Below are 72,089 nucleotides of genomic sequence, written 5' to 3'. Positions count from 1 at the left end.
CATTATACATGTCAACCACTTATATTAGGTTGAATATATTACTAAATATAGTTATCTTATTGTCATACTTCAACATATACTAGTTCTGACTCATATCATCTTCCACAAAAATTTGAGTTCTTCCACAAAAATTTGAATACATGTGATTTTATTTGAACGTATTTTTGAAACTACTGATAAATTAATAGTATGGATTACATTCTGTGGGAAGAAAATATCAGGTACACAATAATGGTCCAAGTACTTCTAAATACCAAATGAATACATACATTACAATGAATTGAACAAAAGATAAACATCATTCAACTATAGTCAATATCATATTCAAGAGAACAAACAAATATTTAGACCAACATACTTAATGATCGGGATCAACACTCATAATTTAAATTTGGTCGTTTATGAACTTATCTTAAGAAGAAGAAAAAACAGAACTAGGCATGTGTTTAAAAGATAAATAAATAATCCCTACAGGTATTCAATGTAAAAATCCTCATTACATTAGTGACATACCTCGCATATTGGTTGTTTCTCGGTGTATATGTAAACGGAAGCGGAACAGCTACGGTAGGACAGGACATGACATGATAGAGTTAGGGCTGGTTGGATCGGCCGAGTTGGGCATGATTGGATCAGGACAAGCAGGAATGCAACTGGACCAGACAGGCTTGGACTGCAGCCGGAACTGAACTGGACAGGCAAGAACGGGACTGGACGGTACAGGTTTTGCTTTTCGTTTTATTTTTCTTCCAGATGATTACAACAGACGGAGAACATGAACGGACGGGTGTTCTTTCTTCTTGATTGGCGAATCCCAACAGCTGACCAATAACTCCCATTCCCAATCTTAATATAATCAATCAAAATATCTCCTCCCCCAGAATCAATCCACCATAATCAAATGCAAAAAAATTGATCAAATGGAAAAAATTGAAGTATCAGATTCAATTAGCAGTGAACAGTGCCAAAAAAAAATTTTAAATCAAAATAAGTCGTTATTACACATGATTAATCAAAATAATCCCTAATTCCTAGTTAAATAAATTTTCTCCACAGATTTAATATACCTAATGTATATGCCAAAATAAAAAACAAGTGAAAATAAAAATAAAATAAAATAAATAATCCAACTTAGTTTATTTGATTCCAACGTTGATGGAAATCATGCATGTGGAAAAAGAGAAATAGAAATCAAGCGATCCTATATAGCTCTGCAGTACAGTTTCATGCATGATAACGTGTTTCAGGAGAATTATAGATGAAACATGGGAAAATACGAGGAAGAAGAAGAACAATATTATTAGGAGGGTAGTCTAGAATCATTACATAGTTTCCTTTATATACAACCCTAGGAATCTAGTTGGACCGCACATCCATGGGCCGTAGACCCTATAACAGAAGAAATATTTTTCACATCAATATACCGGCAGCCACAGTCAGAGCTATGCCTGAGGTAGGGCGAGAGGTGCGGTGGCACCAGGCCCAGTACTGTCAAAGCCTTTTGTAGGAATTACTGTTTAGTCCACTTTTTCATGACCCAGTTAATCGCTAGTCCACCAGTGGAAAAGATTTACTCCCTAGTCCAAAAACATGTTTTTGGACTAGATTATTTACTCTCTAGTCCAAAAACTTCGTGGAGATTATAAAATGTATTTTCCAAATTCCTAAAAAACCATTCTGGGTCTAATTAATATCCACACATGTAAATGTTACTAGTAGTATGTTACTATATACTAGTATGATATCAATACGGTGATACTACATATTAATATGTACTGTACTAGTAGTAACAAAAATTTCTTATTGTTACTAGTAAATTAGGTAACTACTTTACTAAACTAGTAGTAACTAGTTAAACTAGTAGTAACTAGTACTAGTAGTAACATATATAGTATCAATACATAACATACCACATATCAATACGTAGTATCAATATATAACATACTACATATCAATATGTAGTATGAATATATAACACACTACATATCAATATGTAGTATCAATATATAACACACTACATATCAAACATACTATGTATCAATATATAACGTACTACATATCAAACACACTACCTATCAATATGTAGTATCAATATATAACACACTACATATCAATATGTAGTACCAATATATAACACACTACATATCAAACATACTATGTATCAATATATAACGTACTACATATGTAGTAACATATGTATTGATATACGTAATGTTATATTTTAGGGTTAGTAGAGTAATTTTACTCTTTTCCAAACTCTTTTGGACTAGAGAGTAAATATATTTTGTCGCTGGACTAGCCAGTAACCCGGGTCGGGTTTACTGGACTAAACAGGAAATTACTCAATCCTTTTCCATTACAAATTAGGACCCTTTTTCTGAAGTAACAATAGTTTTCCTAAGCCCATTCTAGGTTTTTTTCATAGGAAAAAGTAGGGGTGAGCATGGGCCGGTTTTCACCTCGTCTGCATCCAATCCAATTGACTGCGAATTTAAAATTTATCATCTGCATCCAGTCCACATCCAACAGATTTGCATCCAATGGACGCTCGGATGAACGGATTGGGTGCAGATAATCCAATGGACTTGTGTTAGTTAAAATTTATAATGAAAAACTAAATCCAATATAGATGACTTCTTATAGAACTTACATATTTTATATACATGTATATAAATATAGAAGTGTCACGGACAACAATCCAAGCAAACCTTTTTTTTTTGCTGAGTCACAATTTTTATTAAAAAGAAAAACAAAAATTTTAATACAAAAAAGAACTGGTGCCCAAAACCAGAACAAAAAGATAGAAACTAAGAATACAACAACCTAGCAAGGAAAGCTAACCAATTCTGTAATATTTTCTGTCAGGAATCTCTATTTGAATTAAATATGTAGGCCTTCCATCATATTGAATCACCTCCCCCAAATGAAGAGATGCACCTTTCTTAGCCATAGTATTTGCAGAAAAATTAATTTCTTTGTGGCAATGAATGTACTTGACTTCAGTGATATGTTGACAGGCTTTCTCCCATCTTGCATGAATAAACCAAGGAACATTTCATCTTGTAAAATCTTCTACCACTGATTTAGAATCTGAGCAGACGATGATTCTATTACATGACATTCTTACTGCCCATTCCAGAGACCAATTTACAGCCATCACATCTGCAATGTATTTAATAGCTATACCAACACCGCCTGAATTAGCTCATAGCACTTGACATAAATGATTTCTGACAATAATCCCAAACCCTTCATTTCCTGATTACCAAAAGCTACACCATTACAACAGAACATAATATATCCTTCAGCTGGAGCATTCCATCTACATTCTATAATAGAATTGAATTTGGTGCCTCTGTTCCTTATATTGAAAAATGACAGAATGTTTGAATCAAAATTTTGATTCCACTTTATACCCTTCATCCTGTAGCTTCCTTTATAAACCAAATTCAAGATTCTACTTTTGAAATGATTTTCATTAGGCAGAATGTTATCAAAAAATGCCATGTTTTTTTGAAACCAAAGTTCTCTAATTGTGCTGCAAGCTGCAGTTAGCCATATTTCTTGGATTATAGAACTTTTATGCTTGGAAAGATTGAAAACATCATCAAAAGAATTAGGTTGTTTGAAGTTAAACACATTACCTAGCCATTGCCAGATATTGGTGCTAAATTTGCAGAACCACAGAAGACGTTCCATGCTATCTTGAGATTCTTTGCATATGCAGCATCTTGAAACCATTGAGTATCCTCGCATGACTTTTTTAATATCATCCACATAAACATTATGTTTTATTTTCCATACATTTCTTTCTATTCCAGGATGGAGAAAATGTTTCCAGATTTTTGCAGGCTATTGAAGTAATGTTTCTTTGTGTCTGATTTTGTTGACTGTAACTGAAGTAGTGAAATTACCTTTGATATCTCCACTCCACACAACCATATCAGATCATCTACTAAAAGCTGGCAAGGGAGAATTTAAGTGACGTATTATATCATTTGGGACATTCCAAGTTTGGTTGCAGATTAAATCTTGAACTGTCATCTTTAAGTGATCTTTAACATAATCAGTGTAACCAATAATTTCAATTAAGGGTTGTTCACCAATCCATATGTCAAACCAAACATAGAATTGTTCACCATTACCAATGCTCCACCTTATATCATTTTTCAATTGTTTCCAAGCCCATTTAAGTCCATTCCAAACTGAAGAATATCTCCATTTGCTGCTCCACTGATTATTTTTATCTTTATATTTTGCTGCAAAGAATTTGGGCGCTTTATCATTTGAAGTATGTATTATCCACATCATTTTCATTAATAATGCTTTATTCACAACTTCAAGCCTTCTTATACCAAGTCCTCATTCATTCAAGGGATTGCACACTTTCTGCCAAGACAATATGTCATATTTTCTTACTTCATAGTGACCTGACCACAAGAAATTTTTCATAATTTTCTCACAAACTTTTATAATGGTTTTAGGCCATCTATAAACTTTCCATTGAGTACATAGGAAAGCTGGAGAGAACTGATTTAATTAAGACCAATCTGTCATGGAATGATAGTAACTTCCTCTTCCATGTTGCTAATGTAGTTTGCATCATTTCAACAACTGACCACAAAGTTGCAGTTGTAACTCTACCAGGCATAATAACAACACCTAAGTACTTGTCAGGAAATTTTGTATGATCCATGAGTAAAATATTTGCAATATGCAACTTTCTTTCTTGTGAACAACCATCAGCAAAGAATTTACTTTTGACTCTATTGATAATTTGTCTTGAACTATCTTGATATTGATGTAGAATCTTAAGAAAACTATCTACACTTATTTTAGATCCATTAGTGAAAATGAAGACATCATCAGCAAACATTAAGTGAGTTGGGTGGATGCCTTTTCTGGATACCATTGGTTACATTTTTCCTGCTTGCACCAACTTGGTTATACCCCTACTCAGCACCTCCTCCATTAAATGAAAAAAATAGGAGACAAAGGATATCTTTGCTTTAGACCTCTGCCCATGGAGAAAAAACCTCTTGGACCACCATTCACCAACACAGAGACCCTTGCAGATTGAAACAGAATTTGCAGCCACTGACACCATGTAGAAGAGAATCCAAATTGCTGAAGAACTTGAAATAAAAATGACTAATTTACTGAGTTATAGGCTTGGGAAATATCTAATGTTAGCCCCACATTCCCACCCTTTCTTTTTATTTTCATTTCATTCACAAGCTCTGAAGCCATAAGATTTTGTCCATGAATGCTCCTTCCTTTAACATAGGCCACCTGCTGAGGAGAGATAAGTTTTGATATCACACTTCTCATTCTTGAAGTAATTATCTTAGTAAAGACTTTAAAGCTCACATTACTCAAGCCAATTGGTCTGAATTGACTGGATTTTTTTGCTCCTTGCACCTTAGGTATAAGAACTAAAAAATTAGAATTAAGACCCTTAGGAATAAATCCTTTTCTCCATTAAAATTGCTTCTACAAAATCTTGCTTAATAATATCCCAACATTTTCTGTAAAACGTTCCTGAAAAACCATCAGGTCAAGGAGCACTGTCTTCATCTATATCAAGAATTGCTTTATGAATTTCTTCTGCAGTAGGTAAGGCTTCAATCATCATCTGATCATCTTATCTATATCAAGAATTTCTTTATGAATTTCCACGGATTAAAACCTTCATCCAAAAGTTCATCTGGTAATTCAATCGATGGAACTTTTTTTGAATCTTCATTACTTTTAAAGTTTGACATATCTGAATTTATTGTACTATTAAGAGAATTTGATTTAAGACTAGAAGTTATCAATCCACATCTCCTAATCACCAATAATCATTGAATTGAAGAAAATTTAACTAAAAATCACCCGAATTAATTAAAATAAGCGTTGAATTCTCGAAGACGAAGAAGAAAAAATTCCTGAGTTGGTCCCCCGATTCCCAGAACTTCTCTCACTACAAAAAAACATGGCTTTGGTGACGATAGTTTTTGCGGCGAAGAATATTTCATTGCTAAAGCTTAGTTATGGTGACCAAAATAATTGTTGTCACTGTTGTCAGGTTTTCCGCGACGAGACTCGGATTTCGTCACTCATAAACTTTTGGTGACTTCGGTTAGAGACGAAATAAAGTCTAGTCGCTAATAAGTTTTTTGTGATTATATGTGTTTGTCACAATTTAAATCCTAGTTTAATTGGGGCCCCAAAAAACAGTTAGGGAGACTGCACTATAAGACAAAAAAGGTTACCAAAACCTAATTCAAAGGCACCCCTTAACCCAATTTTTTTTAAATGGATAAAATCCCCTTGTATGATTAGTATTAATAGTTAACTAATTAGATTAATTATTTAGGTTAGATTAAAATCAGGTTTAAGAATTAGAATTGAAATATTATTTTTTTGAGTTTTTGTGAGTTGAGAAGAACAAAAGTAAGGGAAAACTAGGGTTTGTAGAAATGAGTGATTTAAGTGGGGGAAGTGTTGCTCAAAATAACTAGGTAAACTTCATATTCTTCTAATGGTTTATATGTTGCTTAAAGTGGTCGAATCATAGTTAATTGTTAATCGCCCAGTAAAAGAGTCGTTAATATCGGGGTTCTAAAGCCAAACGACTCTTAAAAGTCATTATGTATTGGCCATAGTATTGACGACTCAAACCTGCAACTTTTCCAGGTTATGAAAAATCGTCAACTTTTATTTTATAACATAACGACCCCAAGGAAGAGTGGTTGTAGCATAGACGACTAACCTGTATAATATACCCCTTAGAGTCGTCATTTGGTTATGCATAAACCCAAACGACTCTAACCTGACATTACAATTTTCCGAGAAGTCCTCCTCCTCCTCCTCAATCTCATTTCCACCATCATTCCCATACCTATCCTCCTTGCTTCAATAGTTCATACACAAAGAGCAACAAATAAGAAAGATTTGCAGTGTTCTCATTAAAAGGGTCGCCAACACAATAACAATACCCCTAACGACCCACAAATTAAAATTATGTCGACCTAAAGTAAAAGGATGACGATCATTTCGTATTTTTTGGATAGAGAGGTGGTTTTTTGGTCATAGAGAGTCGTTATTGTATAAAAACATGTCTTCATCGAAGGATCGTCAATGGTCCCATAAAACATTAACGACTCTAACCCATTAAATCATAAAACCCAGAATTAGGGTCGTTATCTCCTATATTTTACTGGTTGACGATTTGTCATTAAAAAAACATGCAGATGTAAAGTTGTTGGTATAAACCTATCGATATGACGACCCTATAACGGTAACTGCAATTTTTCGGTTGGAAACCTAATTTCGAATTACGATAATGATACGACGAATAGGAATTAAATTAGGGGGTTTTAATTTTGAATCGATGTTTACGACGATGGAATCAATTGAAGAATTTTTTTTTTCTTCGGGTGTCGTTAATGGCGAGAGAGATGGGAGTCGGGTGAGGAAGGGGAGGGGAAGGTTTTGGTTTTCTGATTTGGGGGCTTTTAGATTAAGGATTATTAGGTTTGAAGTTTTTATTATTTGGGAAAGGGTAAAATAGTACTTTCATTTATTTTTGTAACCCCCCTATGAATTTTGGTGTGCGTATAAATTGGTAAGGGACCCTAATTGTTTTTTGGGGGCCCAATTAAACTATGATTTAAATCTATTGTGATGATGCTAAAAAATTAACATAAAATCTTTTTGGTGATAATCTATAAATTTTGTTACAAAAGAAGATTTTATATTGACCAAACTAATTTATCACTAACTAATTTTATGGTGACGAAACTATATGTTTGTCACTATATTTATTTTAGTGACTTCAGCTGGAGACGAAATAAAGTCTAGTCATTAATAAGTTTTTAGTGACTTCAGTTAGAGACGAAATAAAGTCTAGTCATTAATAAGTTTTTAGTGACTTCATCCATGCAATTTATAAACTACAACACCACAACTACATCAGTTCTGCAAAATGCAGGCTTTCACCAAGGCCTCGGCCATAACAATACTTCACATTCAAAACTACCAGCAATACTGCATATACATTTCAGCTCCCTTGACTAGACTGCAACTTCAGTTCCTTGTAACTGCAACACGGTCTACTCAACCAACACAATCAGTTACAATTGTAACTCAATTCAACATTCAACAACTCCATCTTCATCTCAATCCATACAATTTCATTAACAAACACACGACTTCGATATAGATAATAAATAACTTTACTAAATTACTGATGAAGAATAATTACCTCAAGCTAATTCCACTCCACCAATTACAACTCCTCTTCTCGCTTAACTGGATTCTGCAATTCTTCTTAAAGTTACAACAACCCACCAATCCATTTCATCCAATACCAAATCAATCCCATCATTACCAACAGTTACAGAACTAAGAACTAATTCTTCCACACTATCCCTGTAACACAACTCAAAGACCCTGTATTAAACAAACCACCACCACCTGCAATATCGACTCCACCATCCCATGATAATCATTCCTGTAAAAACTCTCAACATAAATCCATCTTCATTTCATACTAACAACACTTCTAACTTCCAATCTTTGCGATATCAGCTCAACATCCAACCAACACACCTTTTCATCAGCTGAGATACAAACTCAGAGATTCTAATTAAACCACCATACCCAACTCCAACTCCAAACACATTCTCTTGCACCTGTAATCATTCCCATGTCCATACATGCATTCATTTCAATACCAGCAACAATACAAATACTCAACACCACAGAGCCACCATCCAATTCAACTTATTTCAATACTAAGACAATCTGCATCTCATCATACCACTAACTTCTACAGTTCACCAACACCATTTAATTCAACTTCATCCAACCACTACCTAGAGTATTCAACACCTAAATATTCATCTCCCCTGCAATATCTTAATCATCCGTTTATAACTTCAACCAATTCAAAGCTATGTATCAACATTACTTCTCCTTCTCCTGTAACATCAACATCATCACCACATCTAACTCATCTCAGCAATTTCATTAAGAGAGCAAAATAAACCATACACGGTAGACCCAATTAAGTAACTTCAATCTTAAACTCAAGTACACACAACTTGAGAAATAATGAATTATGAAATCTTAAACTCGACTTACCCTTTTCTTTTGAGTCTTGAATCAACACCCTCTAATTAATACAATCAAATCCTCACTCTGTTAACAACTTCAGTCATGAGCTTCAATCGAACTCAGCTTCAGAACCTTGACTCCTTCAATTTCAACTTCTACATCTTCTCTAAACAATTCCACAAAACCCTAATACTAATTTTGGGAAGAACGTCTTCGACTGAAATCGAAATTAACTCATGTAAACATTACTACCTCTTACCTGATCAAAACCCATCTCTGATCAATCTTCTAAATTATCAATTTCATCTTCTGGTTCTTCTTCAAACTCCTTATAAAACCCTAACTTTAGATTCATCTTCAGAGATACTTCACCTCAACAATTAGACAAGAACCCTATTATTCTTCATCTACAAACAATTTAATGAACATACTAATTCCACACGATTCCAAATATCAATCCACAAACCCTAACTTGGTTCTTCTGATTCTTCTTAGATACCAATTCTTCTTCTCTTCACAACAATAGACATCAATATCAACACCAACAGTCACGTTATGATCTTTCCACCTTTTTCCGAACGCAGAAACACCGATTTGTTCTCTCGAATCTCAACCAGGTGATGAACAAAGAAGAAAAACGAAAACAAGAAAAAGAAGAAAGAGAAAGATGAGAGACAATGAATATCTCTAACGCGTGAATCTGAGATAAGGTCGAACAAAAGATGACACACCCAATTCCTTTGACACGTGTAGCCATAAGACAAAATCTGAAATTATTATTTTACCCTTCTGAAAACAAAATGATAAACGTTCTTCACCCAGGGTCCGAATAACGCGCTAGTCTGCGTAACGTTTCGAAATTTATCTAGAAATATTAGTTTCATATCTAACTCGTTGTTAGAGTAATTTATATTAATTAACATTCATGTCAAACTAATCGAGTCTTTAACGGCTAAATCGTTTCTTGACTAGTCTAATAGCGTTGACGAGTATGGGAGTCTGCGGTTGGATTGAAACCACACCCCCAAGAATGACTGTTTTTTCTTTTCTTTCTTTTACAACCCTCGAGAATGAAGTTGACTCTCCTTTTGAGACTTGTTAGATTTTGCATTTTCTTCGTTACGTCTGGTTTTGTCTTAAAATAGATTCGAGGAGAGTAAAAATCGTTGTTGACTCGTTAACTAGGATCAACACTGTTAATTTTTCTGACTCGGACTTAAACACCCCAATATTTCTCACACGCTCAAAATCCCTTTCTTTCTTTTCCGTTTATCTTCTATACAAAGTTTTAAACCCTAAAGTTAACAATCAAATTAAATTAGTCAGACTCATTAATCCTTAGTAGTCGTTTTGAGCAATTGGAAAATGCTCGAGAATAAAGGAATCTTTTGATGTGCAAACTAAATGTAGGGAATCAAAACCCATCAATGGTCAGACATTGAAACTTGGTTTGTACGTATGGGCTACCAGAAAACCACTGTTTCACGAATCACGTTAATATATGTCTGTTCGCGGAGAAGAAATATCTATGGAAGTTATAAGGTTTAGTGGGTTATTGGGATTTTTCCATATTAATTTGTTTTTAAGGTTTCATGGTCATGGACTCATGGTGTTTTTCAAGTTTCAGAAGAACAAAAAGTAGGAGAAGTCAGTTCGATTGGGTGCGGCTTGGTTAGATTAAATCCTTCCACTTTTCAAAAATTAACAAGGGTAGCTCCGTCCGAGTCAGATAGATAACGAATTTCGGTCCTAGTTAACGAGTTAATAACGACTTATGTTCTCTTCAGATCTCATTTTGCTCTCCCTTTAACAAAAAAAAGATTTTTTATCTTGTATACCAAAATTTGTTTTGGAAATATAAATTTACATGGCTATAATGACATAATCTGTTGACATAGTTATCATTTTTTCTACAAAACCCAACTGGAAATGAATTTAAAGCTAATATTTTGGTGACATGTTTCTCAAACAAAACTCTACATTCCTACTAAAAATGAGAGTATTCTGAAATACGAAACTTCATCATCCACAAATTTTAATTTGAACTGTTAATCTTCGACGGTTGATATTCAAAATGGTAAATGGTGGTCCTATACATCTCGGAATGCTCTCATTTTTGGTAGGAGTGTACAAACTTATAAGAAGAACACGTCATCGAAATATTAGCTTCAAATTCATTGCGAGTTTGGTTTGGTAGAGAAAATGACACTAAAATATCAAGATTATATCATTATAACCATGTCAACGGATCATATCTCTTTATGAAATCAATTATAGTTAATACAGTATTATTCCATAAATACCCCTGAACTCAAACTTTTCTTTAGTATTATTTTTTTGGTAGACCCTGCATGAGATCAATACGCGTATAGAATTGAGATCTCTAGTTGAGATTTTTATGCCTTTCTTTAATCCCATTTCTTCCTCTCTTCTCATGTCACAGTTAGAAATCTAAAACTGAAAAATCAAATTAGTTTTTGTAGAATTAGAATTCCACATTAACCTGAACAACCAAAATAAATTTAGCCATGATTATTTAACTAATTTCAAATCCAGAACCACTCGGATCAATTATGTTCAAAACCGGTAGATATATATCTAGATTACTAATATAAAGAAAAAAGGAATTTTTAATGAAGCCTTCTTTTTGGTTGGTCACAAAAAGCCAAAATAGTTTGGTGTCATCCTGATATTACTAATGTGACCTTAAATATTAACTACTATTATGCATTTGTATTCAAGGGTGAAAATGTACATTGGATCAGTGTTTGTATATTCATAAGAATGCTATTGTTTTAAAAATAGATTAAATTTTTTAAAACATAGATATCTTTAAAAATACACATCGGATTTTTACAAAATTTGTATGCTCTTTGAATTATCTATGTAACGAGTATAAACAAGGATATTAAATTTTTATTCTAAGAATTATTTTTTCACTATTATCATATTTGATGTTGTTAAAAAAATCTAATTCAAGCATGTGCATCGCACATGTGGACTTACTAGTATATCATAGATAAAATTCTAAGAAAAGTTAATGAGTTACTAACTGCATCTTTTCTTCATCTTCTATTAGGTCCAACGAATTGCTTTTGCTTCTTTCACCTTTATTATGTTCACTGTAGATCATCTCTATTGATCAGGAAACTAATTAAAGACACTGATCTTGGAAAAGGGAAAAAATGAAATCGTGAGTATCTATGGAGTTTTGAAGCTTCTATGAAATATTCAAATTATTCTGTATAGTATGATAAGAGTTTACATTGTAATAAAAACAGAGAAGAAGATAAAAATGGAAGGTAGAAGAGTGCGGTACGGAGGAGAGAAGGTCGTGATACTATATACTTTAATTTTTCCCATTAATAAAATCTAAGGTTATTAGTGGAAAATAATTTTGACTATTGAAACATTTCCTCAAATTTAGGTTACCTATTAATTAACCAACTAATTTAAATTTCCAACGTAATTAAAAGATAGGTATACCTATTAACTTGTATACGGGTATACAAGTTAACAGAATTTTAACAAAAATCTTATCTTTTTATAATTTACCATTTCATTTTATGTTTTTTTTTTTTTTTTCCGTTTTAGTAAGATTTCAATTAAGAAAAAAAAGAAGGGTAAGCAAATGATGCTAAGTTGACCGCGGTGAAAACCGTGAGTATCACCCCACCTCACAACTCCTGAGATCCACTGGAGCTCGCAGGAGATGGGTATGGATCCTACTGTTTTTGTTGTGAGATGCGGTGGATTTCACGGGACCCAGTCGCGCTAGTTATAGAATTGTCGAGGTTAAGCAGATAATGTTAGTCCTCTCGCCACATGTAGAATTGTCGAGGTTAAGGAGATAATATTAGCTCTCACCAGATTCAGCTTTATACGCCTGTCCCATGTCAATTTTGTGTTGAAATGAAGAATACACACAATAAATTTTAGTCCCCGTTATACATTTCAAACTAATTGCAAACATTTTAAATAGGGTATTTATAAAAATAGTCACGGCTTCATAATCCGAGTCACAAAGCCACCACACTGTTACAATCACTTTTCAAAATGATCACTGCACCGTTAGTTTTAGAGTTATTGACATCATTCCCACAAATCAGAGTTAAGTCACTGGGGGAATTACCTATTTATCGCTACTGTTGTTCATGTAACTTTACTGATGGATGTTGAAGGTGGTGGTGATGGTAGTGGTTGCTGATGATGCTGATGTTGTTGTTGCGACTCTATTGATGAATTGTTGCCGCTGTTGTTGTTGTTGCTGCTGCTGCTGTAGTTGTTGTTGATGTTGCTGTTGTTTTCTGACATATGCATTCAGGATTGTTACATTGCACCAGAATTTCAGCTCGCATTCAGGATCATTATATCACATTCCCTATAAGGGTTCACTGCTTCCTTTCTTGGGTATAGCCGCCGCCACCACCACCACTGCATCACCACAACTCAACAATGGGGAAGGGTATTTAGGACCAAAACTGACTGTTTTTTTCAAAACAGTTAGCTCGGATGGAAAAATACTTCTTTGTCAACACTAATTAAAGGTGTGATAATTTTGTGAAACAAATGGATTTTGACCATTAAAAACACCCTTTTAAATGGAAAGAATTTAGCTCTCGCCTGCATCACCCATTCCAACACTAATTAAAGGTGTGATAATTTTGTGAAACAAATGGATTTTGACCATTAAAAACACCCTTTTAAATGGAAAGAATTTAGCTCTCGCCTGCACAAAGCAATTCCACCAGTCTTCCTACAACAAAACAGTAAAGGTCAAACACATCTTCTTCACCCATACTGAAAGTCAAACAAGAGTTTTGAATCTTTATTTCTTTTATTATTGTTTTCATGATGTTCTGATGTATAAAGACTCGGCGCTCTCTTTCAAAACTCTCAACAAAAGAGCAGAGAAAATTATTCGCAGAGTACACCAACGAGCCTTTCCCATTTAGAAGATCTTCGATATCTCGGCGTTTGTTAATACCACCACTGTGAACCAAGACAGAGTAGACTGCAAATTAGTAGAGTTGTTATCGTGAGACTTTTATTCCAATCAAACTCGAATTTGTATCTTCAAGTTGACAAGTTTATTGTTTCAGCTAGCAAAGGTTAGTCTAACTCGATCCAAGTCATGCTTTTTAATTCTGGAGACAATGCATGTTTGTGTTTGAATTCTTTGGTCTCAGTCTTACTCTTATATTCAGGTTTTGCTTTTGAACCCATTGTAGACGTAAATTATATTTTACAAATTTGTGAAGTTCAGCTGTTTACCGATTTTCCTCTTTACTTGAAGAAAAAAAATTAATCCTTAGTTATAATGCAAACAAGTAAAGAGGTATTCCTGATAATACTAACGTTATTGCTAATAAACCTCCATGAGGTTTTAGTGGTTTAGATAATAAACCTCCATGAGGTTTTAGTGGTTTTGTAGATACCGGTGAATTCATTTGAAGATTTTATGTTTTTTATATTCATTCATTGCTACTATCTCAAGATTTGGAGTGATTATCTTTATGTTTACATCAGCTTTACTGGTGTACCAACGATCATGTTATTGTAAAGGATATTCCTTCGTTTCCAATGATTTCTCATTCAGTTGTTTTCTGGAAATATTTTGAGAACCAACTTTTTGATTTCATATTGACACCAGATCTTCCAACAAACATGTACCCGGCAACGAAGAGCGTTCATAACTACAATTCAGGAACAGGTATTAACACGTACTTCAACACTTACTTCAGTTGATATTAATTAATCAATTGTTGTTCAACAAATGCTTGTTTAAAAGTCCATCAATTTTCTGTGAGATAATTTGCAGTAGACTCTCTAATTCACTTCAGAATTCTCTTTTATACAAACAGAACAAGAAGCTTCACTTTTCGTGTTTATGGCGGCAATTTTTCAAACAGCCTGGAACCGAGGTCTGTGGACCCAAACTGAACAACATTGTGAGCAGCAAACTGCTATATCTGCGGAAACTAAAATTTATATGCCCAGTTCTGGGATCTCTTCATCAGAAATAACAACTCAGGTGAGCAACACTGCTATTTTATTCTGATTTTTCTTCACATGCATTTTGGATCATCATAAGGAAGCAACGCAAATAACATGCATGTTTAGGAATTGGGATCTCACTGCTTACAAAGGTTTTTTAATTTATTTTTTTCCAGTTTGCATTTGGGTCGTTAATTTTGGTAACCATTTTGAGTTTGGGTTTTAATTAACATGAGTGAGTTGACTAGTCAACTGTTACATATATATAGTTTCCGATTGAGAAACTCATTTGAACGAAACAATTAGTGTGTAAATTGGGGAACTATATTGAGTTTAGACCAGGATTTACTGATAATTATGTATGTATGTCTCTGTTAGTGATGGTAAGCCATTATGTATATCTTTATTTTGAATAAGGGCATCGGCTCCCCAGGATAAGTACCTTTCAGAGCTTGATAGATCATTCGATTGTGTAATAGACCAAAATCTATTACAAAACCGTGGTTGTTAACCTAGCAACAAGCTGGGCTCCAAGTCCTTTTTGAACAACAATACCTAATCTATTACTGATTGCTTTATTATTCATTTTACTTGAATTGTTATCAGACAGAATTAAAGGAAAATGCTGATCAAGTTGGCGTGGATATATTTCAAGAATATGTTGCCTCATCAAACATTGCTCCTGATCTCAGCAATCAGTTGTTGATTGAAGGACAAGTAACAAACAGTAGTAGTTCATTACTAGCAGGGGTAAATCATATTCCAGTCATTCTTTCTCTCTTCGTATCAGTGTTAAAGAGTTGTTATGTTGCTGAAGTTGGAATGTTCCGTTATATTCTTAGAAAGTCAAATAAAGAAGGAACTGCTTAATTTCATTACAATCAGAAGTGAAAAGAGCATAGAGTTTAGGGCAATAAGTTTTCCTTAATTAATAGACTTCAACTTTCCACTCCATTTTTGGGATCAATGTCATCTCACACTTGTTACTATTTTAATGTAAGGCGGTGGCACAAGAAACAGCTGTCGGAGATGATAATAACAACAGCGCAGGGGTTACGTCGCAGGTTGCTGAACAGACAACAATAGCACTTGCGAATTTTGCGAGTCAAGTTTCAATCCCAGACCTAAAAACTGCAATGAAGGTCGCCATATTAGTGATACCGATCTCTGCTGGAGGAATTATTAGTGTAGTTGCTGGAGTTATGGAAATGAAAATTCATACACATGGAGTCCTTTTTAAGGCTTATGTAACCTTATGTTGCATATCATTTTTTACCGGGGTAGTTTTGCTCTTTCTTTCCTTGATACCAAAAAGATTACCAGGATTAGTCATTAAAGTTACGATGTGGGTTAGCCTAGGTTCGATTACTTATGCCATTGGATGTGGTTGTATTATGCTCCTGAAGAGCTTGGTTGTCACGATTTTTATACTAGTCACTCCTCCAGCAGTGGCTTTTGTACTTCTAGTTTTGTATTATGCCCCTTGTGAGATTAGTCCAAGGTCATGTTGACGAACACAATAAGATAATCAGGAGTTACCAACCTTCTGCAATTAATATCCAGTGTCAGGAGATATATAACGTGGTACGTGGTCCAAGGATGGTAGGAGTCTATCCTTTTCATCAAGAATGTTCTTGAGCAAGTTGTATATTATGTGATCGACGTTCCTCTTCTATCGGATTTCCGATTTCATATACTGCAGGAGTTGAGATTGCTGCAAATTCGTCTATTTGGTTGGATTAGACATCCCCATGAAGATTTTTCAGGTCCAACTGGTGTGTTCAGTGACAGCATTATATCATAAGTGCGTGGTTATTTTTTTTTCCTTGGTTTTGTTGGTAATTGTTTCACCAGGTCTTGTTTCTCATTATTGTTCAGTATTTAAGAAAACACGCGCATCTATAAATATCAAAGTTGTATATGATCTTCTCGATACATTTGCTACCTTTGACATTTTCAAAAGGTTGAACTCGTTTAAAAAGAAGAAAGCATAGAACATGTCTTCACCACATTCTGAAGTTTCATTTCATCTGGCTATGAAATAAGTATGTAGATACAATTTGAAAGACGAACTTACGCATCTCCATCAGCAAGCAAATACCTAGAGTCCAGTTTACAATTATCAGTAGTAACTGGAGACTAGAATCTGGTCGAACAAGCTTGTTGAATTTACTTAGCAAACAGGTTATTAACAGTAGAAATGCTGAAATTAGACTGCACATCCTACAGATCAGACTCCATAAGAGAAAATGCCCCAGGGCCTGAATGAAAACAAAAAGGAAAATGCCGAATTAATAGTCATATAGTCTTTTCCTAGAAAGTGGCATAGACTGTCATATTGTAATGAGCATTAATGTCCTCCAGCATCATGGATGATGACATTTATACACTCAGCTTCAAGAAAGGTTGAGCTATATATGGAACAGGCACATAAAAATATCAGACAGAAACATACACAGAACTGCAGAAGAAATACAAGAAAAAAAAATGGAGGGTGAAACTGAAGTTGGGGAAATGAATTTGGGTTCTCAGGGTTTCCAAGTATCAAAACAAGGTCTGACATGATGGATTTAATCCACCATGTCATAGATAAGGGTGTCACTTTCTTAAAAATAATGGTCCTTTCACTAATGAAATTCTCATTGGGAAAGCACTTGTTGGTAAGAGGCAAAAGTTCAGTTGGCTACCAAATTTGCTCTTTTGCTTGCAGCTTTGAAGATACATGGGAACGTGTCTATCCGTGGGGATCCTGAATATGTTAGAGCTGCTTGTGAAGCTAGTCTTTATTATCCCAATGATAGAGGCAACCAGCAGACATAAATCGTCTCCTTGTATAATTTCTTCATCCCCACTTTGGAAAGACAATAACTTTCTTTTTCTTAAAAAAGAAGTAAGCTTTTCGTCAAAACAAACTAGAACATACAAGGAAACTGAAGCTTACCTGAAAGGGAACTCGGTGGTTCATACTGCCAGTACTCAGTTACATAATTTTACAATTTTTCTTAGCCATTAAATCGTCAGCCTTATTTACAGACCTGTGGACATATTTACATGCCAATTTAGCAGAAGTTAATTTCAAGCCCTTAAAAGTACACTCTTGAACTAGTGTAACGAAATTGAGACTAAGATAATGTACTACATATCAGAGGTTAAGGAGAGACAAAAAATGTACAAACATATGAGGTAGTATTATACTTACTTTGGCAATCTTTCACCAGAAGTTTGCAACTCTGGAGGGACTGTTTGCCGGCTCTTCCTGCGTCCTCCTGATGTGACACTCTCACAGCAAGTATCAATGCCAACTTCTTCTTGCTCACTAGTTGTGGTCTGCGCGTGATTCCTCTTTCGCCCAGGAGATGTAGTCTCTCTTTGATTTTCCTCGAACTGAGAATAATCTTCCAACAGCTCTAGGGTAACCCCAGGAAAATGTTTTTTGACCGTCTTTAGAAGGTTAACAACCTTCTCAATTTCCTTCATACCACACGGCTGTTCCTCAAGGTTGTTTTTAGCAATTTTCTCCCACTTATTTTGTATTTGAGTCTTTTCCAGCTTCATGTCATGTCTTCCTCAAAAGCCCTTTCTCTGTTTCCCGCTGGTTTTGAATATTTTCCTCCAACTCCCTTTTCCTCAGCTCAAAATCATGTAGCATATCTCAACAGTCAGTGTGAGCAGTTCCGGACATTACTGATCGCTCATGCTCCAATCTTTCCGTGTTGCCCCTGACCTGTTTGAGCTCTTCCGTACTCTCAGTTTTCTTTTTATCCTGATTCAGACCCTCACGCTCCTCCATGAAATATCCTTCTTCATGCTTGCACTTAGCTATCTCATGCTTCAGTTCTGATTTGAGGAGCAAATGCTCTATCCTCCTCTCTTCTTCAGTTACTTTGAGCTTTTCTTCCTCTTAGCCAGCTCTTCTCATGATCAGACCTTAGATTCTGTACATTTTCTTAATCGGCGACCAATTGCTTCTTTATCTTCTCCAAGTCCTTTTCCCAAGATTTGACAGACTTCTTTTGTCCACTTAAAAATCAAGGTCTTTCTCTTTCTCCTCGCATTTCTTCATTTTCCTTTTTACTGCCTTGTCCTGTTTTCCTATCTCTTTTTCCATGCGGTGGATTTCAGCTTGTCTTCTCCATTGCAACAGCCTTGCTTTTGAATTCCTCAGCCAGAGATTTCCTTTGCTGCTCCAATTCTTCTTTTTGTTTAGCAATAGCTTCTTCATTCATTTCTCGCCTGCAAAGAACTAATCAACATTGAGACGAAAATGCTTGGTATTAATAAATCAGGGACATGAAGTCAATGACATATTCTGCATTTGACTACTTCCGTTCACTCCCAAGTGTAATTTCACGAGCTCCCACCTGTTCCAATTTCCTTTGAATTTCAGAACTCTTTCGAGTAGCCTCGCGCAATTTGGCATCAGCAGCTCGCAATTTCTCTTTACATTTTTCCACTATGAAATTTGTGATGAGAGGATTGGATTTTATTTTTTTGCAAGCACTCCTTGGCTTGTACCAAAACATCCTTGAACAGAATGTAGAGTTGGATTTTTGTTTTCGATCAAAAGAATTGAGAAGGAACACGATAAGAGTTTAGGAACATGATATACAACACAACACCTATTCTACTGTATATCATTTCAGTTTCATCATTACTGACGAGACAATCATGTATGTAACTACAAAATTGTAACCTAAGTTTTCTTCAATTTTTAGTAAAAATAAGAACCCTAACTAGTTTGAAGAGTTAAGTAAAAAAGGGAAGTTAATCCTTGCTAGAAATTTGAAGACAAACAGTAGAAGAAGAAACCCTAATTTAAGTAATTGAAAGAAGAAAGCAATTAAAAATACCTCAATTTCAAGTTTCGTAACCCTTTGAATGAGGCCTTCCTGCTGATCATTTTTCTCAGACTGAGCTTCTTTATCTAACAACCTCGCTCTTCTTTATCACCACCACCCTTCTGTGACAAATTGGTGTTCTGATTCGAAGAACATAAACGAAGCATTGAGAGGTGTTAAGACTGTCAACTCATCTGCTGAAGACTCTCAACTGAAATAGATAGCATGACGTGGATAAAGCTACGGACCGAGTATTTTGCGATATTCTTTAGACTATTCTTACGTTTCTTCTGTTAGAGTTATTATAGCATCTATTGTTTTTGAATAGGTTGAATAAGTAGTAACAACCAATATATTCTCTTATATAAATATCAACTCAACTCCACGGTTGAAAGTGTGGAAGTATTCATAAAAAATCATTCTCTAACTTGGTATCATCCTCGAACCAAGCTATTCCAAAAACATCAAAACCACAAAAACAAAACAACACAAAAAAACCATGGCCACAACAAATCAGCTCAGAAATGTCCAAATTCATCATCTGGTAACACTGAAACTCACTGAAACCAACTTCCTTCTTTGGCAGACTCAATTCAAGCCAATTCTAAAAGCCATGGCTTAACAGGTTTCATAGATGGCACAAAAGTGAAACCTGCAAGAACACTACCAAACTCAGGAGCTGTGAATCCTGATTTCATTGCATATGAAGAACAAGACTCGTTGCTGGTTGGATGGTTAAACTCAACTCTAACCCCTGAGGTTTTGGGGAAATTCAGAGGTTTAGATACAACAAAAGAGGTTTGGGATACTCTGGAGGAAGAGTTGCACCCAAAACAAAGGCGCATCAGATGCACCTAAAGAAACAACTTCATTCAATGAGCAAAGGTATAAATCCCTGAAGGTGTTTTTTAATGAGGCGATATCGTTATTTGATCAGCTTGCAGCGTCTGGCTATGTTGTTACTGCTGATAAATGAAACAGTCCATAAGTAATGGATTCAATCAATCATATGATCCAATCGTAACTGCATTGAGCACTGTAGAAGATATGGACATGCAAACATTTTATGCCCACCTTCTTACGTTTGATCCGAGGATGGAGCAGCATCTGTCAACCATTCAACAACCCATAACAAATGTGGTTGCTGCTAACTATGGATCCTCCAGCAAATCTGCACCGAAGCATTACAATAACTCAAATCGTGGACCATCATCCAAACAACAATCATCCGAATCGTCGTTCTCAGCCTGCTCATATAAAATATCCACAGTTTGAAGAACCGTGTCAGATATGCAAGAAGGATAATCATCAAGCTGATCACTGCTGGTTTCGTTACAAACCCAACAATAATCAACAAAGAAAACCTGCTGCTTATATTGCTCTGCCAACTGCTGCACATGGAAATCAATGGGTCCCTGACACTGGTGTTACTCATCATCTTACTGATGATGTGAGAAACTTAACGATACCCCATGAGTATGATGGTACTGAAATGTTCCATGTTGGTAATGGTAATGCACTTGACATATCCCATATTGGTAATGCTTCATTTACATATATCTCAAGATTTTTTCGTTTAAACGACATCTACCATGTACCTCATATCAAAAAAAAAATTGTTGTCTGTGTGTCAATTTTGTAAAGATAATTATTTGTTTTTTGAGTTTCATAAATCTCATTTTCTTGTGAAGGACAAGCAAACGGGGATCATTCTGCGGCGATGACTGAATAGGAATGGGCTGTACATTTTTGAAGGGGTTGACATGCTAGACCATCCAGTTAAACCGCAAGAAAACATATCATCTTCCTTCCTAGTATGTCACCAAAGATTAAGGCATCTAATGTTACGTACCGTGTCTCAAATTTGTTCTCAAAACTCCCTTTCAGTTTCCAATAAAAAGTTTGATCATTGTCACTCTTGCCGTCTTAGTAAGAGCAAGAAGTTGTCTTTTTCTTTAAGTAGTACTGCTTATGACAAACCTTTGAGTTTGGTTGTGTCAGATATTTGGGTATCACCTATAATATCTAGGTATGGTTTTCGATACTATCTTCTCATAATGGATATGTTTTCTCATTACACTTGGGTGTTTCCGCTTATACAACGTTCTGATGCTTTCCAGACTTTTATCCACTTTTATAAGCAAGTTGAAAATCTAACAGATCACAAAATCAAAGTTTTTCAATCTGACAATGCATTACAGTTCAAAAAATTAACGTCTTATCTCAATGCATATGGTATTCAACACAAGTTCTCGTGTCCTCATACCTCACCACAGAATGGGTTAGCTGAACGTCGCATAAGGCATGTCACGGAGTCTGGTCTGGCCTTATTATTTCATGCTCACATGCCCAAAAGTTTTTGGGCTGATGCCTTTACTACGACTTGCTATCTAATCAACAGATTACCTAAATCTGCAAATGAATTTAAAACTCGTTAGAACTTATTTTTGGCTTGAAACCAGACTACAAATTCCTGCATGTGTTTGGGTGCTTAGCATATCCGTGTCTTCTCCAGTATAATACCACAAAACTAGAACCCATATCGCTACCCTGTGTATTCTTAGGGTATAGTAATGCTCACAAGGGTTATTTGTGTCTTCATCGAGGAACAAATAGGTTATATATATGTCGCCATGTTCGTTTTGAAGAAAGTACATTCCCTTTTAGTCTCTCAAGCAGTAGGATCCGTTGCTTTCACAAGGTACTATTCCATCCAGCACTAGTATTTTATTATCACCACCATTCATTTGTTGTGCTGTTTCAGAAGCTGTAGAAGATATCCCAGATCAAGTTCAGGTGCACACACAGCCAGCTACGCAATCTACACCAGCAGAATCTGCATCACAGAATTCAGTGGCACATCAAGATTATTTAGAAGATGTTAGTCCGGATAACTCAACAACTTTATCTGTGTCAGCTGTTGTACAACATAATGATGTTGTTGATCAAGCAATCCAGCAAGATACAATGAGGCATTCAATGATAACAAGATCAAGTGATGGAATTGTCAAACCCATTAATAAACTGTGTTTAACAGCTTCTAAAATCCCTCTTCCTGATGCAGAATACATGGATCCAACTTCTTACAGTTTAGCTTCAAAAAATCCAAAGTGGAAGGAAGACATGGATGTACAAATCAATGCTTTGATCCGTAATGGAACCTATTCTCTGGTGAAATATGAGATAGGTATGAACGTAGTTGGTTCTAAATGGGTGTATCGAATTAAGCAGAATCCTGATGGCACCATTGAAAAGTTTAAAGATCGCTTGGTAGCAAAGGGATATAACCAGCAACAAGGTATGGACTATGGAGAGACCTTCAGTCCAGTTATTAAACCGTGCACCATTCGTATGGTTTTGTCAGTTGTTGTTATGAATCACTAGATTATAAACGCAGCTTGATGTGGAGAATGATTTTCTTCATGGTTAGTTAGAAGAAGATGTCTACATGCGTCATACGGTTGGTTATGTGGATCCGTACTATCCAAACCATGTGTGTAAGCTGCATAAGTCACTTTATGAACTAAAACAGGCGGCTGAAGAAGATGATTTTCGTCAGACGGCTGGTTATGTTTGTATCAAGTATAATCATATCATCAACATACAAGCATACAATCACACAGGCGTCCTTAACAAGTTACTTGTAAGATTCATTGACTTAAATCCACTACTCATTGTCACATGATCAAATTTTTCAGGTCACTATTTACATGCTTATTTGAAAACCATATAAAGATTTGTTCAACTTACAAACTTTGTCTTCATATCCTTTCACTACAAAGTCCTCAGGTTGGTCTATGTAAATTTCTTTATCTAATTCACGGTTTTAGAAAAGATGTCTTAACATCCATCTGATGTATCTCTAAGTTGTTTATGGCAGCAATAACAATTAACATCTCAACAGAAGTAATTCTCGTCACAAGTGAATAAGAATCAACGAAATCTGCACCTTCTTTTAATATATAGCCTTTAGCTACCAACCTAGCCTAATATTTTTCCACAGTTCCATCTACCTTACGTTTCCTCTTCAAGACTTATTTACATTCTATGGTCTTACTCCCTGCATGTAAACTAGCAAGCTCCCAAGTCTGGTTTTGACGGACTGAGTCCATTTCACTAAATGAAGCTTCTCACCAGAATGGGGTTTCAGTAGATGTTATGGCTTCTTTACGAGCATGGAGATCAAACTAAGCTAGGAATATCATGAATTCAATTCCATAACAGGTCTCGTTTCTAATCCATTTACTTCTACTAGGATCAATTCTACTCCATATTCCTTTGAAGGTAAATTCTGACAAGTTGAATAGTTAAAAAGGCATCTATGGAATCAACAACACATCCCTAAGAAGAGACAGATTTCAAAATAAACATTTTCAAATAAATCAACATCCCTAGACTCCATAAAATTATTCACACAAATGTCAGAAAAATCAAAACTCATAACCAAAAAACTATATGCAGTAGGGTACTCAGTATACCTTACCTAAACATCCCCACACTTTGACGTATGCATAAGAAGGTTGTTTATCTTTCCATACTCATATGGAGTTTTATCTGATCCTTTAAAGGTTACTCTATTCGAGATATAATAAATTTAGAGGACGACCTTCCCCCATAAGTTGGTGGATATCCTTTAATTAACATGGTATATATCATCTCCTTGATGCTTCTGTTCTTACGTTCAACTATACCATTAGACTATGGTGAATAAGAAGGTGTAATCTCCTATATGAATTTCATACTCGCCATCATGTTCATACCTAACCCTTTTAGTGGTATTATATACTTCTATTTCTATTTCAAGTTTATACTCTTAAGGATTCTAAGGCATTATCCTTATCCTTAAGAAAGTATACAAGATAGTACTTCGTACAATCATCTATGAAAGTTATAAACCACTTTCGTTTGGGTTGATTCAATGTCAACTAGGTCTAAATGAATTAATTATAAGGGCTTAGAATAACTCTGAACAATTTTGCTAAAAGGTTTTATAGCATATTTTGATTCTGCAAAGATTTAAATTTTGTTTTCAATATCCAAACTAAATTTGGGTACGCAGCCTACGCTAGCCAGTTTATGCATTGAGTTATTAGTTTAGGGTTCCTAGTCTACCATGCAAAACATACAATCACACAAAATAAAACACAAGAATCAACTTTTTTCACTTCATCATTTTTTTTCTGTTAAGCATATATAGACCCTAAGTCTTATAACCGTTGCTTAAAAAATCACGGCCCTTAGTTACGACAAGTTTTCAAAATTCAATTAATATCTTAATTCTGTTACCATCTACAACAGAACAAGATACAAGATTCTTGCATATGCTCGGAACATGAAAACTTCATTCAATGTGAGAACATTACAAATATGAGCTTCTGCTCAACCTTTCCCTTTTATGCAACCTCTGTCTCATATGAGTTACTCATATAGATTTTCTCAACATCCCTTATCCTCTGATAAGATGTGAATAGATCTCTGTTTCAACAAAAATGCTTAGTGGCTCCAGAGTTCACCTACTGGTCTCTCACATTGGTTATTAAAATAACTTCCGACATCATGCCACTGAGCTCGTTCTAGTTTGTTTCAAATAAATTAGCATTTACTTTCTACTTATTAAGGTTTTTATGTTGTCTAGAATTTACTGCCGTGTGGCCAGGAATTTTACAAACATAACAATCACCTTAATTAAAGTAATGTCAGATTCACTTTTACAAAACATACCTTTCTTATGAAGACTACGGTTAGAGTTGTGTTTGATGTTCTTGCATTTGTCATCTTTGGAAGAATTGTGTTCATCAACATGCGCCTAGTATCCATGTCCTTTTTGAATTTCATGTCATAATCTTCTTTTATACTCTGACCACGGACACGGTAATTTCCTAATCACCTAATACACCACATTTCACAAACCTTAGTTCCGAATCGGAAAATAAAATATGAGTTTTGAAGATAACATCTAGATCTACAAACTTCGTTTCAATCTCCTTTTCAAAAAACTCATGGTTACCCCTTTAAAACTAATTTAGTCAACAACAAATTTTTGTTCGTCAGAATTTTTCAAGAACGTTTCTCTGTTTTGTAAAATATCAAAAAAATACTTTTACAACTCCAAAAGTTCTGATATTTTGTGTGGGTAACTATAAAGATGTCTACTACGTTAGGTCAAAAGGGTTCATTGAAATTCCTTCTAGGTTAAGAAAAAAAATTCAAAACTCTATAGCTGACCAAAAATTTGTTTTTTGTTTTTCACTCCACAATTAACATCCATGATTATTACAAACTATAATGTCTTAAGATTGTTGGGTGCAATAATCAAAAACAAAGAAAAATCAAATAAACAAAAATTATTGATACTTATCTCTGTTATAATGGAAGTGATTGCTTTGACGAAACGAACAAGCTTCCCATATCTCCGCAACAACAACAAGGCAAAACTTTGGAAAACAAAGTGAGTCACGCGTTCAACACGCTGTCCTTAAAACATTAGCTCCCGGACACTCAAGAGTGATGTTATAGCCCTCATAGGACGGATATCTTCAGGATAAAACACAGGGACGGATATCTCCAGGATAAAACACCCTAATACACCTACTACTACCATATGTAGTAGATGCGCAAGGAAAATCGCGAATGCTAAAGAAAACAATATAAAATATTTTCCCTTAGGGGTCTCTCTAAAATATAGAGAAACCCATTTCCCATAGATTTTATAAAAGTAATGAATTTGTTTATGTAATTGACAAATACAACTTAAGAAGGGAAGTTCCCCGATGTGGGACTAAAAATCTTATATAGTCTCTTAAAACAACTAAAGAATGAAAATTAAACGGTGTGGGACTAGTAAGTTTCTCATTCACAAAAAAATCAATAAATTATAATTTTTGTTAAATCTTTTAAATCATATTTTATTGAGCGATTTCCAACATTAGAAGAATTTAAGGATAATGCAGCTGAAGCGTCGATTAAGTTCTCCGAGGACCCGTTGTTGCGTGATAGAATGTCTGAAGCATTAGACATCCCTTCATTTTCAGAGTGTACAAAGCAGACTCCGTGCAACTGATCAGCATACGGTTACACATTTGAGACAGATGAGCATTGAGCAGTTTACATGGGACCCCGAACTTTCCTAAAGTTTCGGCGATATGTTTTTTTCTTCATGTATTTGTGAATACTCTTTCGATTTTTTATCGTAGTGGAATAAAGCTATACATTTTTTATTTATTAAGTATGGTGTAAACAATTTTTCTTTACATATAACTACTGATTGGATTGGATTGAATTAGCCGTGTAAAAATAAAATAAAAATAAACTCAGATCTCGGGGTTTTGAACGAATTAGGTGAATCTTTTCTGCAAAGAAGAGTTGGATGAATTCCGGAAGCTTGCTACCAGCTTGGCTGCCCTTGCTTCCTGGTGTGCTTGAAGTCGGATGTGCTTATAGCGAGTCGTTGTTGGAATATTTTCAACGCCGCTAACCAAAGGGGGGTCCTGGGGGGCATCGCCCCCCAGGATGGATGTAAATCCTTAATGAGTCTATGATTAGTAAAAGGTGTATCGCAGAAACACCTTCGAGACTTACCTATATGAGTATGGAAATAAGGCCGTTTCCTAAGAGAAGAAGACCGTTCTCTAAAGAAGACTCATGAACAAGGATATAAGCACATGGCCATTAACGTGCTTGGCTACAGAACACATGATTTTATGAAATCAATATGTGTGGAGACTCCGGTTTTATCATAAGGGGTACTTGGTTCAAGACTGGTTTCACCATAGAACCTCGATAAGGCTTTGAGTTTCTTACACTAAGTGAAGGTTCAAATCCAAAAAATACCTATCATTTATGTGTTGGTTTCAACGATGATGCTTAGTCTCAATTGTGCTTGAACTACGTTGGCTTGATCCCACTCGGGTACGTAGGCAGTCACTTCGGTGATGCAGTCACTCTGATTTAAAAGTTTTAACTTTGTTTTATGGTTTTTGAAAATAGGGGGAGAATGTTGGAATATTTTCAACGCCGCTAACCAAAGGGGGGTCCTGGGGGGCATCGCCCCCCAGGCTGTGGCCGATAAAAGCCTGTTCGAAAATTTCGAATCCAAAAGACACCATTGATGTCTGTTGATGAAGGAACCTGACGTTTCGTGAATAGAAACCTGTTGGCGAATAAAAACCTATTCCCAACAGGTGCAAAACCCTTTATAAATAGCTTCTCCCAGTTTCGTTTAACATATAAGAAAAATCAAACTGTTTTCTCTGTTTCAAAAAGCATCATCAGAAATCAGAAATCTCTTTGTGTGTTCTTGATTGAATCAAGGGGTACAAACCTTGAATTCAATTTTTCGTTGCAGGGCTTTCATTGTATCCTGAAGGAAATATTTCGCATACCTGTTGTAATCGCCAATTGTTATTGGGAGGGTAGAAATATTTGTCTAAAAGAAATTTATACAAGCCTTGAAAGTTTTGGAGTGCAACACTTTCTTCTCTGATTCATTCATCCTTTGTGAAACCCATTTTTTTTCCAACAGTCGTGGAGGCAACTTCGCTATGCTTATCGTTGGGGCGTTAGCAAAGTGAATGAAGACGGCGATTATCCAAGTCGTTTGGATGGACAACCTTGGTAGAAGATGTTGTCATTACTCATTAAACAAGAACTGCTGGCCCAAGAAACCTTCTAACCAGGATCTACGGGAGAAAACCCTCTCACTTCCTGCATGTATAAATCTTGATAGAGAATAGCGACTCCTGAATCCTGATGCAAAGATTTTAACAGAAAATTATTTCAAGGGGCAGTGTGTTTGCTCCACAAAATGATGGACCAACGGTGAAAGCTGATCAGAGAAATTGGCCCGGACAATATGAAGAGCAGAGAATAGAAAGGTTTGCTTGAGATTTAGACTACACTACATAGCACCTAAAGAACGAGGACCCCTTGAAGCAAATTTTTGGGCAACAAGCAGGTGGGGCGCGTTCCTCATTTGGTATTTGGTGAGGATACAGTGTCTTTTACATTTGGTACATATATATATAGGCAGTAGTGCTACGTTGACCGTGGCTAATCCCGGAAGAAAAAGCCGTTGAAACCTAGGGCTGCACAAGACCCGTCCATGATACCCAAACCCACCCGTACCCGTTAAGTCCATGGATTTTTAATCCATACCCGCCCGTTGTGGGTGCGGGGTTGGTTATGAGAAAAAAAAACCGCTGTCTGTGGGTGCGAGGTTGGTTTAAGCTAATACCCGCACATACCCGCCCAAAAAACCCGCAGATTATATACCATTAGATAAAACTAATCCTAGTCGTCCATTATGAAACCCTAATACTAGTAGATAGGATAACTGATAACCCTCATTCACTTTCTACACTCTTCTTTCTGTTCGGCCTCTCCTCTTCTTCCTCCTCAGTTCTTCTTCTTCACCTACGAACGACAATTACCAGAAATCTTCACCAGAAATCGACAACAACAACTTCGAATCTTCATCAGAAATCGAAAACAATCGAAAAATCAACAGATTCAACACTTAATCTTCATCTGTGAACTTCCTAGATATGAATATTTTGGGGGTTTTGGTTTTTTTTTCTCACTTAATCAAGGAGAATAGAAGTTACTCTAAATACTTGAATATAAAGCGGGTTTAAACCCATACCCGCCCAACCCGTACCTGTTTGTGGGTGTGGGGTTGGTTATGAAAAAAAAAAACCGTAGTATGTGGGTGCGAGGTTGATTTTAGCTTATACCCGCTCATACCCGCCCATGTGCAGCCCAATGAAACCCCACCAGGGAGTTATTAGGGGCCGGTTTTGTTTCTCTTCCGTGATTTTTCACGGTCAACAAAACATTATTGATATATATATATATATATTATTTCCACTTTCCACGGTCACCGGGGAGTTAATTATAGGGGATCCCTTTTTTGTGTATTATCTTCTCAAGAAACGACTTGCACTAGAACTTGCTGCAACCACTGTTTCTACCGTCAATCAATTTATGTTGCAACAATTACCTGGCATTCTGTTTCAGTTAATATTTATTTCTCTATTCCTTGCCATTTCATGTTTGGTTAGAGTATGTGCATGTGAGGTGGACAGGGACACCTATCCATGAACTCAAAAGTTATAAAGCTTTTAATACTCAATTAATGGGTGAAATGAAAGTTTTCCAGTCATCAATTTATTTTTCTGGTCTTGTATGCACCGTATGGTGGCAAGCAGTTGAAAAGATGTCCATTGTAAATTTTTGCTCGTGCCTGTAAGGTGTATTCACTGCTGGTCTATCGCGTTGTTTACTTTACTAACTCTGTGACTGTAACTTGTTATGAGTCATAGGCCACAATTCAGAAAAATAAAGAAGTTTGCTGAAGCAGTTAAGAACTTGCAAATGGTCAGACATTTTACATAATCATTCAACTGAATTTCCGAATCATCATCTTCTTGTTGTTGTTTTGTTTTTTTTAATGAAATTTGTCCACTGAATTTCCATCAGCAGTGTGTACTACTGCTGAGTGCTGCCAACCACCACTTATAAAATGACAATAGTGTCTGTGAAAAGCTCTGTAATTGCTCTCACTCCTTGAAAGCAAAAGAGAAAAAAGAAAAGCTGTTTTTACAGATTTGTCATTTTTAATATCTCTTCATGCTGGATTGTTTTGAAGTTTTGTCATATTTACCAACTCCATTTTCGTTAAAAAATTTTATAATAGGAGTAGGCTAGCTACTAGTAATACACTATCAGTATACTGATACAACCACACAGTACTCTAGTTATCCTCGACAATACCGATCGTGATGATGCTGATAATGAGAATCCTACTTTTCACTGTTCTTGTTCTTCTTCAAAGGTATTTCTTTCACTTTGATTATTATAGATTGGTATTACAAAATCATCTCACTTCAATAATTGGTGCTTTGCTCAATGCTGAATTATAATTTCCTTCACATTCATGGAGACTCTAGATAAACTAGAAAAACAAAGGAAAAACTAGCCATTTCTGTAGTCCCTTCTTTTGGTGTTGCATTTGATATGTGATGAAAATAACATGACACCAAATTCAGGGAAGTAGCTGAAGCTTTGGCACAGAAGCAAGAACAACAAGCTAATCTCCCTCCAAGGGGTTGGAACTCTTATGATTCCTTTTCATGGATCATCTCAGAGGAAGAGTTCTTGCAAAATGCGGAAATTGTGTCACAACGGCTACTTACTCACGGATATCAGGTAACTTCCAACTGTATTTCAGGTTACATTTCCCCCAGTTTAATTGCAATGTATATGGATAATTGTACCTTTTGTTATTGTCGGTTTTTGGGTAGTATGTTGTGGTGGATTACCTTTGGTATAGGAGGAAGGTACCTGGTGCCTACACTAATTCACTGGGGCTTGATGTAATCGATGAATGGGGAAAGATGATTCATGATCTAGAAAGATGGCCTTCTTCCAGAGGTGGTAAAGGATTCAGTGAAGTCGCCAAGAAAGTTCATGCATGCTATGGGTTTGAAGTTTGGAATCCATGTAATGAGAGGAATAAGTACACAGGCTGTAAATGCAAACACTCCAATCTTGGACACAACCAAGGTATGATTTCTGCACCACGAGAACTACGCGATGATTGACCTGGATTTTCATTATCAGTTACAGTTTCTGCCTTGTGATTTTGTTAGGGAGGTGCCTATGAGGAGTCTGGTAGAAATTGGCGGGCGACAGATATTGGTCTGAAAGAGGACATGTGCGTGGATGTCACAGGGTTTTATGAGTGTGGACACTAAACTTGGAGCTGGTAGAGCTTTCTTGAGGTCCCTCTATCAGCAATATGCTGAATGGGGTGTTGATTTTGGTAACCTTAATTATATTTGCCAATCAAACTTTCCTTAATGTTTTATATTAAGGAAAGTGACCTTGTAAGACCTAGAGAACAAATGGGAGGACGTTAGCATTCTTAGTGTAACACCCACCATGGCCAAGGATGTAAGCAACCTTGTGAACATGTACCGAATAACAGGAGACGACTGGGATAAATAGGAGGACGTGGCTGCCCATTTTAACGTAACAAGGTCTACAGAAGAATTTGTAGTTCACTTGGAGAACAAATTACCAATCCAATATATCCATTCTGGTATGAGTTCACCTTTCTTTTGATTTAAGTCTTGCTTAGTGGCTTACATGTTCTTTTTTTATCAGAGACTTTTCTGCTGCTAAAATGGTAGGAGCTCAGGGCTTGAAAGGGAAGTCATGGCCTGACTTGGACATGCTTCCACTGGGATGGCTTACCGATCCAGGTGAGCACAGACAATCATTGGTTTATATTTGTTTGTTAGACAACCCTCTCACACTAACAACAAAATTGAGGGTCATACATGGAGACCACCACACTAGTAGGCCTAGTCTTATATTTTTGTTAAATGATAGGTTCAAATGAAGGTCCACACAGAATCTCTGCTCTCATCCTTGATGAGCAAAGAACACAGGTACATTAGCCTAATCCGATGAATCAACTACTTAATTAGAGGTTTGAGTTATACATTTTGGTGTGACAGATGACTTTGTGGTCTATGAAATGGGATTGCCTATTGATGAATCAAAAAGAATACAACAATGCAAAAGAGGGAAGAAAACAGTCAATCCAACAAATATTGCAAAATACAACTTCCCTTAATCCAAAGAACAACTTCAGAACTAAGTTTCTCCGGTAGGCATGTGAAATAACGCCAAAAAGGTGTGAATTACCAGGTTGCAAAGCAGAAAATTACTAGAACCAGATAGACATTGTAAACAGGTAATTTAATTCATGTAAAAATAAGGAACCCTAATTTAATTTCCCTAAAACAAATTAAGAAAACATGCAATCATTGTGGTAATTACGACCTACACAAATTATATAAATTGAAAAAATGAAATCAATCTACAACACCTTGATCAAATAACTAACCAATTGAATTAAGGGCAGAAGAAATTTTTAAAAACAAAATCACTAAGGGAGATCCTTACCTCTCGCACCCAAAGTTGACAAACCCCATAGCTTAAATTTAGCTGCAAGCCTGAAACTCTTGTGTTTGGAGGTAAAAAAGATACTGGATGGAAATGGTTACTTTAGATTTCTACTGATACATACGTTTTGATTTCCGTTAGGACGATGAATGATTTGTGACAGTGAGTTTCGATCTTTGATGTAAGAGAGAGGTTCCTCTTCGATTTCTAACTTTGATTTCTAATTATTGAGAAACAAACTGGATTTTCAAACTAGGGTTCTCAGAGGTATCTGTGTAGTGAGGAAAAGTACGAAGAGGAAAACGAAAATGATTTTAGTTTCTAGGTTGAGTTGATTAATAAAAACCAACGGCAGAGATGATCAATAAGAGAAAGATCAACGACTATTATAAGCTGTTATATAAATAGGTGGGTAGGATTAGATAATTTCGAGCTTTACCCGTTATCCTATCCATCAAACAATGGATAAAAAATAGGGTTGCACAACGGATAGGGTGGGTAGGATATGGCCTATACCCGCCACCCTACCCGTTTACTGGCGGTTAAGAAGATCTTTATCCGCCACCCTACCCGTCAAATAATGGATAGGGTAGGATACGGTTAAAAAACTGGCGGGTAGGGTAGGGTTGGCGGGTATGGGTAGGGTATGTGCACTCCTAGGTAGGGTGGGTAGGATATGTGCCTATACCCGCCACCCTACCCGTTTACTGGCGGTTAAGAAAATCTTTACCCGCCACCCTACCCGCCAAATAGTGGATAGGGTAGAATACGGTTAAAAAACTGGCGGGTAGGGTAGGGTTGTCGGGTATGGGTAGGGTATGTGCACCCCTAATAAAAAACCTTTACCCGTCACCCTAGCCATCAAACGACGGGTAGGATAGAATACGGTTAAATCAGGACCGGTAGAGTAGAAATGTCGGGTATGGATAGGGTATGTGCACCCCCTAGATAAAACCACATATGATCTCATCCCTGAACCCACCTTGCTCGAAATAAATTCATTCGTTTAGCACAATCAACGTGCAGGTATGCAATCCACTTCTGAATATTAATCCTTACGAGCAAACTTATTTGTTGCCTATTTACAAATTCCCCATTGGTACTCTCAGTATCCTTACATTTAACGAGCCAGACATGGTCCTTAACAAGGAAATCTAGAAATGTAAAGGAAGAGAGAACACTAGATAACCATGTTATGGGTCTCACTAGCTGCAAGGATGATAAGACAAATGGTTGGGTCATCGAATCTCCTGATCAGGGGTCTGACCGTGTTTGCTGGAAGAATAACACAGGAAGCAAGTATAAACCACCATTTTGCTTGTACAAGAGAAACCAGTCTTGACAACGTATGGATTCTTTCTCTGATATCGCATAATGCTTACACACACACACTCTCTGGTTGGTTCCTGCTGTTAAAGTTACTGGGTATTGCTAGTGCAGCAATGAAGATATGGTATACGGACAACAGGATAAAGGGAGAGCTCATTTATTATCAACAGATAAAGAGGACTTATGCTTGGAGGCATCTCCAAGTAGGAAGCTTACTTCTCAGAAGATGCATAGTAGTTCATTTTCCCCTTGCAAATGGAATGCAAACCAGGTAAATTGCCTCTTCATTTGGTCAACATGTTAAAGCTATGTTACCTGTGTATTTCCAAATATTTGCTCAAGCTTAGTAAGTAATATTGATACATTATCAGACACAGTTGACGCGAATAAATCTTCTGAGGTAGTTGCAATCTCCCCTACTACATGAACTTATCTTCTTTTCCCCCCTTGGGAATTACATAACAATTTAAAATCCCTATTGGTAACAGATGTGGGAGTTAAGCAATAACGGCTCCCTAGTAAACAGTTATTCTGGTCTATGTGCAACACTGAAGAAAGTAAAAGGTGACACCTTATAAGTTTTCCATGTACTTAAAACATAATGCTATTGTATTAACATCAGATAGAAGCCAACTGTTTTTGACAAGCAAATGTTCATTGAAGCAGCTGCAAACGTTTACTCCAGAGGAATTTGCTCTTGGGTTGCTAAAGGAAGAAGAGGTTAGACAATCACAGCGTTGTTTCTGTTAGATTATAGGAATAATGCATGTTAATAGAATTTGTCATTGATCCATAGCGTCAGATAGGGCATACTACATTCCCACATCCACTCTTTTATTTTATTCTTTCTGGTCCTGTTAGGGTGATTTCAGTGCAACTTGTTTCTTTTTCCTTGTGGAGTCCCTTATACAAAAAAAAATCCTTTTGCAGGAGAAATCTCTCTCTCTTTTTTCAACCTAAACCCGGAAAAGAAAACCGTTTCTGCAAACATATCAAAACTGACTGCACTTTTTTTTCCTCAGAGGAAGTTTAGTAAAGCTTCATGCAAGTACAGAGAAATATGGAGTAAAAAACACTTCGGAATAGCAAAAGAAGAAACAATCTCAATGAGCATAAATGAACATGGTTGCGCACTATGTGTCCTCAACTATAACTGGTTGCAATGACCGGAAAAAAAAAAGATTTTACTTACAGATAGTTACTGCTATAAATGCTTTCTTTTCAATAAAGTGAAGTTTCATCCATTCTATTTCTTTTTCATACTGTACAAATCTATATATATATTATGGGCGAGTGACTTGATTACCATCCATAGGGAGTTGGGTAGTAGCAAACACTAGAACAGAACATAGCATTCAAGAGTTGGTTATCCATAGACGTCACTCAATACTTATAGTCCAATTATCTTTGTATCCCCAACAGATACATTCAGGTTAATCAAGTAAGACAAGAAGGAAGAAGAACAATTCTAGAAAGAGCTTTCAATACATCATTCATGGTGGGTCTATGGTGAGATCCTCTTCTACACAACCCTTTGCCAATAGAGCTAAACACAACGCATCACCTATTGGGTAGTTTCCTTCCAAAGTAGGATCCATGAATTCCTTTAGCTTCTCGACACAACCTGAAGTGTCTTCAAGAACATCGTCAGACAAAAAATCAATAGAGTCCTTCAACAGACAACCATCCACGAGAGCTTCTTTAGCTGAAATTAGTTCAAGCAAAATAATTCCAAACGCAAAGACATAGCTTAAGTGGAACCAACCCAAAATGAAGGTACTCAGGTGCTAAGTAACCCATTTTACCCATTATTAGAGATTCATGATAGGTGTCATTTTGTTTCATGTCTTCACTCCTAGTAATAGGTTTCGCCAATTTGAATCCGGAGATCTTTGCTCTCCAGTCCGTCGTTAGTAACACGTTCTTACTAGTGACATTTCTATGAAGATGTGGTGGGTTTATGTAGTGGTGAATGTAGTGAAGGCCTACTGCAACATCTGATAAGATGTGCATTCTCTTTTCCCATGTAAGCTCCTTAGCTATCTTTGTGCTTGACAGACAATCCCTTAAGCATCCATTATCCGCATACTCGAACACAAGATATGGTGTAGTCTCATGAGAGAAACCTTCTAGTCTGACAATGTTTAAATGATTGATTTTTGTTAATATATCAATAACTCTGTGTGTTTCTTCTTCTGAATCCATCTGTTCAATTGCTACATGTGTATCTCCAATACTTCCTCGATATACAGATCGACCAATCACTGCATCTTCGCAGAAACCCCCAGTAGCAATTCTTAAGTCATCCAAACTGAAATTGTACAAGGAAGCTTTAGCTTGGATATGCCATCAAGGAAATCATGTGAGAAACTCGACAATTCTGAGCTTCTAGAAGACAACGGATAAAAGCTAAGAGGATTCCACCTGTTACCGACACTAATATAAATCATAAGAGCTGCAATAAGTAATAACGCCGTGGTTAAGACACCCACTGAAAGTAGTGTATACAAGTTCCTATTGTTTAGTCTACTTGTATGAAGAAGTTTCTGCAAAGGAATTGCAGACGCAGGAAAAGGATCTGTATCTGGCGAAGGACTAATTCCCAGATTCAAAACCGGGATTCCATTGATGGGAATGATCAGTACAGTCTTAGGAAAGTTTGTTGTCAATGGGTCTAGGTTATTAGCAGCTAAGATTTTCTCTTCAGGTACACCAAATTTCTTAGCTATGAATGATGTGTTATCATATTGTATTATCGGATACGTAACAAGATACTTGACACCATGTTTTTTGTCAATTTCATCAGGGCATGCACATCTTACAGGTACCGTGACTTCGACACCATTAGATATAACATTAAAACCTGGGTTCTGCTTTATAAGAACAGGCAGCTTCAGCAATCCTTCGAAAACATTGCAGGCAACCGTAGCAAAATTGTCAGAGCTAGAAGAAGTGTAAGTGAAAGTAGCCAGAAAGAACCCTCCAGAACAAGAACAATTTACTGGGACAATGATATCTCGAGGAGGCGATAGACGACTAGAGAAGAAACTGGTGGGACCATGACAGATGAGTGAGAAGGGGTTGGTTTTTTAGGAGAGGGGAGCTAGGCTTAGAGAGAAGGAGGTATCCATTACTTGTATTTTCCTTCTTACTCTTCAGTTCATCGAACTTTGTAACACTCAAACACATATAATAAGAACTCAAACTCATTTACCCCGTGGATGTCGGCTACGGCTGAACTACGTAATTATTTCCTCTGTGTCATTTACACTTACAATTCCTGCACCTTTATTATGAACATGATGGTATGTCTAAGTAGAAATCGATTACATAGGTTGTATAATCCTCAATGTCGATTTCGATGATGCGTACTGCGAACCCGGTTAGATCCATTACCATGGGCTTTTAACCGTTACAGTTTGGCACTAGAAACACGGAGGGTTATCGGTAAAAGATTATCTTCCCTTTAAAACCTTTTCTCAATTTTTTTTTACTTTCTTTGCATTTTTCAATGATTTCATGATAGAAATGCCAGATCTGTTGGGATTCGAAGGGATGGGTGTTACTCCATAGCAGTCATGAACACCTTCGAATAAGTGACCCATTGTGTTAAGCAAATAACATCAAAAATTGGATAATACCTGATCACATTACGAGGTTTCTCTTCATGGCATTCTCATGCTTGAGGCAAAGACCAAAAAGCCTTTTGTTTTCATGATAGAAATATCAGACCTGACCCGATTGAAAGGGTGCTGGTATTACCTTATAGTAACTTACCGGTATCATGATCAAAACAGCTCGGAGAGCCACGAAGGAAGCTCCTCGGGTGATAATCTTATAGATCATATTACACGTCTGGGAAAGACAGACATCACTTGGTTTATCGTAAAACCCAAACCCTAGATCCAGTTGACCAACTGCCAAAAGTTTTTGAATTTTGAGTAGTGGGCCAAATATGGCATCACATTATGCTTTTCATATTTCTCATCTTACGAAAAACTCAGGGATCGAAGCGCAATACGAGGGCTTCATCGAAAATCAACCAAAAGCTGCTGACGATCAAAGCGAAACCTCCGAGAGGGTCGCAAGAGAGAAAGCCGAAGCAGACAAAGTGGTAGACGATAAGGCGACTAAAGAAAAAGCCATCCAGGAAAGAGAAGCAAGAGCACCAGCCGCAAAAGCAGCAATGGCTAAGGCTTTCGCGACTAAGGTGATAGCAGATAAAGCAGCAAAAGCGATAATGGCACCAAAAGCATCAATGGCGCTAACCAACGTAGATAAAACGGGGGAGACTAACCCACCCACAACGTTAACCCCAAAGACCGCAAATCTAGAACTAGTCATCGAAGAACGACTACCACGCCCTTGAGTAGTTGGGGAAAATATTCCAACACAAATCAATCTAACAAGGGATCCTCCTACACCCCGTATCAAAACCGTCATTAACGGCAATACGCGAGGAGATCCGATCGAAGCAGCTATCGCAACAGCAGAAACCGCCACCCAGAAGGCCGCGAAGAAGCAGCAGCAGAAGCGGGGGTTACGGCCCTGGAAACGACAGGAGTTGAGCGTCAAGATGCAATTCCATTCCAATCCAGTGAGACCATACAAATGGCGGCGATGCTCAAGGAAGCACTCTAGAACCAGAAAGAATATCTAGACGCCCTACAATGCTCACTCAGGAAAATCAAACGTGAAAGGAGATGGTCAAAAACGACGCTGAAGGATCACGACCTCGACGTCCTGGTCAAGAAGGAGCATCCAAAGTCGCTGATCAAAGGAAGACGAGGAATGATCGCAGAGACCTGGTTATCATCCCCACACCGCTTCGAACTCGGAGGCAACTCGACGACGACTTCGATAATCATGAGGACCCATCTTACCAACGGGCCAGATCCGACTTCCCCTCGAACACCCGAATGGAAGAAATGTTCGACCAAATGGAAATGTTAAGGGAAGAACTCAACTGCTTGAAGTCCAAACAAGGGGGAGGGGATCAATTATCATTCGCGAAGCCGGACCACCCTATTCACCACCACCAGTGACGGAGCCAGAGATAAATATAGACGGTGTCATATAGATTTCTTCCCAAAATTTTACTTATTTGACCCCTTGATGGATAAAAATATCAATTATACCATTGTATTTGACCACACAATCCACCAAAATTTCCTAAAAACCAACAAATATTTACTAGATTTAAAAAATAAGTGGGTCTAGAGACCCATTTATCTCCGTGTGCCTCCGTCCCTGCCCATTACATCATGGCATCACCAACCCCACCACAGTGCCCACTACCAACCTTCAACTTTTATGACGGGAGCGGAGATCCTACAACTCACTTGAGGTACTATTTGCGTGCAATGGCGCATTGGGAGTCAAAATTTTCCGGCAAGTCTAAAATTATCTACGATGGCATGGTTTGACAACCTATCTCCCAACTCCATTGACACCTTCAAACAGCTTGATAAACACGTAAGTGTTACATTTTATACCATATTTATATTAGCTATGACTCAACATTTTGGCTAACAGTACTATTTTAGTGTTTTTGAAGAAAATACTAGTGAATTCGATCATCCGGAGAATAAACGTCTAACTTGCAGCTTAAATGGCGTTTGCGGCTAAAATCACCGAAAATGACTCTACGTCACACAGTACCAGAGAGAGATGGTGAAACCAATTTTGGCTTCCAAGCTAACAATTCATGTGTAGCACCACTAAGCATCTACACAGCCAGAGATAGGTTAAAGCACACAAAGAATTATATTTGTAATAAGCACGCGAGGGCCAGCATGCAAGTTTAAGAATTGTTGTCAAGAAATGAAGAGTTAAATAATGTTGGTATATCAGAGACAAGATCACTAGTCTGTACTGAAGATTTCTTATATCTTATTGAACTGACGTACAATGATCATTTAAATAGATCATGAAAGCACAACTAACACAAACGAAACTGACTCCTAAAATGATGCCAACAAACTGACTCAGTCTAATGACTTATTCAATCTCCTAAAGATAAGAAAGCTTCAACAAACTATATCTAACTCGATGACTTGCCTCTCATGCATAGCCGTTTTATTCTTCATTTCTTCCCCTAAACTGGAACTCCTCCCTTCCAGTTTAACCTTCTTTAGTTTCAATTCCCAGGCTCTTCCTTTGTTTCTCAAATGTGTCTCGTTTTACTGCTTTGGTCATGAAATCCGAGAGCTGCTCCAATGTCGGACAATACTCAAGTTGAATAATCCCATCATTCACTAGCTCGCGTAGGAAGTGATACCTGACATGTATATGCTTGCTCCTTCCATGTAGCACCAGGTTCTTTGACAGCTTGATGGTTGAGCTGTTGTCACAGAACATTACAGTCCCTTCAGCTTGTTTAACTCCAATCTCTTCTAAAATGTTCCTGAGCCATACTCCCTGACAAGCTCCATACGCAGCAGCCACAAACTCAGCCTCAGTTGTTGACAAGGTTACTATGGGCTGTTTCTTTGACGCCCACGAGACAGCTCCGCCACTCAGCATGAAGACATAGCCAGATGTGCTTCTTCTATCGTCTACATCTCCCGCATAATCACTGTCTGTATAGCCAATCAGTTTATCTTCTCCTCCTTTCTTGTACTGAATTCCATACTCACTTGTGCCTTGCACATACCTCAGGATTCGCTTAGCCGCCAACATATGTATCTCCTTCGGTTCTTCAATGTATCTACTCACAAGATTTACTGAAAAGGTTAAGTCAGGTCTGGTAACAGTGAGGTACCTGAGACTCCCAATGAGCTGCTTGAACAATGTTGGATCAACTGCAGCACCTTCACCTTCCTTAGATAGTTTCTGTCCTGGAACAATTGGATTCATCACTGGATTACAGCTCTCCATTCCAAATCTTTTTAAGACATCCAAAGCATGTTTGTGTTGATTGATGAAGATTCCTTCTTGATCTTGAATCACCTCAACTCCTAGGAAGTATCTCATTCTTCCAAGGTCTGTCATTGAGAACTCCTCCATCATCGACGCCTTGAACCTTTCACGTAATGTGGCTGAGTTACCAGTGTATATCAGATCATCAACGTACAGGCTTACTATCAAGATCTCTGCTCCATTCCGCTTCACAAACAGGGTGTGCTCACAATAACACTTCTCAAAGCCCTCTCTTGAGAAATAGCCTTCAATGCGAGTGTACCAGGCCCTAGGGGCTTGTTTCAAGCCGTAAAGAGCCTTCCTTAGCTTGAAGACCTTCCTTGTGTCCTGTTGATCTTTAAATCCTTCTGGTTGATCTACATAGACGTCTTCACTTAACTCACCGTGCAGGAAAGCACTTTTTACGTCTAACTGGAACATCTCCCAACCTCTTCGAGCTGCTATGGCCAAGATAACACGTATCGTGTCCCACCTCGCAACTGGTGCGAACACTTCATGAAAATCAATACCTTGTCTTTGATGATATCCTTTGGCCACCAATCTTGCTTTAAGCTTGTCTACTTCTCCTTTTTCATTGTACTTCGTCTTGAAGATCCACTTTACTCCAATCACTTTGGCTCCCATAGGTAGTTCTACCAACTCCCATGTGTCATTTTCTTCGATGGATTTTATCTCTGTTTCCATCGCTTCTCTCCATCTTTTGTCTTGAACTGCTTCTCTGAAGCTCTCAGGATCTTCCGGGTGAGCTACTATAACGTATTCATCCTCTGGGTGGGCTACCATAACGTATTCTTCCTCATCTTCCTCGACAAAGAGCCCCACATAATCCTTCATCCAAACAGGGACTTGCTTTCTTCTTCTACTAGAATCTCTCTGAGCTGTTCCACTTGTGTCTCCTAGCTCAGGCTCACTTTCTTCTTCTTGTCTAAGCGTATCTGAAACCTCTGTCTCAGTATTCACTTCCTCTTCAGGTGGGGTAGCTTTTGTTTCACCTTCTTCATCATCTGATTCAGTCATTAGTTTCTCCCATACGTAGCCATTCTCTTGTTGATTCTCCTCCCATTCCCATCCATGATCTTCATCAAACTTCACATCTTTGCTTATTATAACTTTCTGTGTCTCTGGATTGTAGAGACGATAACCCTTTGACTCCTTGCTTACTCCCAGCAGGATACATTTTATGCCTTTTTCATCTAACTTGGTCCTTCTCTCATAAGGTACCATTGCATAAACAATGCAGCCGAAGGTTCTGATGTGAGCGACTGAAGGTTTGTGACCGCTCCATCGTTCTTCTGGTGTCACATCTCCTAGTGCATTTGATGGACTCCTGTTCAGAATATGAACAGCATACTGAGCTGCTTCAGCCCAGAACTTCCTTGGTACCGACATACCTACAAGCATACACCTTGTCATGTTCATGACTGTTCTGTTTTTCCTTTCTGCTATGCCATTTTGGTGTGGTGTGTATGCAGTTGTTAGTTGTCTCTTGATTCCCTTTTCTTTGCAGTAAGTTTCAAACTCCTTAGAGTTATACTCTCCTCCTCGATCTGACCTTAAACATACCAATGCTTGTCCAAGTTCTCTCTCCACAGCCGCTTTAAACTCTTTGAAAGTCTGTAAAGCTTCTGACTTCTCGACAAGAAAGTAAGACCAACATTTTCGACTGTAGTCATCAATAAAATTTATCATGTACCTTTTTCCGCTTGATGATACTGGCGTAATGGGTCCACAGATGTCTGTGTGAATAAGTTGCAGCACACGATCTGACTTCCACAAACTTTTCTTTGGTATATTTTCTCGGTTTTGTTTTCCCTTCATGCACGTATCACACAAGTTCTTTTCTCCACTGATTTTTAAAGATGGGATTCCCAGCACCATATTCTTCTCAGCCAGCTCTTGCATTCCCTTGTGACTAAGATGTCCAAGTCTTTTGTGCCACAACTCTTCTGTCTTTCTTTCTGTGACTTGTAAGCATTTTACTTCATCGTCAATTTGCTTCATCTTTGCCACGATGATGAACATACGATTTTTGCTCATCGTTGAATGCATCAACAATCTCATCTGTTGCTTGTGCCATATTTCACAGACGTCATTCTCAATGATGATTCTCAGCCCCTTTTGTTGCAGTTGTCCCACACTCAGTAGGTTATTTTTAAGTCCCGGCACAAAGTAGACTGAGGTAATGGTCTGTGCAACTCCATCAATTCTCAGACTGAGTCTCCCTCTTCCCTCAACTTTCATTCTTCTGTCATCTCCTAACTTCACATTCGTATGGAAGCTACTGTCAAAATCACCAAACCAACTCCTATTTCCACACATGTGATTACTGCAACCAGAGTCAAGAAACCATATATGTTCTTCTTCTTCTTGAACTGTCTCCACATGTGCCATAAGTAACACATCCTCTTCGAGCTCTGCATAATTGGCATTCTTATCCCAGTCTGGACATTCGAACTTGTAGTGGCCCTTCTTGTGGCATTTGTAGCACTCAATTGACTCCTTATTGAAATTTGATCTCCCTCTTCCTCTACCTTGATAACCTCCTCGACCTCTCATGTTTGAACTTCCTTGACCTCTACCTCCATCAGATTTCCATCTTCCTTCTATCTTCAGAGCATGTTCTTCCCCTACATGTCTGATCAGTTTCTGCTCATGCACCATCAGAGAGCTCTGCAGTCCATCAACCGTAAGATCCTTTATGTCGTTGGATTCCTCGATCGCACACACGACGTATGTGAATCTTTCAACAAGCGTCCTCAAGATCTTCTCCACCACCTTGGAGTCAGTCATCTCTTCTCCTAGGTTACGCATGTCGTTCACCACTAGCATGACTCTCGAGAAGTAATCTGCTATAGCTTCTCCTTCCTTCATCTCCAAAACTTCAAAGTTGCGTCTCAATCTTTGTAACTGTGCACTTTGAACTCTCTGGTTCCCTTGGTACTTCTGCTTCATTGAATCCCATAGATCCTTGGCCGTGTCCTTCTTCATGATTGTCTTAAGAATCGACTTGTCTATTGATGCAAACAAGTAATTCTTCACCTTGAGATCTTTTAGCGTTGCCTCTGCTAACTCAGTTCTCTGTACACCAGTCAGAATCACGTTCCTCTCTGGTCTTATGATCCCAGTTTCAATTAGATCCCACCACTCCTTAGACTTGAGCAAATTTTCCATCAACATGGCCCAGTACTCGTAGTCTCCATCGAATTTCGGAATGCTTAACAATGAATCTCTATCACCCATCTTCTTCCTCTCTCTCACCAGGCTCGTATCAGGCTCTGATACCACTTGTTGGTATATCAGAGACAAGATCACTAGTCTGTACTGAAGATTTCTTATATCTTATTGAACTGACGTACAATGATCATTTAAATAGATCATGAAAGCACAACTAACACAAACGAAACTGACTCCTAAAATGATGCCAACAAACTGACTCAGTCTAATGACTTATTCAATCTCCTAAAGATAAGAAAGCTTCAACAAACTATATCTAACTCGATGACTTGCCTCTCATGCATAGCCGTTTTATTCTTCAAATAAAGTGGGCTTCGTGGTATATCTTGGACGGTTCCACCACATTTCTTTTGCGGTCTGTGATAAATAAAACAGAAAATGGTCGATTTGTATGGCTGTTTTTGGTGGTGATTCAATTGTTATCGCACTGAGACAAGGAGTTGGTGAATGGTGATGTTACTGATGGTCAGAGACTAACATCAAGTTTGTTTTCTCCCCTATATATGTAAAGGGTTCTACATAGAAATTTACCTCTATATCTATATAAATATCACTTTATAATGTCTCTTAAAATCATGTTTGTTTGACAACTATCTAACAACTCTATGTTGTGTAGCCAATTTTATATATTTCTCATTTTTACTTTTCAAAATTCAAAAAATCCATGAAGATCCATTACAACCAAAGATGTTCAAAAATTCCACAAAAGAAAAAAATGTAGTAGAAAATACAACCAAAGATGTTCACTTTTTCTGAAATGGAGCGAAAGTATAACTTTTTCTGAAACGGGGTAAAAATATCACTTTTTCTGAAACGGATCAAAAATATCACTTTATCTGAAACGGGAGAAAGTATCACTTTTTCTGAAACGGGCGAAAATATCACTTTTTCTGAAACAGGAAAAAAATCACTATTTCTGAAACAGGGCAAAAGTCACTTTTTCTGAAACGGGACAAAAATATAACTTTTTCTGAAACGGAACATAAATATGACTTTTTCTAAAACGAGAGAAGTATCACTTTTTCTGAAACGGGGCAAAATTTTCACTTTTTCTGAAACAGGGCTAAATATCATTTTTTTTTCTGAAACGAGGAAAAAAACACTTTTTCTGAAACGGAGCAAAAATATCTGAAACGGCGCGAAAGTATCAATTTTTTTGAAACAGGGGAAAGCATCATTTTTTCTGAAACGGAGCTAAAGTGTCACTTTTTCTAAAACAGAGGAAAACATAACTTTTTCTGAAACAGCACGAAAATATTCTTTTTTCTGAAACGGACGAAAATACCACTTTTCTTGAAACAGGGGAAAATTTAGATTTTGAATTAAGGAATTATTTTTCGACATTATAAATTTGTTCGAGGATATATTAATCACTCGAAGATTTAATAGAGGTAGAGGCTCAAAGATAGCACCTCATTGGTGATATTTGATTTCCTCTGTATAGATAGAGATTTACCTCTATCTATGTAGAAGTAGTGGAAAAAACAAACACCAATATAAATAGGATCCACCACTACGTAGAGGTTAGCCTCTACGTCGAGGAAAAAACAAACATGCTGTAAGATACGGGGTTGTTGACTCGAGATGGGATTATTTTGAGTGCCTAACATCAGCACTACTATTGGAACGAGATTCGGGTGTCTGTATGTAAACTAAGATGACATTGCTTTCGAATTACTTGCCTGAGTTGTGTATCAGTGCAACAAAAGTTAAACAGAGGCATTGATGGTGTTGTATGGAGTTCTTGAATCGGTGGGAGAAGGTGTCGTGGGTGGAACTCCATCGAGTATCCAGGGAACAAGAAGAAGTTGCAGCAGCTATGGAATTTTGATTGCATGCAGACAAAAATGGAGAAGGAATCGAGCTACAAAGCCAGCTGGTGGCGTTGTGAACTAAAATACAAGAGAGATTGGTGTTATGGATGGATGGTGGAAAAATTGTCTCAGGTGGAGTTTGAATTCAGCTGAAATGTCAAGAAACGGAAAGTGATATTGGCTGATCCGATGGATGCCATCAGTTAGGGTGGACCTTGAGACTTGCTGCAGGTAATGGTCTCTCAGGTGGTCACTGAATCGAAAGTTGTTGTGTGACCATTCTCATGTTACAGCAAGGAAGCGGATGTATCAATGGTGATTATAGAAGCGAAGTATGGCTTGACCGACGAAGTTGTTCGTCTGGGTATGGCAGGTCCGATTGCAGGTAGCATTTATGTTCAGGGAAGAACTAGTGGGAAGCAGTAAGTGCAGCGATGAAGAGAGAAGAAGTTGCTGGCAGAAATGGGTTCCGATCATTGAAGTGGAAATGGAGATGTTGATTACTGCAACAACAATGAACAGTAGTGGTAGGTTCAATCTGCTGGTGTCAAGAGAAGTAAAGAAAGCTTACCGACTACAAGCTTTGAGTCATGAACTGAATTTGAAGATGGCAATCGAAGCATTCCTGAATTTGAGTGCTATACAAGGGTGTATTGGGAGTAATTTCTGGTGGCGTCTATTAAACCACTTTGCTGCTCTTAATATTTGTGCCAACAGTGGCGTTTGCTGAGGCCTCGAGTGAGTCTGGTTCGCAATGGTCTTGGCAAGGAGCTGGTTGCATTTGGTGGAGATGGTTCTCAAAGGTTCAGGAAATTGATGTTGCGGCCGAGTCTGAAAAGGAAGGGAAACTGACAGACTAAATAGAAGGAAGCAATTGGAGAGGACCTTGGCAGTCCTTGGTCCGAATGGTGTGTAGACAGGGCCTGGCAATTGTGCTAGGTTTAAACTTCTACGTAAGGGTGTGCAACGGACGGTTGCGGATTAGGGGTCACCCGCAACCAAACCGTCAAAGTTGCGGATTTGGAAAATTGAACCGTGACCGGCCCAATCATCCACGGATTTCACATCTACTGATCAACAGGTAATACAGGCTGGATGCAGATTAACCGCGGATTTAGTTAGAAGAAAAAAAAAAAGTAAACAAACAAAATCGGTGAGGGAATTTTTGAACATGCGATGCTAGGTATTTCATCAAACAACTTACATGCATAATAATGAAAAACAAAGTAACTGATTTGGAGTAGAATCAGTACTCAGGGACTAATAAGCCGAAAGGAGAACTCCAAACAAAGTATCTGATTTAGAGTAGAATTAGTATTCATGGACTAATAAGCCGAAAAGAGAATTCCATAATTAATGTAGATATGAACACCATTCAAAAAAATCAAAAGATATTTGGACTGAAACTAACATGAAATTGAGTGAAGGGGAACTTCAGTTTTTTTCATTTCAAAGCAAACTCCGTTAGGTTAAATGGCAGAATACATGGCACCGGCCGGAGGCTCATAAGCTTTGTTTTGCCGGGCTTTATTTAACTGGGCTTTATCTTTTTTTTTTGTCATAACCTACGGTTCGGGTGAATCCGCGGATTTACAAAATCACCCACAACCAAATCGCTAAACCTTGCGGATTTGAAAACTCATCCGTGTCCGGTCCATAGACTCTTGCGGATTGGTTTTCACCCGCAATTTTACGGACGGTTGCGGATGAAATCCACGATTTCGGATTTTATGCACACCCCTACTTCTACGCAACAACTGTATAGAGATAAACAGAAATAGAATGAGAGGGGGAGGCGGCTACAGAGCCATGAACTGGGAGAATAAGGTTTGTAGTTTTATTTATCCCGTTTCGGTTTTGAATCTCTCTAGTATGTTTATGGCTTTTGAGAAAGCCATGTCTTGTTAATTTTATTATAATTAGGGTTTCATAGTAGAAACCACTTTAAGCATTAGACCACTTTCGATTTAAATACATATGGTTTTGAGGTTATTATGATTTGAATAAATTAACTCTTGATATTGTTTATTGATTTAATTGAAATATGAGTTGTTGCTTCACCAGTTTCATATAACCTTTGTGCCCAATTGTTATGATAACAAATATATTTGTCTACTTATTTCATATTTCGTATTTGGGCTAAATCTTTTGATGGGGTATCCTTTATGATATCCGAGTGTTATCTGTGAACCTACTCCACAAAACACCCTTCAAGGCATACCTTCATCCGTAAACTGTCAAACAATTATAGCCATCCCAATCAAACAAAAACTCGAAATGAATCCACTACAACATTCTGATTTCTTTTCTGGTCCCTTTGGTTGGCCAGAAATGGTGTAGTATACAACCAAAAGAAAACAACCTCAAAAACCATAATGCAAATGGCTATCAAACTTCAACAGGAATATACATGGGCTGAACACAACCTCCCACCGGTGCTACCTGGTATGAAATTACCTACAAACCCGCGCACAGGATCCCACACTCAACCACAATTTTAGTCGAATGGAGCAAACCTCACGCAGACTGGATCAAAATCAACACGGATGGGGCGGCTAGAGGTCATCCAGGTCTTGAAGGAGCGGGTATCATCTGCAGAAACGATGAAGCTATCACAATCTTGGCAATCGCGCAACCTCTAGGGATAATAACCGCCCTCACTGCCGACACTTGGGCCATGCTTATCGCGACAAGAACATCCACAGATCGCGAATGGCCAAAGGTACAATTTGAAATGGATTCGAAAAACCTCCTGCGATTTTTAAACTCAACAACCGAACCACCTTAGTAATTAATCAATTTGATCGCGGAAATCAAATCTAGAATGACCCAAATTCCACACTGCACCATAAAGAACAATTACAGGGAAGGGAATCAGGCGGAAAACGAACTAGCAAACAAAGCGGCGGACGACAGCACATTATCAAACCTATCGACAGCACATTAACACTATCGTGTCTTAGTCCTATTGTAATGGAAGATTTTATGGGTACAACGTACCCTCGTGTAATTTCGTCCTAATTTTATAAAATTTTATGCTTCAAAAAAAAAGATAGTAAGAAATCATGTTGCAACTGCCTCGATTTAAGGAAGCTCTTTTGTTTTCATAATCAAGCTATATGGATCCTCCCTAGTAGAATATTGCAGCACACATACCTAACAAAAACTATGAAATAGCCACAATGTTTGGTACGTAAAGAAAATCTTACTGTATTCTTTAGGGACATTTACAAAATGGTCATACTTTTTGTAATTGGGTTACAAAATGATCATACTTTTATAATTGGGTTATAAAATGATCATACTCTTGCCGAGATAACTGTTGGGCAAAAAAACGATGTCAACTATCTCTAAAATATCCTCCCTCTTAAATCAAGATCTTTAAATGCAGTTAACTCAACTCACCCAGCAACTCGCTCACGTGGTAACTCAGACACGTGGAGACAATTGTGTGGCCATAAAATTGGTAGGCTTACTAGTATACCTTCCATGGACTGAACCATTTTCACAGCCTATGCCTAATGTTTCACCATGATGGCACTTCTTCAACACAGCTAATACACCTTCAAGTCCCATTGTCACAACCATATATCCCAGCACACGACCCATTTGACTGCGTATACATCTCTTATTTATCTTGCAACACACAAACACCAGCAACACTGCCAACTTCAGCTGCATTACCAATCTAAGACCGTACTCAGCAATCACCATTTCCTCTACTTTTACTCCAGCTGCTTGTTGAGGGATGTTTAAGGTTTGGGTTCTACCCGTCCTAGTCACACATGATGACCACACTTACTAGGAATGGTAAGAGAGTGAGTTTTTCTTTTCCATTGTACCTTGTCCTTCCTTATATAGACTTTTCAAAAGCCCCTCCTTCTATGACGTCATGATACATGTCTTAAACTTCCTTAATTACTTCTAATGCAATTCCTTCCTTAATATAACCTCTTACTTCTTCATTAATCCCTTATTTATCCCTCTTGTCTCTGATGTGATTTTATGTTGTTGTAAAAAGTGATAAGTAGAGTTCGTTCAACTCGTACTTGTGAAGACTCTATTCTAGACTTATATTCCGATTAAAATATCAAATAAAAAAAATGATATCAATATTACGATTGACTGGGACTTAGGATTCCACCAAACTTCACAATCAATTGATTCATATGATGATTCATAACAATACTAGCTCTTTTATAGACTCTATTACTTTGCCATAAGTAGATTTTATAAAGCATTAGATGTAAATCATAAGCATAGTGCATCAAAAGTTCTTAGACTAAGTATACACTATCAAACAAAATCACAAATAATCAATGAAAATCATAAATCAATTTAAAAGCAATGAAAAAATTCATAAGAATCAATTATAATTACCATCAATTGTGAAACATGGCTTCCTCCGTCATCCCAGTGTTGGGGTTTAGCTCATCACGGTAAAAACATGCTCAAAAGATTGATTCATGGCTTAAAAGGTGTTTTTATTGAAGAGAAATAATAATACAGCGAATCTGCAACGCTTTTCTGGCGTTACAGAAATCACCGATATAATTGAAGTTTTGTTAATAAACGATAAATCGGTTCTGCTGTTGAAGAAAGACACTCGTCTGCGACGGTTCGGCGTGGGTCGATGTTCTTCGTGTTCTTCAGCAGCAGCAGCAGGTTTCCTGCACCTTTGAATTTTCGGCTCTGTGGTGTTCTAAACTTCCCCTAACTTTCGACACCCCTTCTATATGACCCAACCAACCTTTTTATATCAAAAAGACCGATTAAATCACTCCAAAATCTCTTCCTTTTTCTTCACGGCCAAGTTGCGGCAATTTCTTGTTTTAGGACTTCTACGCGTATCTGAGCTTTCCTTTTGATTCTAAACTCTTCCTTATATAAATATCAAGCTTTGGGAAGAAAATCTTGCCTTTAGTGTCCCTGAAATTCCTAAAATAATTCATCAAAGACCCAAAACTTCCATCACCTCTTTTTTGCTCTAATTCAATCTCTAGCCAATTTGGGTCCAATCCAAAGACTTTACCAGGCCTGTGTAGTCCTAAGGAGTAAACCCAATCAATTTCATCCCTTTAATCTCCATAAAAATCGATCAAAACTCCAACCCTAAAATCCGTCCGTGTAAACCATTTTTCCCGCCAAAACTTTCTTTTTAAACCGTGAAGAAGGTGTCCCCCTATCCAATCCCGGTATGTGCTTCGCAGCTTGCTTGGAAATGGGTTACCCCTTATCCAAAATGAGAATCTGAATAGAAAATGTCCTCCTAGGTGCCTTTAACAACTTTTCGAGCCAATTTCGCCGCAAAAACCTATTTCTCCAAAACCACCTACAAAGGGATAAAATACCAAAATTAGTACAAAAATGGGTACTAACAATATACACAATAGAGATGAAAATAGACACATAAATGCGTCTATCAAATACCTTTAAACTTATTATTTGCTAGTCACTAGCAAATTAAAAATAGAAAATAAGATCCTAACTCACTGTCGCAGGCATCGTCGATTGCACTTAGCATGTGCAACAAGCCTTTTAAACCCCTAGGTGGCCCTAGTAGCCGAGTTATAGTCTCAGAAGGGTTTACCAGAGGTGTACCCACAAAACCTTTATTCCAGACCCTAGTTATCTACACAGAACTTGGAATGCACTAAAGAACCTCCTTGGTTGGCATACTTATTGATTACGGGAGGAAGTACCCTGATGCGAAATTTTTATTGTTGTATATGAGTTTGCACTCAAGCATATTAAATTCATATATAAGTGGAAGAGCTCTACTCAGATAGTTGCACTATAAACATCATATCCATGGTAAAACTAATCACATGAAAAGATTAAGAGATGTATATAGAAAAACATAGCTGGTTTTGATGTTGACTAGGTGAAAGGTGTTTACTCATATCTGTCTGAAGGCCTCTGCCAAGATGAACCTATCCTAATGGACTGAGATACTGGTCTGACTAATATCAACACAATTGGTATATACAAGGGGACCAGTGGTCGATAGTCCTAATTCTAGATCAACTCGCCTAGCATATACAAGGGAACCAGCGGTCGATTTATTGAACACACATTTATTTACTATTATTATTATTTAACGACATGATTATATCTTTTGGATCCAAGCGCATGCTTCTTGTCAGCAGATTACATGGTAATTCCTGTGGATCCTGTGTTCCACGCTTATTTAGGCGATGGAGACAGGGATAACACACACATATTACTATCCAAGTGTTAATATTTATTCCGATTGGTCTATTGGTCTGGTCTTTTTTTTTTGTAGTATCTCAATCACTCTATTACACCCTAGCAGTGGTAACAACTTGAATCGTGAGCCCCACCTAATCACTTAGACAAACATATTTTTGAAATAAAATTAAATAAAAACATAAGTGAAAAGGACTCAACGAGATATGGAGAAACTATCATGTTATTTCTAACACCTGATCTCTGTGCTTTTATGAATAAACTCTTTAGATGTTTCCATCTAATCAGATTGGTCCCTCAACTCCTAAAACCAAAATGCTTCGATCCACTTAGATTGGTTAGTGTCATCCTTAATAGGCATAAATTTCTAGGCTCTGGAGTTTATTTATGGCAAAAAAAAGTTGCTACCCATACCCCCAAACTTAAATTTAACATTGTCCTAAATGTTCTAAATATAAAATTAAAAGCATGAACAATGAGAAACTGTTACCATTTGAAGCAAAAGAGTTAAGGAAAGATATTACCGTGTTGCATAAGCATGGGTTACCTCCCAAGAAGTTCTAAGTTTAAAGTCTTTTGCCAGACATCAAGTAATCAAATAATATATCAGTAGTCGAAATAACTGTGGGTCATCAAAACCAAATAACACTGCCACTAATATGAGACAACTGCACAAGATTAGAAAAATTAACAAACGAAGCACAACCTGATCTAAACTTTCTTGTAAGACAACTGGATTTATCTCTGACGCCCTCTTAGGCTTCATATGAGTGTCTTGACAAACATATTTTTCCGAACTATGAGTTCCCATTTCCTGGACAGTTTCAGGAGGATCGGGTTGTGGAATCGGGACAGACTCAAGTAATACCTCAGGCACACTAGACTCGATTCCCAAGTTAGGAACTTCTAATAAGGATACTTTACCATCACTAGCCCCAAAATTAGGGTAGTCAGTATTCTCAGACAAACCTCTAATTATTAATTGAATTTCCGGATCCTCAAAGTCTTTAAAATACTCAAGAGCTTCTTCCAGTTCTCTACCCCCAAACTTAGGGTCATCATTACTCATAGAGAGACCTAACACCAGTGCCTGAATTTCTGGGTCTGTAGAGTCCTTAAAATATTTGAGAGCTTCTTTTAGTTCTAAAGTTTGGTCATCTTTCTTACCTAAGATAATTGTCTCATCAAATTCATCTAAAGAATCACCAAACAAAGTGTTGTCCCAATTATCCTGAACTAAATCCTAAACCAAAGTACTAATCATATTCACTTCCTCAAAATCATCAGAAGGTTGTCTAGTAATATTAAAGACATTTAGTTCAGTGGTCATATTACCAAAGGATATGTTGATAAGTCCGGTCCTACAGTTGATAACAACATTAGACATGGCTAAAAATGGGCGACCTAAAATCACCGGTATTTGATTCTCTGGGTCAGGGACAGGTTGTGTATCAAGGACTACAAAATCCACAGGATAAATAAACTTGTCGACCTCAATAAGAACAACTTCTATCACACCACGAGGAATTTTAACAGGCCTATCAGCTAACTGCAGTGTTATCTTGGTGGGTTTCAATTCACCAAGTCCCTGTTGTAAGTACATATGGTACGGAAGTAAGTTAACACTAGCTCCTAAGTCAAGTAAAGCTTTTTCAACCCTGTGTTTTCCTATCATGCAAGCAATGGTAGGGGCACCTGGGTCTTTATACTTAGGACTCGTGGTATTCTGAATGATCGAACTTACATGACAGGCTAAAAAGGATTTTTTAGGGACACTAAGCTTTCGCTTCCGCGTACACATATCCTTGAGGAACTTGGCATAAGCCGGAAAATTCCTAATTGCTTCTAGTAACGGATAGTTTATGGTAACTTTCTTAAAAACCTCCATAATGTCATTAAAGTTGGATTCATTCTTTGTTGGTACTAGTAGCTGTGGAAATGGGGCTCTAGGCACAAAATCAGACCTCACAGGGACCGAATTGACATCATCAGAAACTTTATCGGTCTCCTCAGCTATGGATGGTCCTGAGAGGTGAGATCCTGAGAGGTGAACTACATTATGTTCACTATCGGGCATGGTTACCTTATTTTCTACAATTCTACCACTCCTAAGGGTTCTAATAGCATTCAATTGTTTTGTACCTACTTCATGAACCCCTCTAGGGTTGGGTTGTGTTTGACTAGGAAACCTACCTTTTTCTCTCAAAGACTCATTTATCAGACCAACATGGGTTTTTAACTCGGAAATAGCCTGAGAGTTATCCTGGACCATATTTTTATTTTCATCTAAACCTTGTATCATCGATTGATGAAAAATTGCAGTTTGTTGGGTTAACAAAGCGAGAGATTCCTCTAGACTTAAAATTTTCTTATCAGAATGATTCTGAAATTGAGATTGTCCCGAAGGATTCTTAGTATAACCAAAACCTGGAGGAGCTTTAGGATTACTAAACTGACCTTGACTCTGGCCCTTAGACCATGAAAGGTTCGGATGGTTTCTCCACCCAGGATTATAGGTTTCTGAATATGGGTCAAATTTCTGACGATTATCGAGTCTAGTGTTATTATAAAGAGCATTGGATTGCTCTTCATTATTTTTTTCTTCCCAAAAAGGCTCCAATCTACCCACCAGTGTGACCCATTTCTAGAGCTTCTAACCTTTTAGATATTGCTGCAATCTTGGAATCTGATTCATAGCCTCTTTCTACCCTATTAACGTTTCCTCTGTTTAGAAGAATTGTTTTCCGGGTTCCCTACTATTTTCTCATTGTTGGGTCTTTTCGGCGGCTTCATTCAAAAATGTCATTTGCTGCATCAACAGTTTGGTTCTCAAACCCACCAGTACACAGAGCTTCTGCCGTGGTTATTGTGGAATAATCTAAACCCTCATAAAGGATCTGAACTAGCCTAACCTTTTCTAAACCATGGTGAGGACATTGTGTTACCAAATCATTGAACCTTTCCAAATACCTATACAAAGATTCTCCCTCTTGTTGTGAGAAAGTGCAGATTTGCGTCCTAATTGACGATGTTTTGTGCCTAGGGAAAAACTTATTGAAAAAGGCATATGTAAGTTGTTCATATGTCTCGATTGACTCAGAAGTCAAACTATACAGCCACGACTTGGCTTTATCTTTTAGGGAAAAGGGAAATAACCTAAGTTTCAGAGCATCATCATTTAAGCCTCTAATTCTTAGGGTACTGCAAATTTCTTAAAAGTCCCTAACATGGAAATAGGGGTTTTCATTTTCTTTCCCTAAAAAGATCGGGAGCATCTGTATGGTCACAGGTTTAAGTTCATAATTGGTCGTTGTGTCAGCTAACTTAATACCCGAGGGACGAGTAGTCCTAGTCGGATTCAACAAAGCTTTCAAAGTAGTCATTTATGATACTAACGGAGTATTGGGGATTCTCTCCTCAGTAAAAGGAGAACGTTCAAAACAGGACTCTCCGAAAATCGGATAGGTCAATGTATTCGAGACGCTTAGAACTGCTAGGTTTTTCCTTAACAAATCTACCTAGGGCGTCTCTTTTACGTTCAGGAATACATAAGAATTTCCTAAATTGGAAGGATAAGCAATCGAAAATCAAGGATGACTCAACCAAATCAAACCTATTGATTTCTAGCAAACAAAAAGCATGATGGGTCCACTTAAATTTTTTCTAGACCAGCTTCTACTCTTCCAAGAGGCAACTGGGTACAATTATAGCAAACCTCGCAGGACGATACGAGTAAAGTAAGTTTAATAGAAGTAGGAGAAGCTCAGAGGAGCTTTGATACCCCTACCTCTTTGGCAACGCTTCCCTGGGTTACAAGGAGGCTCTAATTGACTTCCAGTAATCTTCCTGAACTTTGAGTTATGCTAACAAAATACCCAATGCGATTCTTTTGAACGACTTTCCTATAAGATCGTTACCTTATCGGTCTTGTTCTAGTCAAAATTTTAAGCTTGGATTCGCGTTCGGTATCGTTTTCCTAAGGCGGGCAAGAAGAGAACGGTGATGAAATCCGAACCCTTATCCTGTATGGCCAGGCCTTTTCCTTTACTAGGAAAATAAATGTCTGTATTCAGAACCTCAATAGATATGCACCTTAAGGAATACAATAACTCGCTGACAGGGGATTCGCGAGTGTTCAGAATCTTACCTCCCATTCCAGACGAGGGATGAATCGGTTGTAGTCGACTCGGGCCACTGACTCCTCTGTCAATGTACTAACCCGAGGGGCCGAGACGATATCGTAATCGTCGTCCTTCCCTGCAAACAGTTTTGTATTTAAGGGTACCCTTCCGTAGGGTAAAAAAAATTAAAGTCTAAAGTCCAATGTCCCAAAAAAATAAAAAAAATAAAAAGGTTCAAAAATAAAAATTTACAAAAACAAAACCCTAATTACAGTTCTTAGAAATAAATAAATAAAAAATTCTAAGAAAAATAAAATTATATACAAAAATATTTTTCTTCACTCCTTTGGACTCCTCTTTTTTTTCCTTCTTTGGTGATGCTTTCCTCTTATAACACTTTTTCTTTCCTTTTGGCTTCGCTCCAAATCTGAAAAAGAACCGAAAAATCTCAAACGCGTAAAGAAGAACAAAAAATATAAAAAATCTAAAAAAAAAATCGAAAACCTAAAAACAAGTTCGCGTAAGCGGCGCCAAAAATTGATGTGATTTTATGTTGTTGTAAAAAGTGATAAGTAGAGTTCGTGCAACTCGGACTTGTGAAGACTCGATTCTAGACTTATATTCCGATTAAAATAGCAAATAACAAAAATGATATCAATATTACGATAGACTGGGACTTAGGATTCCACCAAACTTCACAATCAATTGGTTCATACGATGATTCATAACAATACTAGCTCTTTTATAGACTCTATTCCTTTGCCAAAAGTAGATTTTATAAAGCAGTAGATATAAATCATAAGCATAGTGCATCAAAAGTTCTTAGACTAAGCATACACTATCAAACAAAATCACAAATAATCAATGAAAATCATAAATCGATTGAAAAGCAATGAAAAAAGTCATAAGAATCAATTATAATTACCATCAATTGTGAAACATGGCTTCCTCCGTCATCCCGGTGTTGGGGTTTAGATGGGTCACCAATATCAATCGTCGCGCTTCCTTTCCCATTTGGATCAAGTATTTGGCTCCGCGGTTGGTGGATGGAAAGGTTTTGCCTCCTCAACAGAAGGAAAAGAACCCTCTTGCGGAGCTGGATGCTTATATCTTGTTTTGGCTTTGCCATGATGTGTTTTAGTATAGTCAGTAGGATACTATCAAGAGAGAGTTAGTTCCAATAGCAGTGTTGTTATCCCGCGGCGTTTTTTTTCCACTTGCGCCTATGTTCTTGGGCGGCTTATATTGTCACCTCGATCTGTTTTTCCCAGATGTCCGCTCGGTTAAAAGATCTCATAAGGTTGAAACTTACATTCCGACCTCTTTCATGCAGGCATGGTTGATAGACGCATTTATGTGTCTATTTTCATCTCTTTTGTGTATATTGTCAGTACCCATTTTTGTACTAATTTTGGTATTTTATGCCTTTGTAGGTGTTTTTGGAGGAATAAACTTTTGCGGCAAAATTGGCTCGAAAAGTTGTTAAAGATACCTGGAAGGACATTTGATATTGGGACTCTCACTTTGGATAAGGGGTAACCCATTTCCAAGCAGCTACTATACACAGACCGGGACTGGATAGGGGGAGGTCACTTTCTTCTCAAAATTTAAAACAGAAAATTGGTGGGAGAATTTGTTTTCACGGAACATATTTTAGGGTTGAAATTTGGACGACTTTTAAGGAGATTCAAGGGCTGATTTTCGTTGGTTTAACCCTGTTAAGGATGGACATGCTTGGTATGTGGGTTTGGATCAATGTAGTCAATTTCGGCCATCTCGGCCGGAATTCCGCCGGAAATTCCGTTTCCGGACCAAGCTAACACGAAATGCTACTTTCCGCCGAGACGGAAAATACCCGGTAAGGAACCGAAATTCCGGCCGAGATTGGACAAAAAACCCGGAATTCCGGGCGAGATCATACACCGTTCGAGTTAAGTGACTTGAGTGACTCGCTTATAGATCGATATCGAGGGAGCAACAGAAAGGGATCGAGAATTCGAGAGAAGAAAAAGAAGAAAAAGAGAGGGAGTTAGCAAAATTTCCAGCGATATACATATAGATCGATATCGAGACTAGAGAGTTTGGTGACTTGGTCGGATGCTAGAGAGTAGAGACAAAGAGTTTCATGAATTAAATTGAGAATTTGAGATATGGAGCTGTTGTGATTTTGTTCATAGAAGATTAGGTTTTCAATCAGAAAACAAGTAAGTAATCCAAACCCTTTCTTTATTTTTGTTAAAATAGACTGATGCATGATGTTTTTATTGATTATAATCGAAGTTGAGATGATTGATGTTCTTAAATTTAGGGTTTGTGTAATTAGGATTTATCTTAAATTGGGAATTGTTATTCAGAAATTAGGATGTTGTTATCTGGATTTCATCTTGTAAGTCAGAGACAAGATGTTGTTGTCTCAATCATTGATCCAGATATCAAATTCCGTCACCCATAAACAGGCCTTGATGTCATCTCCCTGTTTTCATGTCTCCATCATTGATCCACAAGTTTGCATTAAAAATTACCTTGGCCGACTGATCACAATTCAGTCCATCTACTGATTTATATACGTCAGATGATGCCAGTGGATAGCTTGGTGAAGATCAAAGATTGTTGTTAGGATGTGGTTGATAACTAGAGAGACCTTCTATATTCAATGAATTGGTTGTGAATTACCCAGGATAGTGCTTGAATTCTCTACATTGTAGAGTGATATAGAAAATTTAAGCAACCATAGTGCTTGTTCTTGCATGACATCCTAATTTTTTTCATTGGAGATTCCTTCATTGATTAAGCACTTACTTACTAATTTGTAGGAGCCTAGCTAATATAAAGATACAGGACAAAAGAAAAAAGAGCATGTAGTTTGAATAAAAGGTCTGGGCCTGGTTTTAGTGTGTTCATCTATCTTCATATGCACAGATTATAGGTACTGCATCCACATAGTAGTTGTATGATTGTTTCTCACGGCATCCTGAAAGCATGTTTCTTGTTCCATCACTCTATTTATAATGGATTGAAGCACCATTTCTGTAATCTAGGTTCATGAATGCTTTAAAAATAAGAATTCTTATGTCCCTCTCTAGATGAGTTAAAGATTTTAGGCTTTGGTACGAGTTGTGTTAGAGATCATGTTCTTATTCCTCGACATTAGTGCACCATTTGGTAACAAAATTCCTCTTTCGGAAGATGAACATAACCTTGGTGTCTAACATGTTTATACAAGTTGGTGGAACAAACCACCCATTGAAGGCACTCATATGATTCTGTTGCACAGTGGTGGATTGTTCGAATTATTCCCCTAAAGTTTAGCTCCTTGAATCTAGTTTCATGTCTAGTTGTTGGTGTATCCGGAACAGAAATATTTCTGAACTGCAGAAAATGTTCAGAAGATGAGAGCAATTGCTAGTTGTTGTTTTCCTTCTGTGTTTTGTGATAGGATACTGCACTTAATAGAAAGACCTGGATGATAGTTACTTATTGCAGTCTTTTAATTATTTGTAAACTATTTCGAAAGTCCATTTGTTAGGGATTTTGCAATTTGTCGAATGGCAAATAGAGTTGGAGTGTAACTAAGAGTCTGGAAAACATAAGAAGCTGCTAGCTGTTCTTTTCTGTATGTGCTTTATATTTTTCCAGTGTTGTTTTTCTTTTTTTAATAGGGTGTGCTGTTAGTATGCAAACCTGTATACTTAAGTAATTTTCATCACTCCGTATTTCTTAATTTTTAGTCAAACTTGTTAAAAGATTAAGGTCTTTATAGATTAGTTTAACTTTTATCTCTAGTCGGTTTAAGATCTTAAGTTCTTTCATTTCAGGTTGTGGTTATGGATTCTTCCAATGCATCCAATTCGAACACCTCAAACACTGCATGTGGATCAATGCTGCCTCAATCCTCTACTCAGACTCAAAATAAAGATCCATCATGGAAATGGGCTAAATGTAAAGACCCTGCATTTCCGAAGAAACTAAGTTGTGTACTTTGTAACAAAGAAATGCGTGGTGGTGGAATTACTAGGCTTAAGGAGCATATCACACAAATCAGGGGGAATGTTTCTTCATGTTTGAAAGCATCAGCTGAAGTTATAAATGAAATTAGACTAGCTGACAATATAAAGAAGTTAAAGAAATCTCACAGGGATGATGTTGATGCTATGTATCGGCGTACAAAATCTGATGAGAAGTCTGATGCTGATACTGATAATGAGGACCTTGATGTGCAAGAAGTTGAAAAGGTTTCCAATGTGGGCAGTGCTAGTGGTAGTCAAGAAGTTGTTCAGAGTCAGAGGAAGAGAAAATTCAAGAGACAGAGTAATTATAGGGGTCCAATAGATTTACTCATGCAGACAGACCACCATAAAACTCAGCAAGCCACTCTTGAAAGAAACAGTTCAGCGAAAGAGAAGTTACTGAAAGATGCATGGAAAAGCATTTCAGCTTGGATGACTGAGAATTCCATATCTTTTAATACTGTTCGTTGTCCAAGTTTCCAAGAAATGATATATGCAATTGGTGAATATGGGAAAGGTATATAGTGCTCTCAGTAATCTTTTATTACTTTTGGTTTAATTGTTTTGTTACTTATGCCTTTTTTTTTTTTTGTTATGTTAGCTATGCCCGCGCCATCTTACCATCAGATTCGTACAAATCTTTTCAAGGAGCAGTTAGAAGAAATGAAGAAGTTTGTTGATACATTTAGGGTACATTGGAAGAGGTATGGATGTTCTATTATGTCCGATGGTTGGACAGATGGGAAAAAGCGACATCTTATCAACTTCTTGGTGAATTGTCCGAAAGGGTCAGTTTTCTTGAAGTCTGTGGACGCGTCAGATAGAACCAATGATGCTGATTTCATACGTGAGCTTGTAAAGGAGGTAATTAATGATGTTGGGAAAGAAAATGTGGTTCAGTTCATTACCGATAATGGTTCAAACTTTAAAAAGGCTGGGAAGGATTTAATGCTTGAATACCCAAATCTATTTTGGACTCCTTGTGGTGCTCATTGTGTCCAGTTGATGCTAGAAGAACTTGGTGACAAGCTTACACGAATCAGGACAGCCGTCATTCTAGGTAAAAGACTTGTTACATACATTTATGCTCATTTTCAAGTGTTGTGCTTGATGAGGAAGATGACAGGTGGAGACTTACATAGGTCTACAAAGACTAGATTTGCAACTCAGTATTACACACTAGAAAGTCTTCAAAAGTATAAAAATCCTTTACAAATGATGATTGTGAATGATAGGTGGGCAAAAAGTAGATTTGCAAAAGAAAATGTTGGAATTAATGCACTTAAAATTGTTACAAGTAGTACATTTTGGGAAGATGTTGATTACTCTTGTAGTGTGTTGAAGCCTTTAGTTAAGGTTGTAAGGCTAGTGGATATCGAGCGCAAACCTACGATGCCTTGTTTTTATGATGCAATGAGAATAGCAAGGGATCAATTAGAGAAGAATTTCAGCGAAGATTATGATACTTGGGCTGTAATTAATGCTTGCTTTGAGAAAAGATGGAAGAAAAACTTCAATCATGCTCTACATTGTGCTGCATATTATTTGAATCCATCCATATTCTACAAAATTGAAACTTATGAAATGGATAGTAATGAAAAGTACATAGAAATCAAAAGGGGACTTCATACAGCTATGGAAAGGCTTATACCCAATGAAGATGAGCTTGATCAAGCAACAAGTGAATTGAGAAAGTATGCTGATGCTGTTGGAATCTTGGGAAGTCCATCTTACAAAAGAAGAAGAACCAAGGATCAACCTCGTAAGCTTATTTGTTCTGTGAGTTTAAAGTTATATTACATTTCTGTTACATATCTTTTATAACTATTTTCTTTGTATTTATAACAGATGATTGGTGGATTACATTTGGAGGAATCGATGTGCCTAACCTGCAAAAATTTGCAATCAGAATATTGAGTCTTACTTGTTCTGCTTCCCCATGTGAGCGAAACTGGAGCACATTTCAAAATGTAAGTATTCTAATCTTTTGCAATGATTTGTAATATTCTGAATATGCATAACAACTGGAGATATGATTGAACTAGGAAACATAACATGCTTGCAGACCCCTATGTTCTCATGACAACTATCTTTTGTATTTCAGTTGCACTCGAAAAAACGAAATCGCATAAAACAACAGAAGTTGAATGATAGTGTCTTTATCCAATATAATAAGAAATTTCAGCGTCGTTACATAGAAATCCAACAATATAACGATGATGATAAAGCAAATGATCCTATTTTCCTGGAGGAGCGTGATGATAATGATGAATGGTTGGATTTACGAAATTTGAATGAATTGGATGTGCTAGGTGATAATGTAAGTTTCAATGATTTGCAAGAGACAGTGGGTGAAGAACGTGAGACAGTTGGTAGTGGAGGTGCTTGTAGTTCTCGAAGTAAGTCTACTTTTCCAACCGACTCGGAGTATGATGGATATGATACCGATGAATTGATGTTGGACACTGAAAAAGGGCTACTCGTTGCTGAGAATGATGGAGTTACTCAAGATGATGATATCTATGATTATTCAAATTATGTTGATTAGCACTGTAATGTTCTTTTTTAAGTAACATTTTAGACAATGAACTGAAGTTGTACTAGTTTCTCTTTTAAGTAACATTTTAGATATGTTCTGGATTAATTAGTTAAATCTGAAGTGTTTCCATTTTTGTGTTTTTTTTTGTTCATTTTTTGTTGGATTGATGGTATTTCATTATATCATAACATATGTAGAAATTATATATATAAAAGTTGGAACCGAGATTTGGAAACGGAATCTCCCCGAGACAACATTGTACCAGTGTCTCGTTCGGGACCGAGACAAACCGGAATCCGAGATCGACTACATTGGTTTGGATTGATTGAATTGGGTTAGATAACCCGGTAGAATCAAAAACAGAGAAAGGGAAGTTTCTGTTGCGTGACTTGCAGGGAAGTTGGCTGTCGAGATTTGGTGGTAGGTATATATAGAAGTTCCATGATATTATTCTATAATTAACACTATCCTGAGATACGGATTATGTATAATTGAGGAAGCTTTAACATCTCATAAGACGCGTAGCAAAGAAAAAAAATAAGGAAGGAAAATTGTCGAGACTTCAGCTCAAAGAAAACATAGATTTCATCGAGGTTTGATTGGCCGGTTGAGTATATATAGGGTGGTGAGATTCCTAAGAAGGGAAAGGAATACTTTAGGGGAAGTTTAGAGCACTAGAGAAGCGAAGAAAATCGAGTACAGAAACTCTGTTGCTGCTGCTGAAGAAGAAGAAGACGAAGAACATAAGACCCACATAATGTGTCGGAGAAGCAGTCTTATATTCAACTGCACAAAGCTTTTATCGTTCTTGTCTGAAGTCACTAAAACCTTTCAGCAACGATTTAGTTTTCTGTTTTAGACTTCCAGCGACTACAGTATACTCTTTTCTCCCTTGTAATCAGTTTTTGAGCTATAAACATGTATTTTGAGCAAGTGATTAATATGAGGAGCTAAACCCCTTAGCCGAGGCAACGGAGGAAGTCATTTTTCCATGAAAAGTGGTATAATTTTATTTTAATTATTTTTTGCAATTTTTTATATGATAATTTGCATAGAACTAATATAGAAAAATTGATTTTTATTGAGTAGTTGTGAGTTGTTCTAATGGAACATGCTTGGTTTAAAACTTTTGATGTTTCATGCTTTGTGTTTAAAACTATTACTTCAAAAATCTATTAGAGGCAAAAATTAGAATCACTTTAAAAGAAAAAAATTGCATGATTATTGATTAGAGTTTATCACTTAATTGGTTAATGGTGGAATCCATAGTCTCGGTGTTTTCTTTATATTTTTGATACAACTTTATTTAATTATTGAGTTTAACTTAAGTCTAAATTTATCCTTCACAAGTTCGAGAATCGAATCCCTCTTTTTAATACAACTTAAAATTAACATCAGTGGTCTTGGGAGCACCTTATTGAATACGCATCAGATCCTCATGTTTTAGCAGTCCATCGTGAAGAAGATGTTGAGCAAGACGATGTGATGTGATTTTAAAGTTGTTGTAAAAATTGATAAGTAGAGTTCGTTCAACTCGGACTTGTGAAGAATAATTTTTAGACTTAATTTAGAAAACTAGAAAAAATAATGTTTTGGTCAAGATTATAAAAAGTACTGAGACTCATGATTCCACCAAATTCCATTCATGTGATTCAAATAATAACTCCAATCAAGTATAGCTCAAATATTAAAAATATGGACTCTTATTCTTTGCCAAAAGTAGATTTTTGAAAAGCAATGACATTGACCAAGCATACATCCTCAAACAATATCACACCCATTCAATAAAAATCATAAATCAATTAAATCCATGCAAATAGTCATAAAAAAATTATTAGAATTACCACATGCGTGAAATATGGCTTCTTCCGTCATCCCAGTGTTGGGGTTTAGCTCCTCATAATAGAAATATGCTCAAAAGTTGATTTCATTGCTAAAATAAGGTGTTTTTATTAAGAAGGACGAGTTGTAGTCACAAAAAGATTTTTGTAAGGAAAGTAATGGTCGCTGAAAGTATTAAGCAATGACAGTGAAAAACGAAACATCTTTCTGTAATTGAATATAAGACTGTATCTGCGACCGTTTTGTGTGGGTCTTATGTTCTTCGTGTTCTTCAGCAGCAGCAGCAGTGGGTCTTCTTCAACTTTGATTTTTCGGCTATGTGGTGTTCTAAACTTTCCCTAACTTTCGACAACCCATATATATGATAAAACCAATCTATTTATACCAAAAGGACCGATTAAATCTTTCCAGAATCTTCCAAAATCTCTTCCTTTCTCTTCACGGCAAAGTTGCGGCAATTTCTTGTTTTAAAATTTCTACGCGTTTCTGAGCTTTCCTTTTGATTCTAAACTCTTCCTTAGATAGATAAAAATCTTTGGGAAGGTTTATAGCACTTTAATCTCTCTAAAATGTCCTAAAATTGGTCACACACGTGACTTTCCATATTTTGATGTTGAGATGAAAATCCGTCGATTGAGCCAATTTTAATCGATTTCAACACCCATGTTAGATTCCTAGACCCATAAGGAGTCTACCCTATGAAAATCATAGGTTTAATCGACCTCAAACTCCTCCAAATCAGTACCACCAAAACTGCCAGAAACGTGTTTATTTTCCCGCCAATTTTTGTTTTTAAAACGTGAAGAAATGGAGCCCTCCTATCCAGTCCCGGTCTGTGTTTAGTAGCTGCTTTGAAATTGGTTACCCCTTATCCAAAATGAGATTCCGAATAGCAAATGTCCTCCCAGGTGAATTTAACAACTTTTCAAGTCAATTTCGCCGCAAAAGCTTATTTCTCCAAAAACACCTACAAAGGGATAACATACCAAAATAAGTACAAAAATGGGTACTAACAATATACACAATAGAGATGAAAATATACATATAAATGCGTCTATCACGATGCTACTGTTAAGAAAGTCCCCGTTTCTTATGGTTATCCGCGGATGGCTCTTTGGGCAAGGGGAAGGTGCCAAAGGGAGAAATAGGTCAGTACATAGATGTGTTCAAGAGCTTTGACCCCTTCCCTTATCATGACAATTGATCAGGTCCAGCGTATCATGATTTCACCTCGTCCTTCATTATGGATCTGAACTCGATGCAGGTCTTAAATGACTCGGACTTTGATTCAGTGATGGTGGTGTTACCTGGTTATCTCCTTGGTTTTCATGCTGGCAAGTTTGTTTCCGTGTCTTACAATCCTGACTGTGTAACTAGGGAAGTTGGGTTTGATCATGGGGTGCCTCCAAGGTTTCCACCTTCGAGATGTTCTGAAACTGAGGATATTATTGCCAGTTTTGAACGCTTTGTTTTCAAGGTGTCGGTGTGTCTGAGTGATCGAGGAATTGACTTTTTTTTCCAGCAACCCATTCTTGAGCGCCCTTTAGCGTTTATTGATGGTGCTCATGATTATCTACTCCTTCTGCATCGTCGATCTTTGAATTTTATGTTGCGAGACCCATCCGCTCCCAACGATTTATCTCATGAGGATCTTCGAGTGTTGCATGAATCTGGAAGGTTTAAGCTTGATGATGTTATATCCAAGGAAAAACACCTTATATCGGGTACTAAAGGTCGTCTTCTGGAGCCACTTGTGACTTCCTGGGATCCTCCCGAGGGTCATGATTCCATAAGGCCGAAAAAAAGGGTCGAAATCATTTTCTGATCGCAAGCCTCCTCGGCTGCACGTTCCTAAACCATATATTGGTTCCCCCGCGACGCTATTGTTTGTCTTGTATGTTCTCTTTCTCCCCTTCTCTCTTCCCTTCTTTTTTATTTAAAAAAAAGGCAGTATTGAGCGCTGCATTTCCAGGGGACTCTTCCATCTAATCCTGTAGGGGTGGACAGCGCCTTCTTACTTGATGGAAGAGTATCTGAACATTCCTGAGAAATATTGGTCTGACAAGAGCCTTGCCAAGAAGGCTAAACGCGAGGTAGCTCAGTTGTCTCTCCCCAGTTTTTTCGTTAACGCCTCGGCTTTACATCCTACGCAGGCTTGGCAGAGTAGTGCGTCGTAACCTCCGCGGAACACTGGTGGTAGTCCAACTCCTTCATTTTTGGATTTGTTACGTGACCTCGGAGTTCAGTTGTATCATGGGACAGGCTAGTTATCCATGCACCTTCACATAACGTCTGTTAAGCCTCGGCGAGCTAAGACTATTCATATTAAGGGGCAGGCTCCGGTGTCTCCTAGTAGCGTATTGCAATCAATAAGTCCATCAGGGTCAAACTGGTCAGTGTTCGGTGGGACCCTTCCCACGTGGCGAACCAGCGGATGTACCTAAGGCTAATTTAGGTAACTACTTATTTAATATGTGTCTCTCGTTTTCGTACTCCCCTCTTCTTCTCTCCTCTCTCTTTTATTTTTTTTTTTTTGATATAAATCTGAGCATTCCTTTGCAATGTTATTCATTTTCTATTTTCTGGTCTTTCTAGTGACTCTGTATCGTCTTCTTATTCTTCTGCACCTTGTCGCCAGCCTGTTGATCCCCCGCTTGATTGATCTTTTTTCGACGTTAGTATCTTGTCTGCGCTTCTTGTTATTGAGTCCTTCGGGTATTTATCAGCACGCGTTTTTCTTTGGGTTGTAGGATATGGGTAACAAACGTAAAGAGACTTCTAAGCCAGAAGCCTCGGGTGTAGAAGGTGTGAGACGTGTAGTTTCTAGAGGCGATGGGCTTGTGAAGCGCCCTCGTATAGACAGCAATGATTTGACAATAGTTGACCCCTTCGAAAGGTATCCTAATATTTCTGATGTGTTGACAGTCCCTGAGAATGTTCGGTTCCTTTTTCCCAAGTTGGTGAGTGTTGCGGATGTTGGGGTTGATGTTTCCACCTATACACTGGTTCATGGTTTTTGGGTACCATATGTTTTTGCTGCAGCTTATAGGGACATTGTGGAGCGTGGTTGTGGTCCTATGGTGAAGGGAAATCTTCTTGATATGACCAAGAACCTGCTTGAGGTTGCTTACCAACTTATGCGGGTGAGGGATGATCATGTTGGTGTCGCGGTGATGTGTAACTGGGAGACCACCATTCATGCAGCGATTAACCTCAATTTTACGGTGGGATGGTTAGGCGAACTACTAGCAAAAGTGAAGGATCAAAATGACCCTCGTGTGTATCTTTCAGGGAAAATTTCTCAGCTGGAGGAGAAGCTAGAGGAGAATTCGAATGTGACTTATGCAAGGAAGACGGCGTTGAATATTGTTCTTGCGGATGTGGGAGTTTCTAGTGATGAGGTGATACGGGCCAAGACTGCCGAAGGGGAGGTTCGTGCTAAGCTCGAAAAGAAGCGACAAGAGTTTTCCGCGTTCCAGTCATCTTGATGTTTTTTTATTCTTTCCTCGCCGTCCCTCTTTTTGTTGTATTTAGAATTATTTTTATTTTATTTTGGTTTTCAGATATATCAGTGTGGTGTGTTGGGCAGATTATGTTTTCTTAATTATTTTATTTCTCGTGGGTTAAATCCGCATGTCCCTTTTTTCGTTATTCGTTTATTTACTTTCTCTTTGTATTTTTATTAGGGGATGGGATATGACGTGTGTTAAAGACGCCTATTCTCCCTTTTTTTTTTGCAGGTGTGCAGAACAGGATGGGATAGAGCATGGATTAAACGCGCCTATCCCGGTCTTTCTTTTTCAAGAAGAGCAGGGTGGGATGGGATACGGTATGGGTTAAACACGCGTATTCCCCTCTTTTTTTTCCATATGAGCAGCATAGGATGGGATAGGTCATGGGTTAAATGCGCCTATTCCCCCTTCTTCTTTTTTTCAGATGAGAAGGGAGAGATGGGATAGGGTGTAGATTGAACACGCCTACTCCCTCTTATTTCTTTGATGGATGAGATTGGGTGGGAAGTACGCTTGTAAAACGCACCTACTCCCTCCTTTCATTTTTAGATGAGTGGTGTGAAGTGGGAAAGGCATTGGTTAAACTCGCCTACTCCCTCTTCTTTTTGATGGATGGGACGAGGTGGGGAGTACATATATAAAACGCGCCTACTCCCTCCTTTCTTTTTTCAGATGAGTAGGTTTAGGTGGGAAAGGCATTGGTTAAACGTGCCTACTCCCTCTTCTTTTTTGATGGATGAGACGAGGTGGGGAGTACATTTGTAAAACGCCCCTACTCCCTCCTTTATTTTTCAGATGAGTGGGGTGAGGTGGGAAAGGCATTGGTTAAACGCGCCTACTCCCTCTCTTTTTTGATGGATGCAACGAAATGGGGGAGTACGCTTGTAAAACGCGCCTACTCCCTCCTCTTTTTTTTCAGATGGGGTGGGGAGTACGCTTGTATAATTCATTCCCCTAGCCTTTTGTAGAGTTGTCAGCCGACTGGGTGCCTTTGGAATTCTCGTAGCCTTTTGTAGATTCGTCAGCCCATCGGGCGCCTTTGGCATTCCCGTCGCCTTTTGTAGATTTGTCGGCTGATCGTGTGCCTTTGGCATTCTCGTAGCCTTTTGTAGATTTTTCATCCGACCGGGTGCCTTTGGCATTCCCATAGCCTTTCGTAGATTTTTCATCCGACTGGGTGCCTTTGGCATTCCCGTAGCCTTTTATATATTTTTCAGCCGACCGGGTGCCTTTGGCATTCCCATAGCCTTTTGTATATTTTTCAACCAACTAGGAACCTTTGGCATTTATTTAGTCTTTTGTTTATCATACTATTCACGAGTTCTTTTGCAAAATTTTCTTACCATAAAAAAGAAATGTTTACAAGAGAAATGTAGCTTTCATATTTCTACGTTTCTTCGTGTTCATCTTTTGGCAGTTTAATGGCGGGGGAGGGGATCGTATTCGATTACTTGCTTTTCCACCCCGAGTTTTCCAGCTGCACGCTTTCGTTCGAAGATGCCCCTTATGGCGAAACATTATATTGTTGGGTGTCCCAACCTCTTGTGGTAATGAAAATATTTGGTTGCATTCTTGTCCATCTTGTTGACATCTACCACTGTTGGGGTACCTGGATTTCCTTTCTTGCGACCCACTGGTTCAGAAGCTCAATTGTTTGTTCTCTGCTGCATGGTAGAGGGGGTGGTGGGTTCGATTCTCGCCTAGCCCATTGGCCTCTGTCAACTGTTCAAAATTGGTCAATTTTCTCCTTGTTAGTATTGGGTCTCACATTATGTGGTGCTTCGATTACAGTATGAACTACGTAGCGCCAGTCAAGGTTCGTAAGTACTTCTTCTACACATTCAGCGATCCTCCTGGCTTCTTCTTCTAGATCGACGAAAGTCTGAAACCTGAAATTGATCAAGCTTCCCTTAAATGATGGTATCATTCCTCGTACACATATTTCGACGAGCGCTCCTTCATTGATATCTTCGTGACAATCTAGTGACAGATGTCGAACCGCAAGATGTCCTTTCCTATTTCTTCTCTTATATGATGGCCACTCCTTCTCAAGTCTATCGACGTGATTTTCCTCTTGGCCGAGTAAAACTTCCCAAGGAAAAGTGCGGACATGGTCGGACAAGAATCAACACTTTCTGGCTTTAAGTTGTCTTACCAAGTGAATGTCGTTCCTGTTAGTGACTTAGGGAATTCCCTTAGACATAGATTTTTATTGGCGTCATTATCATTCATTGCTGATAGGAATCGTCTAAGGTGTTCTCGCGTGTTCTCTTGTCCATCATACGTCTTGAACTTCGGGGATACATAGTCTTCAGGATATTGATATTCTTGGATGTTTGTCGAGTATGGGATGTTTACGAGACAATGATTATCTTGTTTTATGATGTGGTAATTTTTTTCTATGTATTTCACCATCTCTTCCTGTGATATTCCTGTTGACTTGCCCCTCTTGTGTCCATCGCCCATCGTTACTTCTCTGGAAGCGCTTTGGTCCGCTACCACTGCTTATGTTATCCAATCTTATAGTTCTTGCTTTCTTCTCAAGCCCTCTTCCATCTATTTTCGTACATTTTGTAAGGCTAAAGATGGTGGCTATGGTGTGTGGGTCGCCAGTGTGCTTTTCTCCTATGTTGCGCTTATCTCTCTGTTATGGGGTTCGTGCACCACTAGTAGCGTGACAGCGTCCTGAACTAGTATCTCCTCTTCGCTATCGTCATTCTCATCTACCGTTATTTCATCCCTGTTGATGGGTCGATTTGTTAGTTGATTTTCTACCGCACCTGAGCTAGCGCTTCCTAGGTGTGTCATGATGAGCTAGGCACGAACCTTTGGGTGTGGTCGTCATATGTTGAAGGGTGAATATGGTTTTGGTTATACCCGTCCTAGTCACACCTGATGACCACACTTACTAGGAATGGTAAGAGAGAGAGTGTAAGGACCCTCAAACTCGTCAACGTTATTTGACAAGTCTAATAATGATTAATAGACGATTTAACCTCTAATGACTCCATTAGTTAATATAGATTTTAATTATAGAAATTAATCTAACAACAATCTAGATACGAAATTAGTATCTTTGGGTAGATCTCGAAAAATTACACGGAATGAACAACTCGAACGTGTCAATCGCATATCGGATGAAGAAGATATCGTCAGATTTGTTTGAAAGGCAAAATATTCATTTTGCTGTTTAGCCACCTTGGCTTCCCTTATCCTCTTTGTGGGCGCCTTCATAATTTTATTTTGATAAACTCCAAAACCGAATCGAAGAGAAACTCATTTCTTCTTCTTTCTTCTTTTCTTCCACTGTTCTTCTTATGTTCTGCTCGATATGAGAGTTGTGAATCAGAATTAGTTTAGGGAAATCAACTGGTAGTATTGATAGATAATTGAGAAGATGGTGTGGTCGTTAATTACGAAGCAAAACAACTAGGGTTTGAATCAGAGAGTCGGAATTAGGGTTTGTACTTTCGATTGTTGTTCTGAACAGTTAGAAGATGATATTTAGAGCTATGGATAGATGAAGAATATTGGGTAGATGTCTAATTGAGGTTTTGAAGTTAAACCAGTTATAAATCAGAGAATTTGGAATTAGGGTTTCGTAAGAATGACTTTGAGAAGATTTGGAAGATGAAATTGAAGTCCTAA

The 72,089-nt window shown here is 37.6% G+C and overlaps 3 protein-coding genes and 2 pseudogenes across 5 annotated transcripts; 3 read left to right on the top strand and 2 right to left on the bottom strand.

Moving 5' to 3' along the window:
• Positions 1-17,001: 17,001 nt before the first annotated feature.
• LOC113280937 lies at positions 17,002-20,224 on the bottom strand. 3 transcript variants are annotated; one of them, XR_003325848.1, is made up of 4 exons: positions 19,953-20,224; positions 18,302-19,335; positions 18,044-18,137; positions 17,002-17,363 (listed from the first exon to the last, which is right to left on the bottom strand). XR_003325848.1 is itself a non-coding variant. In XM_026529548.1 (3 exons), exons 2-3 carry the CDS (start codon positions 18,655-18,657, stop codon positions 18,083-18,085), a joined length of 411 nt encoding a protein of 136 aa, XP_026385333.1. In that variant the 5' UTR covers positions 18,658-19,345; positions 19,953-20,224; the 3' UTR covers positions 17,002-18,082. The 3 variants fall into 3 exon arrangements, 2 of the variants coding, with proteins under 2 accessions (XP_026385333.1, XP_026385331.1); XM_026529548.1 differs by having other exon boundaries at positions 17,002-18,137; positions 18,302-19,345; XM_026529546.1 differs by having other exon boundaries at positions 17,002-18,137.
• A 10,506-nt stretch (positions 20,225-30,730) lies between these two features.
• LOC113278687 lies at positions 30,731-35,407 on the top strand (annotated as a pseudogene).
• A 327-nt stretch (positions 35,408-35,734) lies between these two features.
• On the bottom strand, positions 35,735-37,451 carry LOC113278686 (protein LYK5-like). Its single transcript, XM_026527455.1, has 4 exons — positions 37,376-37,451; positions 36,666-37,221; positions 36,047-36,552; positions 35,735-35,946 (listed from the first exon to the last, which is right to left on the bottom strand). Exons 1-4 carry the CDS (start codon positions 37,449-37,451, stop codon positions 35,735-35,737), a joined length of 1,350 nt encoding a protein of 449 aa, XP_026383240.1.
• Positions 37,452-55,339: 17,888 nt separating this feature from the next.
• On the top strand, positions 55,340-55,439 carry LOC113284822 (annotated as a pseudogene).
• Positions 55,440-60,365: 4,926 nt separating this feature from the next.
• Positions 60,366-63,096, top strand: LOC113278685. The gene is made up of 4 exons (XM_026527454.1): positions 60,366-61,065; positions 61,150-62,310; positions 62,397-62,518; positions 62,653-63,096. Exons 1-4 carry the CDS (start codon positions 60,366-60,368, stop codon positions 63,094-63,096), a joined length of 2,427 nt encoding a protein of 808 aa, XP_026383239.1.
• The last annotated feature ends 8,993 nt before the right edge of the window (positions 63,097-72,089 follow it).

This window comes from Papaver somniferum, chromosome 5 (genome assembly GCF_003573695.1).
Source record: "Papaver somniferum cultivar HN1 chromosome 5, ASM357369v1, whole genome shotgun sequence".
NCBI lineage: Eukaryota > Viridiplantae > Streptophyta > Magnoliopsida > Ranunculales > Papaveraceae > Papaver > Papaver somniferum.
Note: the sequence above shows the minus strand (reverse complement) of the source record. Positions and strands in the feature narration are given on the sequence as shown.

Excerpts from the sequence above, each read along its gene's own strand:
- LOC113278686 (XM_026527455.1), bottom strand. The coding sequence starts at position 37,451 with ATGAGTTTGAGTTCTTATTATATGTGTTTGAGTGTTACAAAGTTCGAT. Across the intron at positions 37,222-37,375 it reads GAGTAAGAAGGAAAATACAA|GGTTCTTTCTGGCTACTTTC; the intron begins GTAATGGATACC and ends CTTGTTCTGGAG. Across the intron at positions 35,947-36,046 it reads TCATGAATCTCTAATAATGG|CTAAAGAAGCTCTCGTGGAT; the intron begins GTAAAATGGGTT and ends AACTAATTTCAG.
- LOC113280937 (XM_026529548.1), bottom strand. The coding sequence starts at position 18,657 with ATGAAGCTGGAAAAGACTCAAATACAAAATAAGTGGGAGAAAATTGCT. Across the intron at positions 18,138-18,301 it reads TCTGGTGAAAGATTGCCAAA|GTCTGTAAATAAGGCTGACG; the intron begins GTAAGTATAATA and ends ATATGTCCACAG.
- LOC113278685 (XM_026527454.1), top strand. The coding sequence starts at position 60,366 with ATGGATTCTTCCAATGCATCCAATTCGAACACCTCAAACACTGCATGT. Across the intron at positions 62,311-62,396 it reads AAGAACCAAGGATCAACCTC|ATGATTGGTGGATTACATTT; the intron begins GTAAGCTTATTT and ends TATTTATAACAG. Across the intron at positions 62,519-62,652 it reads ACTGGAGCACATTTCAAAAT|TTGCACTCGAAAAAACGAAA; the intron begins GTAAGTATTCTA and ends TTTGTATTTCAG.